Genomic DNA, 72,089 nt, shown 5'->3' with positions numbered 1-72,089 from the left:
TTATTTATTTATGCTAACTATATACTGTAAGTATTTATTTAATAATGCTCTGTATGTCTGTGTGGAAACTGAAGACTTTTTTCTGATGGGCATTTTTAGCTGTAGAATCCCATCGTAATACCAAAGATTAACATTGCCTCCCTGAATGTACGGCCTGAATCCCTACACCCCTGCCCCCCCGCCCCACCCCCCCACCCGATCCACTCAGTGATGTTGCGTACAGTATCTCTCTTTAAGGCCTGGCTTTTGTTTTTTTTGTAGAATAACTGGGATTTCTTTACTCTTGCAAATGTCTCTTGCGATCAGCTCTTAAAAGCCAAGGCTAAAGCTTATTTGAATGTTGTGATAATATTAAAAATGAATAATAGTATTAATAATAACAGTAATAATGACAATGATGATGTGGCATCCCGTCGGTTCACAGGTTGCTTTGTAAAAGTTGTGTTCGGACCCAGCAGCGCCATCTGGCAGAGTGGGCTGGGGGTGTCTGGGGACCCACTTAAAGCACCATCTGAAGGCCCGATGAGTCCTTCAGGGTTACATACGAGCATGTACTGTGTGTATGTCCGCCTTGGGGGAAATGCATGGTTGTGACCCTTTTCCATTTCCCCTCCTGACCCCCCCACCCCCACCCCCCTTCCCCAGTGCAGTCCAGACACTCTCGTCTATGTCCAAGCTCAGTGTAATATCACTGTCCTCGTCCACATGCCAGTTGTCTCAGTTCCATCTCAGATTCACTCCTGATCTGCTGGGGGGTTTGAAGGTGCGTTTAACAGCTTTAACGGCTCTGGCCTTCGTGTTCCTCGGACTTGAAGGCTTTTGTTTGCCTTTGGGGGGTCCTCGGCTTTGCCTCTGGACAGGCCTTTACATGTTGGAGGCTCTGAAGGGTTTCTTCCTCCTCTTCTTCCTTCGGTCTTGTTCTGTGTCTTGTTTCCTGGAGCTCTACAGTTTTCCTTGGGCTCTTATGCCGCGTTTCCACTACATGGAACCGGTTCGACTCGACTCTGGTACCAGGTCCTATTCCTTGAGACCGTTTCCATTACAGGATACTACAGACTTTACAGTACCTGGTCGTCATAGTGATGCAGTGTGTTACTTCCATGTTGTCCGCTCACAGTTGCTGATTACCTCGCTTGTTGCGTGTTGTCTCGTCAAGCTCATGCTGAATCTTTACGTCTGAACCTCCTCGACTGACCATGGTGTAGTTTTACAGGCTGTCATCCTGTGGATTAACCTACCGACATATTTACTGTCGACTTCCATATCTGTTTTTTTGGTAAAACGGCGGGTCACAGAGACGACTCTGACCAATCAGTGGTCTGCAGTGTTTACACGTCACCTTTTAGTATCTGGTCTCCAGTCCTGGAACCGCAACGGAGGTGATACCAAAAAACTAGTACCAGGTACCAGATTCCAGGTCTGTTTTGGTAATGGAAACGCAAAAAAGCCGAGTCGAGTCGAGCCGGTACCACATAATGGAAACGCGGCTTTGTTCTGTCTCTTGTTTCCTTGGGCTCTCAGACCAGTCCACCCACAGGTTCCTTTCAAACTTGACCATGTTTTATTTACTTTATGGATGCTTAAATTTAGTTCTGCTTCTCTGCCCCCTTCCAAATGATGCCAAAGAGTGGGTTGCACGGCTGGTTTCTCTCTGCTTCTTTTTTCTCTTTCTCTGTCTTTAACGTTGGGGGGGTTGGGGTGGGGTATGGGGGGGGGCAATTGCCAGGGCCCCCTTCACAGTGTGCACTTGAAAGACGGGCGGTCATGAAAGAGGCCATCGACTTTTTCGTAGACTTCAAAGGGGCGGCTTTTTTCATCCCGTCTCCTCTCTGGGTATCTGGTCTAAGGTCCGCTCTTGGCCAGACCTGTGGGCTTTAGGGGCATTCAAGGGGGGCGGGGGAGATCAGAGAGGAGGCTGAATCATCCAGAATGAGTATAGTGGTAGTTGGTGTGTGTGTGATGGGGGGGGGGTGTTATTGGAGGAACAGGAGGTGTTGGAGTAGTGAGGCATGGAGCTGAATTAAACTTTAATGAGCAACAATTGTAAGCATGCTGAGAGTAGGGGGTGGGGGGTGGGTCAAAGTCTGTACGGGGGGAAAAATTAAAAATAAAAGAGCTTAGAGGCTCCTCTGCTGACCCGGACCCCATCGTATCAAAGCTGAGGTGACACCTTTCAGGTCTGTCTTTGTCTCTTTGACCGGGACACGAACACGGAGACGCTGTAATGAAGCACCTTCTGTTCCATGTCGACAGGGAAGCGCTTCCGTTGGTGTGCAGAGGCCAGGCCCAGCACCGGGGGGGGGGGGGGGGGGGGCTGCACTAGCATCTGAACCTACAGCACCCCTTAGTGGCCTTTATGGAAGCCTGCACAGGAAATAAGGCTGATGCTGATGCTGAGAAATTCTGAGGGGAAAACTCTCCCACCCATCTTTCCCAAATCTTCCCCACAGATAGGCCTAGGCCCTGGGACCAACCCATTACATTTTGGGCCAAGTAGGACAAAGTTCAAGGTCACAGCAAGGTCACAACATCTATAATTTTCCTATCTCTCGTCATTGAGCAAGTTTCGAAAATTCATAAACAATTCAAAACGACTCTGATTAGCCTCCAATTTGATCCACCCGTAGCTTAGAACAATATCTTGTATCTGGAACAAAATTGTCCACATCCACTGTGGAATGTGGACTCTGTGGACATTTACATTTAACACTGAAAATCCCATTTTCCACACATTCAAAATTAGAACTCAACTAATATTGATTGGAATTTAATCTAATTGGACAGACACATGACTGGTACCAAGCTACAACTTTTTCTGCTGTATGGAACAACCTGGAAACTGTTGAATTTAAACAGAAATAGTCGATCCACACATGCACACCGTTAGGGGTGCTTGGTGGAGGTTTGCGTTCTCTGAACACTATTTATTTATTTCGAACATGCAAAGAAACAAAATAAAACAAAACAAAGCAAATTAAGACAAGAAAACAAAATAACATGTAAATGAACAGAATCTTTCTTCAAGCACATACAAGTCTGAATTTTGCAAAAGGAGTAGGAAGAAGTTTAAACTGATTTTAATCCAACCCTCCAGTGTTTTTACACCTTTATCACAGACTTAATAGAAGAATCAAACAATACAATTTTCCTAATTTTAGCATCGAACCACAACAGATACTTAATGCAGTTATTGAATTATACATAACAAAGTGTTCATGGCAGTACCAAGGTTATTATCATTAACAAAAACTAACGAAATGACGAAAACTAGAATTGAAAAAGCATTTTTGTTAACTGAAATAAATAAAAACTATAATCAAAAGAAAAAATGATAACTAACTGAAACCGTATTGTGTGTTTATAAAACTAACTAAAACGGATAAAAATTATGGATAAAATTCCTGTTTTCGTCTTTGTCAGTGTTGGATTAATACAAAATTGATTTATTTTGCTGTAGCAATTTTAGCTAGCGGCACCATATGACACTTTTTGGTCCGTCACTTGTGTTCACTTGTGGTTTCCAGTCGTCTTCTGGTCCCCACTCTACCTGGAAACATGGAGACTAAAGTTGGGACAAAGCAGCAGAGTCCTGTCTGGGATTTATTTGAATAAAAGATATGAAAAAACTAAAAGTAAACTAAAACTAAGCATTTAGAAAATAATGAAAACTAATAAAAACTAGCAAACCTGCTCTAAAAACGAATTAAAACTAACTGAATTAGAGAAAAAAGTCAAAACTAAATAAAACTAAACTAGGATGAAAAATCCAAAACTATTAGAACCTTGGGCAGTACAGTCATACAAACAGACTCAACAATTCAACAATTTTCTTCAATAATCACAGCATATTTATCAATAAGACATTATCCATAAACAAACAGACCTCACTGTCATTATCAAATACTGTAACCTCTCAAGAATCAATTCTTTGTATCTTTTTTTTAATTATGTTAGATATTTGTTTCATCTCCACACATAATTTGTTCCACAGTTTTACTCCACAGATGGTCAGACAGACTCTAGTGGAACTGAAAGGTGTCAGGTTAAAGGGGTTTAGGAGGATCTACGTGACCCGGTCATTAATGTTCTCAGCTAACCCACCTGCAGAAATAAAGGTTAGATAAATACAAATAAAGATCAAGCGACACTGGATTTTTAACCGCTGACATAATAATGATGGAGCAGAACAAAATCAGCCAGTATTTCAACTGAAAGAGAAAGGACATTGAAAATGGAGTCTTTACTAAAATCACTGGATAACTTCTACTAATAATAAATAAATGGATCTATTACAAGAATCAGTAACTAAATAAATAACCCTGGATCATGGAACATCAAGTCCAATTGATTAAAATAAATCTGGAGCAGAATATTAAACTAACATTAAAACAGGTGATTCTAGAAGCATGTTTTCCTTCTAAGTCAAAGTGAAATCCACTTGAAAATCGTCGTAGTCTAAACTCTGCTGTTATCGACAGTTTGTCAAATGTCTTCACTGGATTTTCTCCAGTACAGTCGTTGTAATTACATCTTCATTAGTATATTATTATTATCCACCAATAAATAATGAGACCTTTAAATTCCATGTATGTATATGACAGCAGCAGCAGGACCTCCCAGTGGACGTCCACTGGTGAAGACGCACCGCTGTCGTCTTCTGCCTCTGAGGACGGACCAGAGTTCAAACTGATGAGAAAAAAAACAGAACAGACAAACCAAGGTTATTATCGTTAACGAAAACTAATGAAATGACGAAAACTAGAATTAAAAAATTATTTAGTTTTGACTTTTTTTTCTCTAATTCAGTTCATTTTAATTAGTTTTTAGAGCAGGTTTGCTAGTTTTTTTTATTTTCTTTTTTTTCCTAAATGCTTAGTTTTAGTTTAGTTTTAGTATTAATTTTAGTTTTATCGTATCTTTTCTCTTCGCCGTCGTATTCAAATAAATCCCAGACAGGACTCTGCTGCTTTCTCCCAACTTTAGTCTCAAGGTTATTATCATTAACGAAAACTAATGAAATGACGAAAGCTAGAATTGTAAAAACATTTTCGTTAACTGAAATAAATAATATACTATAATTAAAAGAAAAAAAACAATAACTAACTGAAACTGTATTGTGTGCTTACAAAACTAACTAAAACGGATAAAAATTATGGATAAAATTCCCCTGTTTTCGTCTTTGTCAATGTCAGATTGATACAAAATTGATTTATTTCGCTGTAGCAATTTTAGCTAGCAGCACCATACGACACTTTTTGGTCCGTCACTTGTGTTCACTTGTGGTTTCCAGTCGTCTTCTGGTCCCCACTCTACCTGGAAACATGGAGACTAAAGCAGCAGAGTCCTGTCTGGGATTTATTTGAATAAAAGATATGAAAAACTAAAAGTAAACTAAAACTAAGCATTTAGAAAATAATGAAAACTAATAAAAACTAGCAAACCTGCTCTAAAAACGAATTAAAACTAACTGAATTAGAGAAAAAAAGTCAAAACTAAATAAAACTAAACTCTAATGAAAAATCCAAAACTATTAGAACCTTGGGACAAACAAACATCGGCTCGAACAAGGACCTTTTTCGTGGCCACCATGGACGAGGGTGGGGCGTGCATTCATTTGGCTCAAATCCACTTTGTCACAGATAGATGTCACTGAGGCTCCGCCCACAGCAGGTCTGAATGCGCAATTCAGATTTTTTGGGGAAATCCGATTTTTTTGTGTGTTGGTTCATATCCTACATTAAATGCGACTTCTATCAGTTTTGAGTCTGAACTGAATGTGACCCTGAAGTGACCCACATGAACTAAACAGGTCCTGAAGTGACCCACATGCACTAAAGAGGTCCTGATGGAATACCAGACCATGCAGACACACACTGTGTTTACGGAAGACACATTCTGGGGACGCAGAACTGGGACGGTTGTCACATTTCAGTGACGTAAAGGTCGGATAAATGAGACATGGACGTTCAGACTGAAGTCACATTGGAAAATATCAGATCTGGATCAGATTTTGGACCACTTATGAAAGTGGTCCGGGCCAGATAGTGGTCTGGGTCAGATTTAGGACCGCATATGAAAGTGGTCGGGGTCAGATTTAGGACCGCATATGAAAGTAGTCCGGGTCAGATTTAGGACGGCATATGAAAGTGGTCGGGGTCAGATTCAGGACCACATGTGAAAGTGGTCCGGGTCAGATTGGTGCTGTTCAGACTGTCTTTAACAGATCAGATCCAGGTCACATTTGGGTGAAAACATCAGATTTGTCTGCAGTCTGAACGGAGCCTAAATATCACACACTGAACCTTTAAAGCTAATACTTCAGTTTATGCTAAAACAGACCATAAGCTTTTTTAAATGAACATTTAAAACACAAACAAAAATAAACAACAACAACCAAAGATAGGTGGGTAACTGCGGGTACTTTTCTGGGTTTCCTGTGGACTCCCATGTGTTTAGTGTTTATGTGGAGCTGGAACTGAGAACCTGACATGAGGCAGTGTCTTCACATGGAAGTCCTTTGACTCTATTCTCCCCCCTGTCCGCCCCCCCACCCCCCGTCCTCCCCCCTGTGTGTACATGAAGACTTTACCCATCTACCTCAACTGTATGAGATGTTGTGTGGCAAAGATATTCCTTAACCAAAGAATCCATCCTGTCAGGGCGTCTGTCTGTCTATCTATCTATCTATCTATCTATCTATCTATCTATCTATCTATCTATCTATCTATCTATCTATCTATCTATCTATCTATCTATCTATCTATCTATCTATCTATCTATCTATCTATCTATCTATCTATCTATCTATCTAATGCTGCGTTCCAGTCCACCTGTAACTGGTGTTTTTCCATCCTTCTACTGGTGTAAATGCACTGGAATGTTCAGTCAAACCTGGGACTTCCCACCCGTGAACTCGTACTAGATCCATGTTCTCCAAATTCTGAGTTCTGACGTCACGTAGCAATGGCGCCCCCCCATGGATGTGGTGTTTATGCAGATTGTTTATTAAAACCAGGTATGGCTCTGATATTATTTATCTGCAAACGTTCTGCAGAATCAGCAGCTGCTCTAGCGTTAGCTAGTTTTCAGTCCATGGAGTGTAAGAATAAATTCATACCAAATACGAATCCAAATATACAAAGAACTTAAGAGGTAGAACAGCTTCTCTTGCCTTATGCACCGTTTTTCCTCCTCTGTTTCCCTCAAATAAGCAACGAGCAAACACCTTTGGCGATAGAAATGACTATAAATGAGCATAATGTACAGTCCACCATGCTGGCTTGTTTACATTGAACTCCCACAATTCCTTGCGCTCAGGCAGTTTGGCGTGACTTGCCTGGAACGTTACAAAGTTGTGAGTCGTGGTTTGAAGTCGTGATTTACAGGCTCAAAAACCGACCTGGAACGCAGCATATCCATCTATCTAATGCTGCGTTCCAGTCCACCTGTAACTGGTGTTTTTCCATCCTTCTACTGGTGTAAATGCACTGGAATGTTCAGTCAAACCTGGGACTTCACACCCGTGAACTCGTACTAGATCCACGTTCTCCAAATTCTGAGTTCTGACGTCACGTAGCAATGGCGCCCCCCCATGGATGTGGTGTTTATGCAGATTGTTTATTAAAACAAGGTATTGCTCTGATATTATTTATCTGCAAATGTTCTGCAGAATCAGCCGCTGCTCTAGCGTTAGCTAGTTTTCAGTCCATGGAGTGTAAGAATAAATTAATTCCAAATACAATATACAAATAACACCAAAGGTAGAACAGCTTCTCTTGCCTCATGCACCGTTTTTCCTCCTGTTTCCCTCAAATAGGCAAAGACCAAACACCTTTGGCGATAGAAATCCTACTGTATAATGCACGTTCTGTGTCTGTCCGCCCGGCGTCCCATCGATGTCCGTCCGATCGATGTTGCAGCACAGGAGGGCGTTCGTACGGGTTTTCCTCAGCCTTCACAGACCCGACCACCGCCAAACTCGCCAAATGAATACAAACATGACCTGACTATCTACTAGGCACAATTTTATGTCCGTATTCAAATGTGAAGTATGTGAGGAGATTTTAGCCTCTTATGCTATCGTACAATGGCACCACGGGTACAATGCCGCCAGTGACTATAAATGAGCATAACGTACGGTCCACCATGCTGGTTTGTTTACATCTAACTCCCACAATTCCTTGCGCTCAGGCAGTTTGGCGTGACTTGCCTGGAATGTTACAAAGTCGTGAGTCATGGTTTGAAGTCGTGATTTACGGGCTCAAAAACCGGCCTAGAACGCAGCATATCCATCTACCTGTCTGTCTATCCGTCTATCTATCTATCTATATGTCTGTCTGTCTTGTCTGTCGATCCGTCTCTTCTTCATGCCTTTTACTCCAAACCAATGTGCTGGAATCAATCGGTTACAGGAGCCAGAACCGGGCCCTGTCCAGCCAAAGCTTAGTCCAGTTATGCTAGAGTGTCCCATATGATCCATGTTCTGTATATAATAAATGAAATCATTCTCAAGACCAAAAAAAGAAGGAGGTGACAATCCAAGCAAGGAGGTTCTTGCTGTAATCAAACGTTGCCTATTCCTTGTTTTTCTGAGAATCATGTGACTTGCTGTAAAAGAAAAGCCCAAAAAAATCAAAGCTCTCATCCCAAAAACAAAGAGGTCGAGGAGACAGAAGCTATTTTTCCACATTTGTAAGCCACCCCCTTCCCACCGATGTTTTTTCCAAAAATGTTTAGTGTAGTTGAAACTCCTGTCGATCCCACTGTTGTAAGTAGGAAGTAATGAAATCCATACAAAAGCTTTAAAAGGGGAAGAGCTGAGGGAAATATGATATTGGACTGAGTCTGCCTTTCCTCGGCTTGGACTCCGCCCACCATGCTTTAACTGTGCCATTCTCGTCCATGTGTTAGACTTACTAATGAATGTGGCTAACCAACCAAAGGCTTTAAAAAAAAAAGAAATAAGATACACAACACTTTAAACGTCAATCATGGTGGGACATTTTGTATCAACAACTAAAGAAAATCCCTTTGAATACCTCATGTGAAAATTGTTTGTTGTGATGTTGCACTAAAAAAAATAAAAATGTCTCATTTGTAACCCAACGCTGCATCCTGACGTTTCTCTGGGAGTTTGGGGAGTGGACGGTTACAGACGACTACGGATGGAACGATAAGAACATTTCATATCACGGTTATTGTGACCAAAATTGTCACAGTTATCATTGTTATCGCGGTATTGTTGAAACTGTGCTCAAAATGTTCAAAAAGGACTAATACACACACTGAAATAATTTAACTAAGTTGTATTTTGAAAAAAAACAACAACAAAAAAACCCATAAAATAATTGGTACAATGCACGTTCTGTTGCAGAAACATTCAAATATGAACCGGCCGTTCTTCAGTCCTTTTGTTTTTGCCTTTATATACTATATAAACAAATGTTTACTATACCCATGTTTGGGATCTGTTTTTTCAGCACAACTTCATCTATATCATCTGTCTATTATTTTTTCACTTTAACCTACTGTAAAAACATAAAAGGACAAAAAACACACAAAAAATATAAAATCCGATTTGAAAAATGTCTCTACCTTATTGCATAAATAACACACAGATGCTTAATGAACCTTTTCAAAGACTTTAAAAGTGAATATTGGTTTCAAATATAAAATTAAAATTGTAATAAATTAAAACTATACTCAAATATTTGACATAAAAGCAGATCTTTACATTGATGTTTTTTCCCCTAAAAGTGCGTTAATCAAACACAGTTATCATGAGAATTAGAATTTAAACGGTAATACTAACCGTCTGCAATTTTACTGCGGTTTATCATTATACTGGTAATCGTTACGTCCCTACAGCCGACACTGAGGCTTTTTAAAAAGTCAGTTTTGTCCTTTTATTTTTGACGCCTACCCTTTACTTATTTTTTTGTGTTTTGGTCACAAATGAGAGTTATTTACAACCATTTCATTTGGTGATTCCATTTAACACAGAGGTCTCACACATGCGTCCCGGGGCCAAATGCCAAAGTCAAAGGTTCCAGTCCGACCCCTGGGAGGAATTTACAAAGTGTAAAAATTCCACAGTCCAGGCTGTGGAACTCATTTTAGTTGCGGTTCCACATACAGAGCAGTCTGAGCTACTGTCAAATAAGAACAGCAGAAGAACGCACAACAAAGAATGACTCTATATTTTCTTCTTGCTTTGATGTGAGAAAAAAAATATTACATTATGCGTATAAATACAAAATACAAAGTTCAAATTTTTTTCTGTTTTAGTGCAAAAAATAACATTAAATTATGGAAATATTTACATTTACAAACTATCCTTTACCAATAAAATGTGAATAACCTGAACAAATATGAACAACCTGAAATGTCTGTATTAAATTCAGTCCAGTTTGAACTCTGTTCTTCCTGTTCCTCAGTGTTTAGTGTCTTTGTAGATCTGATCCAGAATGCACATGGACTAATGAGAAGTGGAGGAAGAAGAGTGATAAAACTGCACTGATTTTTCTTAGGAAATTTTTGTTTTTTCAGGTTATTCACATCTTTTTTTTTTTTTTTTTTTTTTGATAGTTTATAAAAGTAAGTATTTTTATAATTTAATGTTTTTTTTCCTTTAAACTAAAACAAAGACAAACATTGTCAGTTGTCATTATTTATAGGTTATTATGCTATCATATATGCTATATGTTATTATTTTACTCTTCCGACCCACTGCAGATCAAATCAGGCTGAATGTGGAACCTGAAAGAACAGGAGTTTGAGAACCCTGATCTGAACTGAAATACAGAAGAAAAGGAACATTTTTAATATTTCAAAAAATTCACCAAAAATCTTCATTTCTCAAAACTATGAAAAGTTTGGAGACATTGTCCCAAAGAAGATAGATCTGAAATATGAAATGAATCTGACCGGTGGTTTAATCAGAGAAGATATTTGAAGAAACTGCTAATGATGATGATGATGATGATGATGATGATGATGATGATGAAGACAATGGCGGACACCCCGCCTTCACCACAGCTCATGGCCAATCGACCGCTGAGAAAACAAACGCCCATCCTAACTTCTTACAGGACAAACGCCTCGTCAGTTATTGCCATTTATTAAAACACATGTACACTTTGAGCCATCCTTTTTCTAAACCGGGGGGGGGGGGGGGGTCAAACTCATTTAGGTTCCACTTTCAGCACAACTGGATCTCCAGTGGGCTGGACCAGTAAAAATAATGACCTAATAATATTGGCTACCCATAGCTGCCCGCATCAAATTCAAATCTTTAATCCTAGCCTACAAAATTCTCCGTGGGTCTGCTCCTGTCTACTTAGGTGCACTAATAAAAGCTTATGTCGCCCCACGACCACTCCGCTCATCTGGGGAACGTAGTCTGGTGGTCCCCAGACCTTGTACAAGACAATCCAGGCTCTTTTCATGGGTCGTTCCACGTTGGTGGAACGCTCTACCAAGTGCTACAAGAACAGAGGCATCCCTGCCTATCTTCAAGAAGCTCCTGAAGACCCAGCTCTTCCGAGAGCACCTCCTGTCCTAGCACTTTCAAACATTCCATTTTAAATATTCTAATAAGGTTTTTCCCACGATTATCACAGATTCTTCCAGGATTATCTCTGGACCTGCTGCGGTGGTCCTGCCTCTCTCCTGCCCTCATCATCACCACTCACTTATCCTCAACCGCCTCCATGTGTCTCCCCCTACTCCCCCCTTCTCCCCCTCTCCCCCAGTCTCTTTCTCCATCGCTCTCTCTTTTTCCCCTTCTCTACTCTCTCTCTTTAACCCCAGCTGGTCCTGTCAGTCGTCCATCCTCCAGGAGTCTGGGTCTGCTCCAGGTTTCTGCTGTTAAAGGTAGTTTTTCCTTCCACTGTCACCAGTCACAAGTGTTTGCTCCTGGAGGATTCTGTTGGGTTTCTGTAAATTGGTTTAGAGTCTGGTTTGGACCAACTCTATATATAAAGTGTCATGGGATAACTTTTTTGTGATCTGGCGCTATATAAATAAAATTTGATTGATTGAGTGATTTAATTGGTTTTCCCCTGTAAGTCGCTTTGGAAAAAAGCGTCTGCCAAATGCGTAAACATAAACATAAACATAAACATAATATTAATCATATTACTAACCCTAACCCAAAAAATTATCCACTATAAGAAAAAAAGACAAACAAACTATAAACTACACAATAGAAATATTTTTAAATAACTTTATTTTTAGCGCACTGACCTCCACTTTTGGTGGGTTACTTCGTTAGCATTAAGCACATTAGCTGAAGGCCTTAAAAATGTTCAGCCTATGCTTTTATTTTTTCTGGTGGCCTTAATTTTAAAGCAAGAGACCTTTTGGGTAAACAGTGGATAATTTTTTTGGGCTGTTGTCTTTATTTTCTTATAGTGGATAATTTTTTGGGCTGTTGTCTTTATTTTCTTATAGTGGATAATTTTTTGGGCTGTTGTCTTTATTTTCTTATAGTGGATAATTTTTTGGGCTGTTCTTTTTTTCTTATAGTGGATAATTTTTTGGGCTGTTGTCTTTATTTTCTTATAGTGGATAATTTTTTGGGCTGTTGTCTTTATTTTCTTATAGTGGATAATTTTTTGGGCTGTTGTCTTTATTTTCTTATAGTGGATAATTTTTTGGGCTGTTCTCTGTTTTTTTCTTATAGTGGATAATTTTTTGGGCTGTTGTCTTTATTTTCTTAGAGTGGATAATTTTTTGGGCTGTTCTCTGTTTTTTTCTTATAGTGGATAATTTTTTGGGCTGTTGTCTTTATTTTCTTATAGTGGATAATTTTTTGGCTGTTCTCTGTTTTTTTCTTATAGTGGATAATTTTTTGGGCTGTTCTTTTCTTATAGCTTTTTTCTTATAGTGGATAATTTTTTGGGCTGTTGTCTTTATTTTCTTATAGTGGATAATTTTTTGGGCTGTTCTTTTTTTCTTATAGTGGATAATTTTTTGGGCTGTTCTTTTTTTCTTATAGTGGATAATTTTTTGGGCTGTTCTTTTTTTCTTATAGTGGATAATTTTTTGGGCTGTTGTCTTTATTTTCTTAGAGTGGATAATTTTTTGGGCCGTTACACCTCTGGGCCACTGTAAAAAGGGTCTGAAAAAAGGCCCCACTCCGACCCTGGATGAAAGTGTTGGCAGAACAGAAAAAAAAACGACTCAAAAGTGCTGTCTTTGTCCTGTGGAAGATGGTGTTAGTTGCCTAAAGGCACTTAGTGTGTGTGATGCTGTCGGGTCAGCATGTGCACCGGACACACACACACACACACACACACACACACACACACACACACACACACACACACACACACACACACACACACACACCACACACATATTGATTTTACCATTCCCTGTGTTTGAACATGTAAAAGCTAAACTGACCGGTGCTCTGGTTTCCTCAGCGTCAGTGCGTTCCTGTTCAGTGGTTCACTGTGGTCCACTGAACAGACCTGGAGGGGGCCCAGGACACAGCCATGCCCCCCCCCCCCCACTGCAGGGCTCTCAAACTCATGTTCTTTCAGGTTCCACATTCAGCCTGATTTGATCTGCAGTGGGGAGAACAAGTAAAATAAAAACAGAATAACCTAGAAATAATGACAATTCCAGATTTTTGTCTTTGTTTTAGTGCAAAAAAAACCCATTTAATTATGAAAATATTTTTATAAACTATTGAAACAAAAAAGATGTGAATAACCTGAAAAAACTGAAACTTCTTAAGAAAAATCAGAGTAATTTTCTCAGTCTCCTTCCTCCACTTCTCATTAGTCCATGTGCATTCTGGATCAGATCTACAAAGACACTAAACACTGAGGAACAGGAAGAAAAGAGTTCAAACTGGGCTGAATTTAATACAGACATTTCAGGTTGTTCATATTTGTTCAGGTTAGTCACATTTTATTGTTACAGGAGAGTTTGTAAATGTCAATATTTTCATCATTTAATGTTATTTTTTGCACTAAAACAAAATTTAACAAAAAATTTAAGCAGTCAATTCTAGATTTTTTTTTTTTTTTGCTTAATTCAAGTTTTTTTTTTTAGTTAATTGAAGATTTTGGGTTTTTTTTTTGCTTAATTCAAGATTTTTTTAAACTTAATTGAAGATTTTTTGGCTTAATTGAAGATTTTTTTTTCTAAATTGAGGATTTTTTTTGGCTTACTTCAAGATTTTTTGCTAAATTTGAGATTTTTTTTGGCTTAATTGAAGATTTCTTTACTTAATTGAAGATTTTTTTTTTTTTTTTTTGGCTTATTTCAAGATTTTTTCCGTAATTCAAGATTTTTTTTGTTTTGTTTTGTTTTGCTTAATTCAAGAATTTTTCCTTAACTCAAGCAAAAAAAAATTTTTTTGCTTAATTCAATTCAAGACTGTGGAATTTTTGCACTTGGCAAAAACATCCCAGGGGCCGAACTGGACCCTTTGCATGTTTGACATCCCTGTTTTAGTGCAAAAAAGCCCCATAAATTTAGAAAATACTTACTTTCATAAACTATTCAAACAAAAAAGATGTGAATAACCTGAAAAAACTGAAACTTCTTAAGAAAAATCAGAGTAATTTTCTCAGTCTTCTTCCTCCACTTCTCATTAGTCCATGTGCATTCTGGATCAGATCTACAAAGACACTAAACACTGAGGAACAGGAAGAAAAGAGTTCAGACTGGACTGAATTTAATACAGACATTTCAGGTTGTTCATATTTGTTCAGGTTAGTCACATTTTATTGTTACAGGAGAGTTTGGAAATGTGAATATTTTCATAATTTAATGTTATTTTTTGCACTAAAACAAAGACAAAAATTTGAAGTTGTCATTATTTACAGACATAATGTAATATTTTTTCACATCAAACCCAGAAGTAAATCTGCAGTCCTTCTTTTCTGTGGGTTCTTCTGCTGTTCTTATTGGACTGTAGATCATTCTGGTCTGGATGTGGAACCTGAACTAACATGAGTTCCACAGCCTGGACTGTGGAATTTATACACTTTGTAAATTCATCCCAGGGTCGGACTGGAACCTTTGACGGGACGCATTTGGGCCCCAGGACGCATGTGTGAGACCCCCCCCCCCCAGTGTGTCCACAGTTAAAGGATGAGGCAGGTTCACAGAGGTCATGTGACTTTTTATTCAAAGTACAAACACAGTCACAGTCTGGAAACAATGAAGACAACAGTGTGAGAAGAGTTCTTCCATGTTTACACCCATGTGTGCTGGTTCATATTCACACTCCTACACTGAGCGATTCCCAAAGATGGACTCAGTTTAGTTTCAGACACTTTCCTCTTTTTAGTCTTATTTCTACACATCAGGAATCTACGACGGTGCATTAAAGCCACATAAGAAAATAAACACAAACAGATAAAACTCATAATTTTATGAGAATAATGTCAAATACAAAAAGAGTCATAATTTTACAAGAATAAAGTCGTAATGTTATGACAATAACGTCATATTTCGAGAATAAAGACATAATATTACAAGAATAACGTCATAATTTAAAAACAGGCGGGAAAAATATCATAATTTTACCAGAATACAGTCGTACACTGAAGATGTGAACAATCAAGGATGTTAAAATAATTTTAGGTCAGTCCAATGTAAAGTGGGTCAGAGCAGTAAAATACTGTCATTATAACCTAGAAATAATGAACACTGCACATTTTCCACTTTGGTTTAGTGTATAAAAAAAAAAGGAAAATTACACAGAAATGTTTACATTTACAGACTAGCCTTTTACAAAAAATGTGAATAACCTGAACAAATATGAACAGCCTGAAATTTCTTTAGAGAAGTCTGTGGAATTGGACCAGTATTCTGCCTCGGATTAAATGTTTTGTGTATTTGTAGATCCACTGTGTCTGTACGTTGTGATGCACATGTATAAATGATAAACTAAGGTGTAATATTGTTAAAATTGCACTGATTTTTCTTAAGACTTTTCATTTTGTTCATATTTGTTCATGTTATGTTCAAGTACAGTTCATAGATGTAAACATTTTCATTATGGAATTTGACTTTTTTTTCACTCAAAAACAGAGAAAACTTTGGCGATGACATCATTTCTCAGTTCTTATCCTGTTATTTATATGATTTACTGGTCCGGCCCACTTTAGATCCTGTTGGGCTGAATGTGGAACTGAACTAAAATGAGTTTGACAGCCCAGCTCTAGTTTTCCATGTGCTGTATTTGATTGTTTTTACACTGTGTGCTTTTAAATTTATTGTTTTTATATTTATATTTTTTATTTTGTCATTTTATTTGTTGCACTTCGGTAAGGGCATCCTGAACCAATTTCATTGTAACTTGGAGCACACTGACAATCAAGCCTATTCTATTCTATTCTATTCTATTCTATTCTATTAGTACAACATTATGTTCATTAAATTATAAGTTGTTTTAAAACTGCGACTTTATTCTCGAAACATTACAACTTTATTCTTGTAGTGACAAGTGTTTTTATTTTTCCGACGTGGCCTAATACGCCGCGGTAATAATCACCTTAAACCAGGTAAAATAAATCATAATGTCACAATCATTTTATGAGAAGATAGAAAAATGTTTAATTTCAACTTTATGAGCAACATTGTAGAAAACTTGTAATGTAATAAAATCACCACCAGAGGCGCTGTTGAGTCTTTGTATTATAAAAGGAGCTGGTGTTTGGCCTTTTTGTGCTTAAAACCAGTAATAAAAACACTCCTAAAGAGAAACATCATACCACCAAAATCAGATAAAAGTGTAAAAATCAACTTAAAGGAAGATTTCAGAGGAGTTGTGTTGTCTGCGGTCGCCTGTGCTCCGTCCGTCCGTCCGTCACAGTACGGGGTAAACGGCGTACAGAGCGATGCCACACTGGTCGTTTTTGTTGCGTGCCATCCGGATGTAACCCCCTTCTCCAAATGTCTGTCCCCAGCTGAAAACAGTGAAGGAAAAAGAAACAAAAAACAGAATAATAGTCAAATATGTATCTAGGGATGTAACGATTACCGGTACAACGATAAACAACGGTAAAAGTGCAGACGGTTAGTATTACTGATTAAATTCTAATTCTCATGATAACTGTTTGATTACCGCACTTTTCCGGAGAAAACGCCTATGTAAAAATCTGCTTTTATGTCAAATATTTGAGTATAGTTTGAATTTATTACAGTTTTAATTGTATATTCCTAATATTTGGAACCACACTGTAAAAAAAAATCTGTAATTTAACAGAATTTTTACCGTTTATTTGACAGATTTTTCCTGTATTTTTAAGACACAGGAAAATATCAATGAAATGACAAAAACAGACTGATTTTACATATGAAATGTAAAATAACATGAAAAAACTGTAACTGTGAAAAAACATTAAATTTCCATTTTTTAAAAGGAAATTTTTTCTTGTCACAGAAAAATACAGTTAAAATACATTTGCAAATGTATCATCATTTCACAAATATTTCTTTTCTATTTATGAGTTTAAACTGTTCATTTAAAGTTTAATACTGTAAAAAATTATAATAAAATGGGATAAAATTACTGACACTTAACCATAAAAGAAGTATTTGTTCTGTCAGTTGAACCAGACTTGTTTGTTAATTGACAAATATCTTGTGTAATTACAGGAGGTTTCACAACAAAAATGTTGAATAAGTGTATTTTTGTGAATGTAGAACATGTATAAACACTGATAAACTGTCCAAATACAGTTTTTATCAGTGGACTGGACAACTGAGTCTCATTGAAAATTATTACCTCCGCCAAGGAGGTTATGTTTTTGCCAGGGTTTGTTTGTCTGTCCGTTAGTGTGCAACATAACTCAAAATGTTATGGACAGATTTTGATGAAATTTTCAGGGTTTGTTGGAAATGGGATAAGGAAGAAATTATTAAATTTTGGTGGTGATCGGGGGTGGGGGGGCCCACGGGGGGGGCACTGATCAGCCTTGACGGAGGTCTGCGCTCTCCGAGTGCTTCTAGTTTATATATATATTTATAGGTAATTTGATTGTTTTAATACATGAAAATATTCTTTATTAAATATTAAAAAGTCAAAAAATATGCAAAATCTCATGTAAAGTTAGGGCAAAAAACTGTATTTTAATTATGGAAAATTACCGTATTTTTATGAGATGGTTATTTTCTGTTATTTTACTGTTTTTTTTTCAGCACCCCCCCACCCCTGATCACCATCAAAATTTTATCATTTGTTCTTTGTGCCAGTATCAACATTTCCTGAAATTTCATCCAATCACACAACAGCCTGGGGTGACTGTTTCTGTGTCTACCAAGACCACCCCCCCCCATGTCATTAATTCTGTTTATTGTTTGGTTTTATTTCTTTGTGTTGGGCTGATGAAAACAGTCCACTTCCTCTGGGGATCAGTGAAGTGAAGTGAAGCCACTACACACGACAGCAGGAGGACAGTGACAGCGCAGACATCAGACCTGTTCTTCACCAGCCAGTAGTCCTGTCCGTTCAGGGTGCCGTAGCCCACCGCCAGGACGCCGTGGTTCACCCTCTGACTGCAGCCTGGATCATCATACACTCCTGACAAATAACACAAACACACGTTCAGGTCCACTGGGAAAACACTCCCACTGGACTTTGAACAGGTTATAGACACGACGGTGCAGTTCAGAAAAATCACACATATGAAAGTTAGTCAGTGTTGTTGAACTTCCCTTTAAGTCACATGATCATAGTCTGAGAAACGGATCGTACATGTGTCAGTAGGACTGTTCATTTTATGACACTAGTATGAGTGTGTGTGTGGACGAGTGTTTGTCATCGTGTTGTCGTTCCTTTGTTGGAGTCGACCAGTCGTGTGCAAGGTTAGAATAGTTTTGGATTTTTCATTCTAGTTTAGTTTTATTTAGTTTTGACTTCTTTTTTTCTCTAATTCAGTTAGTTTTAATTTTTTTTAGAGCAGCTTTGATAGTTTTTATTAGTTTTCATTTTTTTTCTAAATGCTTAGTTTTAGTTTAGTTTCAGTATTAGTTTTAGTTTAGTCGTCTCTTTTCTCTTCTTCTCTGTCGTCGTATTCAAATCCATCCCAGACAGGACTCTGCTGCTTTAGTCTCCATGTTTCCAGGTAGAGTGGGGACCAGAAGACGACTGGAAACCACAAGTGACGGACCCTTAAATATCCCTTAAACCCTTAAATATCATCATGCTAGCTAAAATTGCTCGAGTGAAATAAATCGATTACGTATCAATCCGACATTGACAAAGACAAAAACAAAGGGAATTTTATCCATATTTTTATATATTTTAGTTAGTTTTGTAAACACACAATACAGTTTCAGTTACTTATGTTTTTTTCTTTTAATTATAGTTTTTATTTATTTCAGTTAATGAAAATGTTTTTACAGTTCTAGTTTTGGTCATTTTGTTAGTTTTAGTTAACGATAATAACCTTGGTAGGAAGTAGAGTGGATCTAAAGTCTACACATTTCCATTCAGTCTCAGCTGTTTGTTTTTACTTCCCCTCCTTAAAAGATTTCAGTTTGGTTTTCATTTGACTGGTACAGGTTATAGGTCTGACAAACGGTGGAAAAGATTTGAAATGATTTATCTTGTTGTCATTATTTTACATCAGACAAACCAGACATTTGAACAGGGGGGTGTAGACTTTAGATCAGGGTTCTCAAACTCCTGTTCTTTCAGGTTCCACATTCAGCCCGATTTGATCTGCAGTGGACTGAACCAGTAAAATAAGAACAGAAGAACCTATAAATAATGACAACTGCAAATTTTTGTCTTTGTTTTAGTGTAAAGAAAAAAAAACCATTAAATTATGAAAATGCTTTTATAAACTATCCAAACAAAAAAGATGTGAGTAACCTGAAAAAACTGAAATTTCTTAAGAAAAATAAGTACAGTTTTAACAACAATCTTCCTCCACTTCTCATTAGTCCATGTGCATTCTGGATCAGATCTCCAAAGACACTAAACACTGAGGAACAGGAAGAAAAGAGTTCAAACTGGACTGAATTTAATACAGACATTTCAGGTTGTTCCTGTTTGTTCAGGTTAGTCACATTTTATTGGTACTGGAGAGTTTGGAAATGTAAATATTTTCATAATTTAATGTTATTTTTTGCACTAAAACAAAGAAAAAAATTTGAAGTTGTTAATTCAAGATTTTTTGCTCGATTCAAGATTTTTTCACTAAATTGAAGATTTTTTTTGCTTAATTCAAGATTTTTTTGGGGCTTAATTCAAGAATTTTTTTTACTTAACTGAAGATTTTTTTCTTGGCTTATTTCAACATTTTTCCCTTAATCCAAGCTAAATTTTTTATTTTGCTTAATTTAATTCAAGATGGTGGAATTTTTACTGTTAGAGCCATTTTTTGTGCTTCAGTTAAAAACTCATATTTAGATTTGATTTATTATTAATCATTTATTTATACTATATGAATGTTGAGTAATAATTGCATAAGTCTTGACATTATTGTGATGCCATCCTATTGGCTGCTAAGATTATAAAAATGTAAAGAAAAAGGAGCGGAACCGGAAGCCTGAAGCCAGGAGCATCACAGTCTTTTGACCGTCATGTCATTTAATTTAGAACTTCCTCTTTTGTTTGTATCAGTCTAAGTTTTCAGTAAAGACCACACAAACAGAAAAGCTGGATTCCAGACCCTTTGTTCACTGATATGTGTCGTGTACAGAAGAACTCCGAGGTTCATGGCTAGTGGGTTATACGCCACGTTCACATTTACACTTTGTAAATTCATCCCAGGGGCCAGAATGGAACCTTTGGTGGGCCACATTTGGCCCCCGGGCCACATGTTAGAGACCCCAGGTTTAGATCCACTGTGTGACTGTGTGGACTATGTCATGACTGTGTGAGAACCAGTGGGTGGAGATGAACATGTAGGTATGTGCTTGTGTGTGGGGGGTGCTGTCTGGAACAGTCGTACTCACCACTGCTGTAAAAAATGAACTGGGTCCGTGTTGCATCAATTGCGACCGAAACTGGTCCCACGGAGGCCAGGGCCTGCTTCAGAGCGTCTTCGTTCCCTTGAGGAACCCAGCGGTACCCAGAGCAGTTAGCTGCACGGTAGGCGGGGTTGTAGCGACACTGCTGCTCCTAGAACCACAAACACAAACGGACCTCACATCTGGACCTTCTGCTGATAAACAGACCTCACATCTGGACCTTCTGCTGACAAAAGGACCTCACATCTGGACCTTCTGCTGACAAAAGGACCTCACATCTGGACCTTCTGCTGACAAACAGACCTCACATCTGGACCTTCTGCTGACAAACGGACCTCACATCTGGACCTTCTGCTGATAAACAGACCTCACACCTGGACCTTCTGCTGACAAAAGGACCTCACATCTGGACCTTCTGCTGACAAAAGGACCTCACATCTGGACCTTCTGCTGACAAACGGACCTCACATCTGGACCTTCTGCTGACAAACGGACCTCACATCTGGACCTTCTGCTGACAAAAGGACCTCATATCTGGACCTTCTGCTGACAAACGGACCTCACATCTGGACCTTCTGCTGACAAACAGACCTCACACCTGGACCTTCTGCTGACAAAAGGACCTCACATCTGGACCTTCTGCTGACAAACGGACCTCACATCTGGACCTTCTGCTGACAAAAGGACCTCACATCTGGACCTTCTGCTGACAAAAGGACCTCACATCTGGACCTTCTGCTGACAAAAGGACCTCACATCTGGACCTTCTGCTGACAAAAGGACCTCACATCTGGACCTTCTGCTGACAAGAGGACCTCACATCTGGACCTTCTGCTGACAAACAGACCTCACATCTGGACCTTCTGCTGATAAACAGACCTCACATCTGGACCTTCTGCTGACAAACAGACCTCACATCTGGACCTTCTGCTGACAAAAGGACCTCACATCTGGACCTTCTGCTGATAAATGGACCTCACATCTGGACGTGTTCCTGACAGGGCTTTGGTTGTGAATGTCTGAGCACATGATGTAGAACTAACAGGAAATTAACACTTCATTTAAAACTCACTGATGTGTCTGTCAGGTTAATGAAGGTATATTCATACATGATTTAAATGAGTTCACATTAGTCCAGTGATCAGCATTAACCATTCATCTACCAAGCATTTGTATCGCAGTTTGTACACGCAAGTGTTTTTATACATAGGTCTTTTTTATTATATACGAGGGCTGTTCAATAAGTTCATGGCCTCACCCAGAAATACTGGTTGTTATAATACAGGATGTTACATTCTTTCGTGATGGGATAGTGATGCTTGAACATCGATGGACCAAGTGCATTGCTGTAAATGGAGATTATGTTGAAAAATAAAATATAAATTATCAGTCTGTGTTGTTCTGTTCTGGGTGAGGCCATGAACTTATTGAACAGCCCTCGTATTTATTATATATATATTTCTCTTCTTCTCTGTCGTCGTATTCAAATCAATCCCAGACAGGACTCTGCTGCTTTAGTCTCCATGTTTCCAGGTAGAGTGGGGACCAGAAGACGACTGGAAACCACGAGTGAACACAAGAGACGGACCAAAAAGTGTCGTATGGTGCCGCTAGCTAAAATTGCTAGAGCGAAATAAATCTATTTCATATCAATCCGACACTGACAAAGACGAAAACGAAGGGAATTTTATCCATAACTTTTATCTGTTTTAGTTAGTTTTGTAAACACACAATACAGTTTCAGTTATCGTTTTTTTCTTTTAATTATAGTTTTTATTTATTTCAGTTAACGAAAATGTTTTTATAATTCTAGTTTTCATCATTTCGTTAGTTTTCGTTAACGATAATAACCTTGGTTGAATGGTGTTAAATATGTTTGAAAACTGAAGAAAAGGATCCTCACAGCACAGCCTCCATCCTCAAGGTAGGAGTCTGATGGAGCAGGTACAGGACAGCCTCCTGCCCCCCGTACCCCCCCCATATGTGAACTGAAGTGGGTCTAGTTCAGGGTTCTCAAACTCATTTTCTTTCAGGTTCCACATTCAGCCTGATTTAAACACCAGTGGGCCGGACCAGTAAAATAATAACAGAATAACCTATAAATAATGACAAGTCTAATTTTTTTAGTGCAAAAAAATAACATTGAATGATTAAACTATTTCTATCCCAAAAAAAAAAAGATGTGAATAACTGGAAAAAACTGAAAGTTCTGATGAAAAACAAGTACAATTTTATCATTATGCCTCAAACTTATGATTTCTACATGTGCATTTACAGATCAGACCTACCAAGGCATAAAACAGGCAGAATATTGTTACAATTGCATGTTAGTTTTCGTTAGTTCTCGTTAGTTTTCGTTAGTTTTTGTTAGTTTTTGTTAACTGTAATAACCTTGAGACTAAAGTTGGGAGAAAGCAGCAGAGTCCTGTCTGGGATTTATTTGAATAGACGACAGAGAAGAAGAGAAAAGATATAGAAAAACTAAAATTAATACCAAAACTAAACTAAACATTTAGGAAAAAAAAGAAAACTAATACAAACTATCAAATCTGCTCTAAAAACAAATTAAAACGGAATTAGAGAAAAAAAAAGTCCAAACTAAATAAAACTAAACTAGAATGAAAAATCCAAAACTCTTCTAACTTTGGTGTGTGTCTAATATATTTTGGGGTGAACAGGGTGAATGTGAGTCCTCCGGGGGGGGGGGGGGGGGGGGGGGGGGGGGGGGGGGGGGGGGTGGGGGGGGGCTGCAGCGTGGCCCTCCTACACACACACACACACACACACACACACACACACACACACACACACACACACTCCGCCTGCAGGACAAACACTGGGTCCTCTCCTGTTCATTTACTGCAGCTCTAAACACATTCACAGCAGATCCTCCGACAGTCAGCGGTGTGTGTGTGTGTGTGTGTGTGTGTGTGTGTGTATGTGTGTCTGCCGCTGCCTCCGGCTCTTCATACACCCACACCGCTGTCTGGGACTCTGGACGGTAACGGTGGAAAACGTGACTTTGCACCCGTTTCCGACATTTCCAGGTCGACTGTTTGGATTTGTTGCAGAACCAGAATCACTCACAAAGCAAAAGCCAATCAGGTCTATTTTTAGCCGACAGATTTGAACCGACACATGAGCAGGGCCGTGGACTGGTGAGAATCTGGTGATACAGTACATATCACAATACTAGGATCACGATATATCGCAATACAGTGGTCCCTCGTTTATTGCGGGGGTTACGTTCTAAAAATAACCCACAATAGGTGAAATCTGCAAAGTAGTCCGCTTTATTTTGTACAGCTGTTACCTCCACCAGCACGTACGGGGATCGCTTTGCTTTGTGTGTTTGTTTGTTTGTTTGTTTGTTTGTTAGCAAGATAACTCAAAAAGTTATGGATGGATTTTCATGAAATTTTCAGGAAATGTTGATACTGGCACAAGGAAGAAATGATTACATTTTGGTGGTGATCGGGGGGGGGGGTGGGGGGTGGGGGGGCAGATCTGTCTTGGCGGAGGTCTGCGCTCTCTGAGTGCTTTTCTTGTTTGTTTGTTTGTTTGTTAGCTACTTTACAGGAAAACTCTTCCACCCATCTTTCCCAAATCTTCCCCACAGATAGGCCTAGGCCCTGGGACCAGCCCAGTCCATTTTGGTCCCAGTAGGACAAAGTTCAAGGTCACAGCAAGGTCACAACATCTACAGTTTTCCATCTGTCATCATTGAGACATTTTCCAAAATTCATAAAACATTCAAAATGACTCCGATTAGCCTCCAATTGGATCCACCTGTAGCTTAGAACAATCTCTTGTATCTGGCACAAAATCGTCCACATCCACTGTGGAATGTGGACTCTGTGGACATTTACACTGAACATTGAAAATCCCATTTACCACACAGTTAAAATTAGAACTCAACTAATATTGATGTGAATTGAATCTAATTGGACAGACACATGACTGGGACCAAGCTGCAACTTTGTATGAAATATCGTTCCGCTCCATTTCTCTTCTGTTCCGCTCTGTTGACTTGTGTTATTTTTTATACACCATTTTCAAAAAATCATAAAAAATGCAATTCGTGAAATATCATTCTGAAATGTGTTTTGCACATCCATAGTTAAACAGAAACAGTCGACCCACACATGCTCACTGTTCGGAGTGCCTGGTGGAGGTTTGCGTTCTCTGAACACTTGTTCTATATGTTCTCAGGCTGTAAAAGCCCTCACCACACACTTTATACACTTTTCTCAGACAGGCATTTACATTTTCTCACATTTCTCTCTTGTTTAAACACTCTCAAAGTTCGAACCTTGGTAGATTTTACAAAATAAGTACAGTATTACAGAATGAAACCACAGATCAAAACCTGTTTTCAGGCCCAAACGTCTGTTTGAGAAATAAAAATATAAACGTTTTCCTGCCGTCCTTATGTTATTTTCCTCCTTCTTTATGTAACGAACCAAAGATTCCTTTACTCTGTCATGGCGCCCTCCATGTTGTACATGTTCTTCATCAGAATCAGAACACTTTATTCACACCAGGGTTTTTATCTGAGTCCAGCAGAAGCCCTTCTGTCACACTTACCACACCTCTTATCTATTATTTTAATTTAAAAAGTCTTCTCTGCTGCATCTCTGCTCCTATACGTTAATTTAAAATGCCTAATGATTTTTACCGTATTGTATTTGAATGTATTTTAATATCCCATGATTTTTGTACTTTTTTTTTAGCTTGCCGGCCGACAGGCTGTAAGCTACTGTCGTCATGTGGCGGCGTCTGTCAGCTGTTACAAACTTTCAATTGTCTTTTTCTCTGAAACTCCAATTCCGATTGACTTCAAACTTGGTATACAGCTTCTGTATGAAGATGTCAACACAAGGGATTGAAATTATTTGGACCTGGATCTGATTCTGGATTTGGTGCCACTTTGAAAAATTTTTCCCATTATAACAGATAGGAAGTGAATTGATCCAGTAAGTCAGTATCAATGATATCAAGTGTGAATTTGAATTTTTTACAGATCTGATTGGAATATGACCAAAACATGGACTATTTCTGTAATAGAATAAATACACAGAACTGGAGGAGAATAAATGGATCTGGATACATTTCCCAAAGCTTTGAATTTGGCCGGTAAGCTCCAGGGCCATTGGTCCTATTTTTATAGTTACGTTCCTTTGTATTATTGTATTATTATCCTCAGTAAGAGTTTGTAATTTTCACAAGTTCAATAAAAAACACACTTACCACGCCTCTGTAGGGGTACGAAGCGTCCGAGTCGATGCCGGGGTTGTCGATGACGTACTGGAAGGCCTTGTGCATGAAGCCGCCGTTGCAGCCGTGGTTTCCGTACTTGGTGGAACAGTCCACCAGGTTCTGGGGGCTCAGGTCCACCAGCTTCCCTGTAGTCCGGGCTAACAGACCCTCCAGGGCTCCTGCGGCACTGAAGGCCCAGCAGGACCCACAGCTGCCCTGGGGTCAAAGGGCAACGGGTTAGAGGAACAGCAGGAACAAACACACTGTAAAAAACACACACACTCACAGGCAGTAAACGCTCCGCTGGTGGACTGAACACTGAGGGTTTCCCACAAGATACACAGAACATATTCATTTATACACAAAGAAACACCGTTTAAACCAGGAGTCTCAAACATGCGTCCTGGGGGCCAAAAGGTTCCAGTCTGAGTCCGGCCCCTGGGATGAATTTACAAAGTGCAAAAATTCCACAGTCAAGGCTGTGGAACTCATTTTAATTTAGGTTCCACATACAGACCACACTGTAAAAAAAATCTGCAATTGAACCGAATTTTCACTGTTTATTTTACAGATTTTTCCTGTATTTTTAAGATACAGGAAAATATTGATGAAATGACGAAAACAGACTGTGATTTTACATGTCAAATGGAAAATAACACAAAAAAAACTGTAACTGTGAATAACCATAATATTAGTTCCACATACACACACACACACACACACACACACACACACACACACACACACACACTGAACAGTTTTGTGCTGAACACTGACCCCTGGGGGACATCACACAGAATGTCCACAACTGCACTCACCCAACTTTACAAACTGCTGTCTTTACGAAAGAACTATTCAAACATTTATTTTGAGTTTATTTCACATATATTCTCTGATGATTATCTAACCTTTTTCAGGTTATAGGTTATAGATTATACGTTGTAAATTATTGATTATAGGTTATAGATTATAGGTTATATGTTATAGATTATGGGTTATAGGTTATATTTTATAGATTATAGGTTGTAGGTTAAAGATTATAGTTCATAGATTACAGGTTGTAGGTTATAGATTACAGGTTATATGTTTTAGATTATAGGTTTTGAATCTTTTTGGGGGGCAGGTTTTGGACCTTTTTGGGGAGGGGGCGGTTTTGGACCGTTTTGGACCCTTTGGGGGGCCGGACTGGACCCTTTGGAGGTCGGTTTTGGACCCTTTTGAGGCCTGGTTTTGGACCCTTTGGGGGAGCCGGACTGGACCATTTAGGGGGCCGGTTTTGGACCCTCTGGGGGCCGGCTTTGGCCTGTGGGCCGTATGTTTGACACCTGCGACATCAAAGGCTGTGGTCAAGAGGACATGACCCAGTGAAAACGTACATCTGAGGAATGAGATGAGGCGTCTGCGCTTTCATTTGATCCCTGATGACATCACTATGAGTCAATGATGACGTCACTGAGTAACTGATGACATCACAATAAGTCACTGATGACATCACTATGAATCACTGATGACGTCACTACGAGTCACTGATGATATCACTGATGACATCACTATGAGTCACTGATGACATCACTACGAGTCACTGATGATGTCATGAGTCACTGATGATGTCACGAGTCACTGATGATGTCACTACGAGTCACTGATGACATCCCTGATGACATCACTCTGAGTCACTGATGACATCACTGAGTCACAGATGACGTCACTATGAGTCACTCATGACATCACTATGAGTCCCTGATGACATCTCGAGTCACTGATGACATCACTATGAGTCCCTGATGATATCGCTGAGTCACTGATGACATCACTATGAGTCACTATGAGTCACTGATGACGTCACTACGAGTCACTGATGATGTCACGAGTCACTGATGATGTCACTACGAGTCGCTGATGACATCACTATGAGTCCCTGCTGATGTCACGAGTCACTGATAACATCACTACGAATCACTGATGATGTCACTACGAGTCACTGATGACATCACTCCGAGCCACTGATGATGTCACTCTAAGTCACTGATGACATCACTCTGAGTCCCTGATGACGTCACTCTGAGTCCCTGATGACGTCACTCTGAGTCCCTGATGACGTCACTCCAAGTCACTGATGACATCACTATGAGCAATTCATGACATCACTAGGAGTCCCTGATGACATCACGAGTCACTGATGACATCACTACAAGTCACTGATGACGTCACTATGAGTCCCTGATGACGTGACTCTGAGTCCCTGATGACATCACTGACTCCCTGGTGGGCCTCACCTGCATCTTGACGCTGGTCACACAGCCCTTCTGTCTCCAGTCCACAGTGTCTGGAATGTCAGCTCCAGACGTTCCTGTAAGAGCAGACGGCGCCCTCTGCAGGTCGGTGGGAGGCCGGAGCGTCGCAAAGGACTGAAGGATTTCCTCTGTCGTCTAAAAAACCACAGAAAATGATGAAAGCAGGAGGTTTAGATCCAACTGGAACAGCTGTAGTCCTTTTCAGTCCTTGTACACTGAAAAAAAAAAGATTCATAAGAAAGTGAAAGTAAAGCCTTATTTCTACAACATTTGTCTTATTTTTCATCCAAACAGAAAAAAAGCTTGCCAAGAATTTATTTATGTATTTATTTTTATTTAGTGCTAGACGAATATTGTGACAGAAAACAAAAAAAAACCACAAACAGACCAAAAAGAGTTCATAAGACACAGACATTAAGCAAAAGGAGGACGGGTGCAAACACAGGGTTATTTACAGAGCGTTTGTGTGGACGTGTGGAATTATTTATGGTTATTTTGTGTGAGTTGGGCATATTCAGGTGGAGACAGAAGAGGGAGTGAAAACAAAACTGACAGTTTAGTAAGTACAAGGGTCAAAGGATACGAGTACACAAAAACAAGACATCAGTAGCTTTTCTATACTAGGATTCAGCTCAGTTCAGTTTTTTTGTAGAGCTCTGTATCACTACAAGGTTGCCTCACAGGGAAAATAAATCTCTCTCCCTTTTTCTTGCTCCTGTTTTCCATTCCCTCGTACCAAGGTTTGTTCATATTTCCAAATGATCCCATCGGAGGATCCAGACAGTTTTCCTTCTTTTCCCCTCAAACCACTGGAACAACTGTGTCCATTTCAGAACCTGAACTAATGACCCAAACTGACCGTATTTGGACCCATTTGTTGTTGTCTCCAGGTTTAAACCACGACAGAAATGACCCACAGTTGAACATGAGCTGGACTCATTTGGTCCAGATGAACGTGGCAGAAACATGAAACCACAGACACACTGGGTCTGTCATTCAGTCCACGTTCAATGTGTGTCTCTAACATGTTGGACTTCACACTTTTTGGACACATATTCTACATCTATATGTTCACAGACTCAACACAAGCCCCCAAACCCCCCCCACCCCAAAAAGACTGATTCAACCTGCACTGTCCATGTGTTCAGGGTCACTTTTGTACTTTCAACCTGTGGGCCAGATTGGACCCTCTGGAGGGACAGATTTGGCCCACGGGCTGCATGTTTGACACCCCTGATCTATAGCCTACATACGTGTGTATATATGTATATGTATATGTTTATATATGTATGTATATGTATATCTGTAGATATGGTCAATATACAGTATATTATGTTCAAGTTGAATAAACTGACTTTACTATTAGAGGTGTAAGAAAATATTGGTTCTGCAACATAATGAGATATTTCATTTCACAATACTGTATCGATATTAAAAAGTACAGTATGAATATTTTAAGGTATTTATTCAAATGCAGATATTGTGGAGGTTCATTTTTGTTCTCTTGTTTTTTTAATATATTTTATTTATCATTCTTTAACACTCTTTTATTAAATAATGTTAATTCCTTTGTTGGTATCGCACAAAAATACTGTTCTGATGTTAGTTGTGAACTAATAGAATCTGAACATTTGAACAGGATCTGAAACTGTAATGTCTGTAAAACTGAATTTCAGTTTGAACACAGGAACATTTGTGATAGAACATTAGATCCTGTTGGGATCAAATAAAAATGTGTTTAGTATTTGTGCAGATCACTGGTGTAATTCAATTCTTCAAGGAAATAATCATTTAAAAAAAAGAAACAAATAAAAAATTGCCTTTTAACAGTATCATGATATATCGTGATATATCGTATCATGATCCTAGTATTGATTTGTATCATATTGTCAGATTCTTGCCGATACACAGCCCTATTTACTAGCATTCCTTGACAAATTTAATCCATTGTTCTGATGACAGTGTGAATGACTGTGAACTGGGTCCACGTGAGTCCACATGGGTGTACATGGGTCCACATGGGTCTACATGGGTCCACATGGGTCTACATGGGTCTACATGGGTCACAGTCACAGAATCCTGTTGAATTGTTGTTGACATTTCTGCTCAGACAGTCACTGTTTGGTGAAGTTAGACGTAAATGTACAAATATGAGCAGGAGTTCAAAGTGAGAGGACAGAAGGTAGAGGACAGAAGGTAGACGTAGAGGACAGGAAGTAGACGTAGAGGACAGGAAGTAGACGCAGAGGACAGGAAGTAGACGCAGAGGACAGGAAGTAGACGTAGAGGACAGGAAGTAGACGTAGAGGACAGGAAGTAGAGGACAGGAAGTAGACGTAGAGGACAGGAGGTAGAGGACAGGAAGTAGACGTAGAGGACAGGAGGTAGAGGACAGGAAGTAGACGTAGAGGACAGGAGGTAGAGGACAGGAAGTAGACGTAGAGGACAGGAAGTAGACGTAGAGGACAGGAAGTAGAGGACAGGAAGTAGACGTAGAGGACAGGAGGTAGAGGACAGGAAGTAGACGTAGAGGACAGGAGGTAGACGTAGAGGACAGGAAGTAGACGTAGAGGACAGGAAGTAGACGTAGAGGACAGGAGGTAGAGGACAGGAGGTAGACGTAGAGGACAGGAGGTAGAGGACAGGAAGTAGATGCAGAGGACAGGAAGTAGACGTAGAGGACAGGAGGTAGATGCAGAGGACAGGAAGTAGACGTAGAGGACAGGAAGTAGACGTAGAGGACAGGAAGTAGAGGACAGGAGGTAGAGGACAGGAGGTAGACGTAGAGGACAGGAGGTAGAGGACAGGAGGTAGACGTAGAGGACAGGAGGTAGACGTAGAGGACAGGAAGTAGACGTAGAGGACAGGAGGTAGATGCAGAGGACAGGAAGTAGACGTAGAGGACAGGAAGTAGACGTAGAGGACAGGAGGTAGAGGACGGACCACAGCTGAGTGGGTCTGGACCACAGGATGATCAAAGGTACAGCTTAGTTTATACAAACGTCAGGCTTTTATTCCACATCAGTCAACAGTTGTGATGTTAACACTGATATAATCATCCACCATCTGAGCAGACTAAACCCATATATGATCATCTGTGTTCACCACTAAACCATGTTGTTCTTCCAAACGCTCCGAACTAAAGCTGCCTTCACATGCTATGGGAATGATGGGAAATACCATTTTTACAAACCCCCCCTTTGTGTTCTCGTTGGGTTCATGAAGTGCTTTATAATTTCAAGTTTGAGAAACTCAGGTTTACATGAAAATCTGTGAAATCATTTCCTGTTACTTGGATCCTTTTTCAAACAATATAGAGAGGATTTATGTGTGTAATTATTTATTTACTTTTTGCTATATATTTTACTTAACAGTAATTATTGTAACCTCCGCCAGGAGGTATTGTGATCACTTTGCTTTGTGTGTTTGTTTGTTTGTTTGCAACCTTACGGGAAAACTCTTCCACCCATCTTTCCCAAATCTTCCCCACAGATAGGCCTAGGCCCTGGGACCAACCCATTCCATTTTGGTCCCAGTAGGCCAAAGTTCAAGGTCACAGCAAGGTCACAACATCTACAGTTTTCCATCTGTCATCACTGAGCAATTTTCCAAAATTCATAAAAAATTCAAAACGACTCTGATTAGCCTCCGATTGGATCCACCTGTAGCTTAGAACAATATCTTGTATCTGGCACAAAATTGTCCACATCCACTGTGGAATGTGGACTCTGTGGACATTTACATTTAACACTGAAAATCCCATTTACCACACATTTAAAATTAGAACTCAACAAATACTGATTGGAATTGAATCTAACTGGACAGACACATGACTGGGACCAAGCTTCATCTTTTTCTGCTGTATGGAACAACCTGGAAACTGTGGAATTTAAACAGAAATAGTCGATCCACACATGCACACTGTTCAGGGTGCAGGGCGGAGGTTTGTGTTCTCTGAACACTGGTTTATTTACTTCTAGTTGAATTGTTCTCTTTATTTCTTTCTGTCTTATTTGGGTCTTCAGTGATTGGCCTGTAGTGGGAGGGATGGGAGTTGACGTTCAGACGTGACAATCAATATTTATTCTATATTTTTTATATTTTATGTTGTACATCACACTGTCTGTCTAAACTGTTCTATCAATAAAGTCAAAAAAATTAAATAAAATACTAGTTACAAGCTCCAAACTATCACATGAACGCCCCCTCATGTTGTATTTTCCACTGGAGAAATGGGAAAAATTTACATCCATGAGATGAAAATGACCTTTGACCTTTTCAACATGGAGGAGAACAATGAGGCATTCATGGCCAATGATAAATGATGTTTTTATTAACGTTCTGCTGCTGTTAGCTGATGATTTTACACATTTATAGTTCACACAATTTGTAAAAAAATACAAAAAGTTACAAAAAAATAATACTAAATGCTGTATCATTAAAATGAGCACGTCCAAAACTGTTTCACTCATGTATCAGGACACTATAAATTATGTTTCTGGCATTTTTTCATTTCATTAAGACAACAGAAGCACTTGAACACAGCACAGTGGTCATTTCAAATTCACTAGTGTTCCCGACAGCACCTGAAGGCAGCATAAATCTGACTTGTGTAGTTGGAGTCACACATTGACCAAGTCTGCGTGAACGTTCAGTGAGTAGCTGTGGTGCTGGGGTCAAAGGTCGAGCTTAACTGATGCGTTAACACAGGGGTGTCCAACTCATATTCTTCTGGGGACCACATTCAGCTAAAGTTCATCTGCAGTGGGCCGGACCAGTAAAATAATAGCATGATAACCAATAAATAATGACAACTCCAAACTGTTTAAGTGCAAAAAATAACATTCAGTTACAGCAATATTTACATTTACAAACTATCCAAACAAAAAGGATGTGAATAACCTGAAAAAAATTAAATTTGTTGAGAAATATAAGTACAATTTTATCAATTCTACTTATTATTTATACATGTGTATTACAGATCAGATCTACTGAGGCACAAAACATTTAGGAACAGGTAGGATATTGTTAAAATTGCACTTGATTTTCTTAATAACCTATAAATAAATGATAACTCCAAATTTTTGTCTTTGTTTTAGTGCAAAAAAACCCCCAAACAATTACATTATGAAAATACTTACTTTTATTAATTATCCCAAAAAAAGTGTGAATAACCTGAAAAAACTGAAATTTAAATTTAAAAAATGAAGAAAATTTAGTGCAATTTTCACAATATTCTGCCTCAACTTATCATTTCTACATGTGTATTACAGATCAGATCTACAACGGCACAAAACATTTAGTAACAGGCAAAATATTGTTCAAACTGTGCTTAATTTTCTTTAGACATTTCAAGGTTGTTCATATTTGTTCAGGTTATTCACATTTTATTGTTACAGGATTGTTTCTTAATGTAAATATTTTCATAATTTAATGTTTTTTGCACTAAATCAAAGAGAAAAAAATGGTGTCATTTTTTTTTTGACACTTATTTTTTATTAGTCATTTTATCCCTTTTTTAACCCTTCCATGCATGAATTATGAAAAACAATCGAGATTCTTTTTTTTTTTTTTGACTCATTTTGTTAGTCAAAATTAGGCTAAATTTGAAATGCATTTTGAATTTTTAATTAAGAAGAAATTTAACCTATAAGACCCAGGAAAGTACAAGTTTGGCTTTAATTTAATTAAACAATATTGGAAACACCATGATGCAACAGTTTTTTCAGATGCATTTTTTTAATGGAATGTCCTTTGCCGTGGACAGTTGTTTTGTTTTTGGGTTTTGTTGTATAAAATTGTGAAACTCTTGTCCACAAACATGGACAGAAAACTCATAGATGGGTCTTTGGAGGTTAACTTTAGGAGATCACAGAGCAGTCCAAATTCTAAAACTAAGATGGTCCTTTTTTTCATTGTATTGCTTAGGGTTTATGGAGACTACTCCCATGTGGTTTGGACAATACTGCCTTTATAACCCTTTGGAGAGTAAGCTTCAACTATATGTCCACAAAGTTCAAAACTGATAAAACCTGTGACCAATCATGCAGTAATGTTGCAGCCGCTACAGCAGATGTTATTGTAAAATATACACAATTAAAACAAAGAAAGTCAAATAAAAAGAGGCTGCCATGTATCAACAGCTCTCTTTGGGACCTCATGAAACAAAGAGACATGGCCCTCAAAAGATTCCTTAAGTTAGGGCTAACTACTGAGCATCACATCTATAGAAGCTTGAGAAATAAAGTTACTATGCAACTTCGAAAAGCAAAGGCACATTTCTTTCTCAAAATAATAAAAGATGCAAAAGGCAACAGTAAACTCATATGGAGAAGCATGGACAAGCTATTGGGAAAGGAAAAACCAAAATGCGATGACTTAAGCTCAAAATAAATGATGTTATCCAAAACAACAACACTGATCTAGCAATACATGTTAATGATTATTTTTTAAACTCTGTGTTACAAACGGCAAAGGGTTTTTCTAAACCGAACTGTGTTTATGAATTTCACTGTGATGCTTCTGCTCTTGAATTGTGTAATATAGATGAAGGAAATATTTCTAAAATCATATCCAATCTTAATAATAGTAAAGCTAAAGATATATTTGGCATTGATACTGCTTTTTGAAAGAACACAAAGAAACTTTACAGGGACTACAGGTGGAAATTAGCACTAGTGCTAGACCCTGGCACACTACATCTCTCCTTTTTAAGGTTAATGTATATTCTGCATTGTCCCTGTCTAAACAAATAAATAAATAAAAAATAAATTTAAAAAAATGTGGACGTCATGCATGAAAGGGTTAAAAAAAAAAAAAAAAAGGTGTTGTCATTATTTATAGGTTATTATGATATTATTTTTGAGTTCCATGTCCTAACTTGTATTTTGCAAATTCATCCCACGGGCTGGACGGGACACTTCGGCGGGCCGGTTTTGGCCCCCGGGCCACGTGTTGGACACCTGTGTGTTAACGTCAGTGAACACGTCCTCCTGAACATGTGAATGTTTGTGCGGTGACAGCGTCTCACCAGGTCTCCCATGTGGTTCATGCTCAGGGTGTAGCTGTGGAGGCCCAGCGACGCCTCCAGGTTGTGGGTGGTTATGAGCAGCACGTTTTTCTCCCACAATTCCCTGCGGCTCACCTCCTCAGCCTTAACGCACGCGCGCACACACACACACACACACACACACACATACATATATATAAAACCATGAGTCACATGAACAGTCATTTTAGATATGCACATGTTTATGAAATACACGTTTCACAGAGTAATGGGATTACAATAACACATATTATATTGCACAAAGATAAAAAGAAAATTCTGTTTTATTTTTCAACTCTGTGGATGTTTAGTCACTAGTAGCAAGGGGTGTAAGAAAATATCGGTTCTGCAATATATCGCGATATTTCATTTCACAATACTGTATCGATATTAAAAAGTACTGTATCAATATTTTTAGGTATTTATTCAAATGTAGATATTGTGGAGGTTCATTTTTGTTTTTCTGTTTTTGTTTTTTTCTTACATTTTATTTATTATTATTTAACACTCTTATTAAATAATGTTAGTTTTTTGTTGGGATTGAACTAAAATAATGTTCTGATGTTAGTTCTGAACTAATAGAATCTGAACATTTGAACAGGATCTGAAACTGGAATGTCTGTAAAAGAGTATTTCAGTTTGAACACAGGAACACTGTGTGATAGAACATTAGAACCTGTTGTGATCAAATAAAAATGTGTTTAGTATTTGTGCAGATTTCTGTTGTAATTCAATTCTTCAAGGAAATAATCATTTAAAAAAAAAAGAAACAAACAAAAAATTGCCTTTTTATTCGTTTAATTTTTTTCCCTTTTTTTTCTTGCCTTTTTAACAGTATCATGATATATCATGATATATCGTATTGTGATCCTAGCATCGTGATTTGTACTGTATCACCAGATTCTTGCCGATACACAGCCCTACTAGTAGCTGCATAACATCAAAAATAAACATCGACCATAATCTGTGTATCGTTGGTTCTTTCATATTCAATTCAGAATCCACATTCAGAAAACGAAAAAAATGACTTTTTTCATTATTTATGTACAAATTAAAAATCAAAATAACAGTTGCTTTTCATTCTTTCGACTGTATGCACAAATTAAAAATTGGAAATAATCAAATGGACCAAATGTGGGGTTTAATGTTGACATTTTTATATCTGATTTGAAGTTCCTGACTTGTTGGTGTGTTGCTGTGGACAGTGGTGGGTTTGCTAGTATTCTGTCTAATGCATTCTGCGATACTGGAGAATTTGATGTTATTCACAGCAAGGTTATTATCGTTAACCAAAACTAACGAAATGATGAAAACTAGAATTGAAAAAACATTTTCGTTAACTGAAATAAATAAAAACTATCATTAAAAGAAAAAAACGCTAACTGAAACTGTATTGTGTGTTTACAAAACTAACTAAAACGGATAAAAATTATGGATGAAATTCCCTTCATTTTCGTCTTTGTCAATGTCAGACTGATGTGAAAGCGATTTATTTGGCTCTAGCAATTTTAGCTGCTGGCACCATATGATATTTAAGGGTCCGTCACTTGTGTTCACTTGTGGTTTCCAGTCGTCTTCTGGTCCCCACTCTACCTGGAACATGGAGACTAAAGTTGGGAGAAAGCAGCAGAGTCCTGTCTGGGATTTATTTGAATATGACGACAGAGAAGAAGAGAAAAGAGACGACTAAACTACAACTAAACTAAAACTAAGCATTTAGAAAAAAATTAAACTAATAAAAACTAGCAAACCTGCTCTAAAAATGAATTGAAACTGAATTAGAGAAAAAAAAGTCAAAACTAAATAAAACTAAACTATTAGAACCTTGGTTCAGAGCCAGCAAACACGTTACTGTGAAGGAGGACGACATGACAACTGGAAAACTGGACCGGGTCTTCCAGGTATCGTTGTTTTGTCTAATACAGTGGGTCCATGGGAGACGATCTAAGGAGAAGACACTAAAACTAACACACCAACAAGTCAGGAACTTCTAATCTGATATAAAAATGTCAACATGAAACCGACATTTGGTCCATTTGATTATTTCCAATTTTTAATTTGTGCATACAATCGAAAGAATGAAAAACAACTGGTTTTTTGATTTGTACATGAATAATGAAATAACGAGTCATTTTTTCCTTTCCTGATTGTGGATTCTGAGTTGAATATGAAAAGAACCAATGAGACATGGGTTTATGGTCAGTGTATCTGTTGGTAATTAGATTTTCTATTTGGAAAAAAAACAAACAAAAAAACCCCCCACAAACTTTGTTTGTTTTGGCAACTTTTTGCTCACAACAACGTTAACTTTAGAGACTAAGATAAATTTTACCAGTAACATTTTTAAAACATAGAACATTTCAGGTGTTTTTTTTGTTTTTGTTATATATATATATATATATATATATATATATATATATATATATATATATATATATATATACTGAACAAAAATATAAACGCACCACTTTTGTTTTTGCTCCCATTTTTCATGAGCTGAACTCAAAGATCTAAAACTTTTTCTGTGTACACACAAGGTTTATTTCTCGCAAATATTGTTCACAAATCTGTTTAAATTTGTGTTAGTGAACACTTCTTCTTTGCTGAGATAATCCATCCACCTCACAGGTGTGGCATATCAAGATGCTGATTAGACAGCAGGATTTTTGCACAGGTGTGCCTTAGGCTGGCCACAATAAAAGGCCACTCCAAAATGTGCAGTTTTATCACACAGCACAATACCACAGATGTCACAAGTTTTGAGGGAATATGCACTGGTCATGCTGACTTCAGGAATCTCCACCAGAGCTTCTGCCTGTGAACTGAATGTTCATTTCTCTACCATAAGCCATCTCCAAAGGTGTTTCAGAGAATTCATGAAGAAGACTGTGTGAGGAAAATGGTGGTCACACCAAATACTGACTGGTTTTCTGACCCCCCTGGACCACCCAATACAGTAAAAGTGCACATTTTAGAGTGGCCTTTTATTGTGGCCAGCCTAAGTCACACCTGTGCAATAATCCTGCTGTCTAATCAGCATCTGGATCTGCCACACCTGTGAGGTGGATGGATTATCTCAGCAAAGGACAAAGGAGAAGTGCTCACTAACACAGATTTAGACAAATTTATGAACAATATTTGAGAGAAATAGGCCTTTTGTGTACATAGAAAAAGTTTTAGATCTTTGAGTTCAGCTCATGAAAAATGGGAGCAAAAACAAAAGTGGTGCGTTTATATTTTTGTTCAGTGTAGATACATATATATATATATATATATAAACTTTTACATAACTTTTTCCCTTGAGTATATTTTCAATATTTTTCCTTTTTCAGCCTAATAACATTATACATTTTCTTCTCATCATAAGTTTTTGAAACTTATCAAAGACTTTCCAACAGAATGCATGTTGGATGATTTAATGAAAGCGTCCATATTGAAAAAGTTAAAACAAAGCCCTTCCACTGGCAGCAGTGGGATGACACTCCACCAGGGGGCAGAATCAGGTCACATCCAACAGGTTTTGAAGGAAAGTATTGACGTTGTTGATTAGACAAAGGTCTGAGAACCTGTGGTGGCACATATGACACAGATGTGTTTAAAGGCTTCCAGTCCGTTTCAGTGCTCAGACCTCAGTGTGGTACTTCTTCTCATGAGTCTTCTTCCACAGCTCCCAGTGCCAATCCAGCCGCCCGTCGAACTCTGCCGCGACCCCGACGCACCAGCACACCAGCAGCCACCCCCCCAACACCACCAGGCCTGGAAACAAACACACACGGACCACAGGATGACCTCTGACCTGTGAGGGGAGGAGGAGGCGGCTGGGAACCACAGCCTCAAGTCAGAAACAAATGTTCAGAATGAGATGAAAGTAGAGATGAAGTCAAAGAAAGGCCCGGAACTGTGGTCCTACAGCATCCTTCTGCTGCTGAAATGTGGTCTGGGTTTTTAATAAAGATACTTAAGACACTTCCAGAAATATGTTCTATTAACCCTCCGGTATCCTGTCCACTAAGGCCCTCACTAAGCACCAACTGTGCCTTTTTGGCACACTGTGGAATCATGTCAAAAAAATTTTCATACAGTTTGTTTTTAATTCTTTTACACTTTTTTTTATTTCATCAACTTGAGCCGTAAATAAAAATACCAAATACTCAATAATTGTCACATTTTTTAACCCTTTAAATGCCATGTTTGTAATGTAAACAAACCATTTTTTTGATGCGAAAAACACACAAATATATATTTTTTTCAATATACTACATAAAAAGTGGATCACATATTATTTGTTTTTTTCATCCTGGCATATGTCAGTGATTAACTCCAACATTGGTTAATCTACATTATTATTATTTTTGGCACTAGGTCAAATGTTCAAAAATACTAGCATCTGTCAGCAAGTGTGCGTAAAATGCACACCCATAAATCAAACTATTAAATATTATATCTTGATTTATTTTTCTGCTCTAATTTGATTTTATTTTTGTAAATCCAGCTCAGTCCTAATCCTACAGATCAAATGTTAGAAATAGTGCGTTTTAGGCACACTTGGTGACAGATGCTAGTCTGGTCATTTTCTTTTGTTTACAATGTGCACAGTTTAGTTGGTGGACAGAATTTTAAAGATCATGCAAAAATGAACAACTTTTGAATTCTAACCTTATTTAAATTGTGAAAAATAATATGAAGTTTTTTAAAACAAAGTGCAAAGTGTGCATAAAAGGCACACCCAGATACTGGAGGGTTAAACAACTTCAAAACAATGTATTAACAAAAGCCAGACCATTCAGAGAAAACACACTTTAATCACAATAAGATTTCACCTGCTGAAATGAATGAGAAATTAACTGTTTAATATGTTCATGGAAGTGTGCCTAATGCAGTGGTTCTCTTTAAGTGTCCCCCCTTTGGAGGACCATAGACCTCCAGTCCCCCTTTGGAGGACCATAAACCTCCAGTCCCCCTTTGGAGGACCATAAACCTCCAGTCCCCCTTTGGAGGACCATAAACCTCCAGTCCCCCTTTGGAGGACCATAGACCTCCAGTCCCCCTTTGGAGGACCATAAACCTCCAGTCCCCCTTTGGAGGACCATAGACCTCCAGTCCCCCTTTGGAGGACCATAGACCTCCAGTCCCCCTTTGGAGGACCATAAACCTCCAGTCCCCCTTTGGAGGACCATAAACCTCCAGTCCCCCTTTGGAGGACCATAAACCTCCAGTCCCCCTTTGGAGGACCATAGACCTCCAGTCCCCCTTTGGAGGACCATAGACCTCCAGTCCCCCCTCAACAATATTATAACAGTGGTTCAATTAGAACTTTTGACAGAAACATTAATATTGTATCAATACTTTTTGTTTTTCCTTGAATATTTTTTTATTCAAATTAAAATAATTTAGATTTTTGTTTGAATAATACAAATAAACTCACCCAGACTGCTCTGAGACAATATTTATACAAATAAAAATAGGAAATGTTCAATTATCTCTAACTGCCAGTCCAGTTCCTTTTTTTCATCCAACAAACACATGTTGGTTCCACAGATGAACATGTGACCAGTATCAGTGGGTCCATGAGTCCATTTCCATTGGACATCTGAGAACAGAAAAGTCCAAACTGGTCCAGAACACAAACCTGTGTGTCCATGTGTCTTTTCCAGTCCAGTCCTTGTCTGTTGTCCAAACCTAAACTCTTTGTCTAGTCTAGTGACAGATCACCATGGTAACAGATTGGTTTGGTGTCCGTCCATAAAATGAGTCCAGGTTGATTTCAACCATCAAACATTAGTTCCACCTGATACATGTTCCAACCTGAAGAAAAAAAAAAAAAAAAACACCCAGGACTGATCCATGACCCCCCTGGGAAGACTTCACGGCCCCCCCCTCCCAGGGGCCCCACCCCACAGTCTGACCAACACTGGACTAAATCCATGTATCTGCTCCGCATCCGTCACATATTCATTGTATGTTTATATGTTTCTGTTTCATATTCGTTCATATTTCATATGTTCTGTTGAATCTCTTGTTGTTGAACAATGTAAAAAAAAAAAAAAAAAAAGTAAAAAAAAAACCCAGTATTATTCTGGCAGCAGGGGTGCCGGAAAAATACTGTTAAATAACGGAAAATAACCATCTCATAAAAATACGGTAATTTTCCATCATTAAAATACAGTTTTTTGCCCTAACTTTACATCAGATTTTGCATATTTTTTTGACTTTTTAATGTTTAATAAAGAATATTTATATGTATTAAAACAACCAAATTACCTATAAATATACATATAAATAATTTTCAGTGAGACTCAGTTGTCCAATCCACTGATAAAAACTGTATTTGGACAGTTTATCAGTGCTTATACATGTTATACATTCAGAAAAATACATTTATTCAACATTTTTGTTGTGAAACCTCCTGTAATTACACAAGATATTTTTTCAATTAACAAACAAGCCTGGTTAAACTGACAGAACAAATACTTCTTTAACGGTTAATTGTCAGTAATTTTATCTTGTTTTATTTATTTATTTACTTTTATTTTTTTACAGTATTCAACTTTAAATTAACAATTTAATCACATAAATAGAAAAGAAATATTTGTGAAATTATGATACATTTGTATCATATGTATTTTGTATTATGTACTGTATTTTAACTGTATCTTTCTGTGAAAAAAGAAACAATTTCTTTTAAAAAAAATTAAATTTTTTGGTTATTCACAGTTACAGTTTTTTCGTGTTATTTTACATTTGACATGTAAAATCACAGTCTATTTTTGTCATTTCATTGATATTTTCATGCATTTTAAAAATACAGGAAAAATCTGTAAAATAAACAGTGAAAATTCTGTTAAATTACAGATTTTTTAAACAGTGAAGTTTTCAGAGATGCTACACTTTGCACAACAAATGTTCACAATGATGAATCAGATGTTGATTTAAAAATAATTTTGCACACACACACAAATACCCCCCCCCAGTGATCATACGGCTCCTTAATAGAACTAAAACAAATTCTAAGTATTTCATGCATCAGCCTATGATGGCAGAACAGCTTCAACTGGTGGAATACAGCAAAAATGTCAAATATCACTAGTGTCCTTCTAAATAAAATGTTGACATTAGAGAATGTATGATTATAAAGTGTAATGGTAGTGAAATTAAAAAAAAAATACTGTTTTAAAGGAAGTTAATGGGACATTTATGAGGGAAACCAGAGGAAGAGTCTGACCCTACAGAACAAACACTGACGACAGCGGGTCGGTTTAGCTCTGGGCTGTCAAACTCATCTTAGTTCAGGGGCCACATTAAGCCAAATATGATCTGCAGTGGGCCGAACCAGTGAAATAATAACATAATAATATATAAATAATGTCAACTTCAAACTTTCCTCTATGTCAGGGGAGTCAAACTCATTTTAGTTCAGGGGCCACGTTCGGCCCAGTTAGATCTCAGTTGGGCCAGACCAGTAAAATATTAGCATGACAGCCTTAAATAATGACAACTCCAAACTTTTCTTTTTGTTGTAGTGCAAAAAAACACATTAAATAAGGAAAATATTTACATTTACAAACTATCCGAACAAAAAAGACATGAATGACCTGAAAAAAATGGAATTTCTGAAGAAAAATAAGTGCAAATTTAACAATATTCTGCCTCAACTTCTCATTTATATGTGTGTTCCAGATCAGATCTACAAATAAAGGCGTGTATCGGCAAGAATCTGGCGATACGATACAAATCACAATACTAGGATCACAATGCGATATATCACGATATATCATGACACTGTTAAAAAGGCAATTTTTTGTTTGTTTCTTTTTTTTAAATGATTATTTCCTCGAAGAGTTGAACTACACCAGAAATCTGCACAAATACTAAACACATTTAAATTTGATCAGAACAGGATCTAATGCTATATCACAAAATGTTCCTGTGTTAAAACCTAAATTCTGTTTTATAGACATTACAGTTTCAGATCCCGTTCAAATGTTCATATTTTATTAGTTCAGAACTAACATCAGAACATTATTTTTGTGCAATCCCAACAAACGAACTAACATTATTTAATAAAAGAGTGTTAAATAATAATAAATAAAATATAAACAAAATTGAACCTCCAAAATACCTGCATTTGAATAAATACCTAAAAATATCGATACAATACTTTTTAATATTGATACAGTATTGTGAAATGAAATATCAAGATATATTGCAGATCTGATATTTTCTTACACCCCTAACTACAAAGGCACAAAACATTTAGAAACAGGCAGAATATTGTTAAAATTGCACTTAATTTTCTTTAGACAATTCAGGTTGTTCGTATTTGTTCAGGTTATTCACATTTCACCATCAGATAAGTTTGTAAATGTAAACTTTTTCTTAATTTGATATTATTTATTGTACTACAACAAATAAAAAAAATTAAAGTTGTTATTATTTATAGGTATTATATAATATTTTTTTCACATTAAACCAAAACGAATATTTGGAGTCATTATTTTTAGGTTATCATGTTGTCATTTTACTTGCAGAGTCATCCCGTGGGCCGGATTGGAACCTTTTGCGTTCCGGTTTTGGCCCCCGGGCCACATGTTTGACATCTGTGGTTTAGCTGATCATCTATGACACAGGTGTCAAACATGTGGGAAGGGGCCAAAACCGGCCCGCCAAAGGGTCCAATCCAGCCCATAGGATGAATTACACTGAAGATATTAACAATCAATGGTGTAAAATCATTTTAATTCAGGTTCCACATACAGATCTCATTTGGGTCAGATCAGTAAAATAGTATCATAACAATTTATAAATAATGATAACTGCAGATTTTATCTTTGTTTTAGTGGAAAAAAGGAAAATTACATGAAAACGTTTACATTAACAAACTATCCTTTTACAAAAAAATGTGAATAACCTGAACAAATATGAACAACCTGAAAAGTCTTAAGAAAAGTAAATGCAATTTTACCAATATTTGTGTATTTGTAATTGTAATGTAAGTAGTAATGCACGTGTAAATGATAAAGTGATAAACTGAGGCCGAATACTGTTAAAATTGTGTTTGTTTTTCTTAAGATATTTTCAGTTGTTCATGTTATTCAGATTTTTAAGGAAACGTTGTAGACGTAAACATTATCATAATGTAATTTTACTTTTTTCACTGTTATTATTTTGCTGGTCTGGCCCACTGGAGATCATACTGGGGTGAAAGTGGAACTGAACTGAAATGAGTTTGACACCCCTGATCTATGACATCTGTCCCACCCCTACTATTTATTATATGGAAATTATTATTATTATTATTACTATTATTGTTATTATTATTATTATTATTGCAATATATCACTCAGAATTCAAATACTTAAACTGACATTTAAAGGGTAAAAATCCTGAATAATCGTTGGATGTTGGGTAGTTTTGAGCAGAGCTGAAGCGGTTTAAGAGATTTAGAAAAAAAAAAAAAAGGTAACCGGGGTGGGGGGGGTGGGGGGGTGTTGAGGAGGACGTAAGTGTTAAGAAATTTTCAGGATGACATTGTATTCAGGAACAGGAAATAAGATCGAAAAACAAAGATTCAAGAGCGTCTGGTGTTCATACATGAGCAGGGAGGGGACATTTTACACACACACACAAACACACACACACACACACACACTCTGTTCAGATAGTACAGCTGAGAATAGAAACTAAACCCAAAAGACAGAACACAAATAGAATCATCACATTAAAATATCGAAGACAATAATGAGCGTTTCACCAAAGTGTCACTTCCTGTCCAAAGGTTCGACTGTGTGTGTGTGTGTGTGTGTGTGTGTGTGTGTGTGTGTGTGTGTACAGGAAATCCCCTGGTGAGTCAACAGTCCACAACATCAGAAATGAAACTAATGAACAGACAAAAAAAAAAAAGAGCAAACGCATCAAACTGAATTAAATTCACATCAGAACAAGTAAAAACAACCGTGAAATAAGACGAGTTTAATGAAGAAGGAAGTGTTTATGTCAGCTTCAGATTCAGAACGGGGAAGAATGTAAACATGCAGGTTTCACCAACGGTACACACACAAAAAAAAAAAAAAAAAAAACATTGTGAGGGATCAGGATCTATGAATAACAAACTAACAACACTGGTCCACAGGTCACATGGTTCCACTGGTCTACAGGTCACATGGTCTACAGGTCACATGGTTCCACTGGTCTACAGGTCACAGGTCACATGGTTCCACTGGTCTACAGGTCACATGGTCTACAGGTCACATGGTTCCACTGGTCTACAGGTCACATGGTCTACAGGTCACATGGTTCCACTGGTCTACAGGTCACATGGTCTACAGGTCACATGGTTCCACTGGTCTACAGGTCACAGGTCACATGGTTCCACTGGTCTACAGGTCACATGGTCTACAGGTCACATGGTTCCACTGGTCTACAGGTCACATGGTTCCACTGGTCTACAGGTCACATGGTCTACAGGTCACATGGTTCCACTGGTCTACAGGTCACATGGTTCCACTGGTCTACAGGTCACATGGTTCCACTGGTCTACAGGTCACATGGTCTACAGGTCACATGGTTCCACTGGTCTACAGGTCACATGGTCTACAGGTCACATGGTTCCACTGGTCCACAGGTCACATGGTTCCACTGGTCTACAGGTCACATGGTTCCACTGGTCTACAGGTCACATGGTTCCACTGGTCTACAGGTCACATGGTCTACAGGTCACATGGTTCCACTGGTCTACAGGTCACATGGTCTACAGGTCACATGGTTCCACTGGTCTACAGGTCACATGGTTCCACTGGTCTACAGGTCACAGGTCACATGGTTCCACTGGTCTACAGGTCACATGGTTCCACTGGTCTACAGGTCACATGGTTCCACTGGTCTACAGGTCACAGGTCACATGGTTCCACTGGTCTACAGGTCACATGGTTCCACTGGTCTACAGGTCACATGGTTCCACTGGTCTACAGGTCACAGGTCACATGGTTCCACTGGTCTACAGGTCACATGGTTCCACTGGTCACATGGTTCCACTGGTCTACAGGTCACATGGTTCCACTGGTCTACAGGTCACATGGTTCCACTGGTCTACAGGTCACATGGTGATGGAACTGTTCCTTCAGGGTTTTCCAGGCTGGTAGATCCCATCAGAACAGCCCACTGGAACGCTTTGGGAAGACTAGACTGCAGTGCAGATTCTTCCACCAGCGCAGAATGTGAGCGTCATCGCCACAGGACAAAACACTGAGCATGTGCAGAATGGAAGGAATAAAGTCCAAACGGAATAAAGGCAGGAAGAATAATCCAGGAAGAATTTAGACCGCAATTAAAAGAGGATTAAACCACTGACTTTCATCAGGTTTAAATTTAATCCAAATTTTTCTTTTTCAGCTGGAATAAGGTGTTTACATGAGCATCTGAAATAGGATCGAACCTTTAATCAGTTTAAACCAGGAAGAAAAGTTGTCATGGAAACGCACGGATTCTCCATCTCGGATGATCCTTTAGTTCATCGTTTGTCTGAGGGTCTGTACAGACTGAACCCATGTGGTCTGGACTAGATTACCTTTAGAACCCTTTGGAACATCAGTTCAACTATGGGTCCACATGTGGACGTCAGACATGAAAGGGTTAAAGTATGTAGTAAGCACCTGTAATGTCTGAAGCAGATGTTTTCTCATAAATTGCAGAGCAGTGTCGTAACACCAGAGACAAAACCACATCAGATCTGATGACGTCACATCCCAGCGTTTGTACCAGAGCCGGATTTAGTCCCAGACTTCCCTTTTCTGCTAATTCTGAGTTAAAGTTCTAAACCAGGGGTCTCAAACATGCGTCCCACCAAAGGGTCCAGTCCGGCCCCTGGGATGAATTTACAAAGTGCAAAACTTCCACAGTCCAGGCTGTGGAACTCATTTTAGTTCAGGTTCCACATACAGACCAATAGGATCTACAGTCAAATAAGAACGTAATAACCTACAGAATATAATCACTCCAGATTTTCTTCTTGGTTTGATGTGGGAAAAAAAAAATAGATTATGCCTATAAATAATGACCACTTCACATTTTTGTCTTTGTTTTAGTGCAAATAATAACATTAAATTATGGAAATATTTACATTTACAAACTATCCTGGAACAATAAAATGTGAATAACCTGAACAAATATGAACAACCTGAAATGTCTGTATTAAATTCAGTCCAGTTTGAACTCTTTTCTTCCTGTTCCTCAGTGTTTAGAGTCTTTGTAGATCTGATCCAGAATGCACATGGACTAATGAGAAGCTGAGGCAGAATATTGTTAAAATTACACTTATTTTTCTTAAGAAATTTCTGTTTTTTCATTTTGTCCACTTTCTTTTTTGTTTGGATAGTTTATAAAAGTAAGTATTTTCATAATTTAATGGGATTTTTTTGTGCTGAAACAAAGACACAAATTTGCAGTTGTCATTATTTCTAGGTTATTCTGTTTTTATTTCACTGGTTCAGCCCACTGGAGATTAAATCAGGCTGAATGTGGAACCTGAAAGAACAGGAGTTTGAGAGTCCTGGGTTAAACAGACTGGAGTTGAGTGGATGAACTCTGAACTATGTGGAAACACGGTCTGACCTGGACCCTAACCCTGGACCCTAACCCTGGACCCTGACCCTGACCCTGACCCCCCTGAGTCCAACAGCCTGAAGCACCGACTGAAGACCACAGTCAGACCATGGCCAGCACACACTGTCAGGCCCTATGACGTCACACTTTATTATGTTGAAAAGTGCTCGGTGAGACACCTGCGGTCCACACACACACACACGCGCGCGCACACACACACACACACACACACACACACGCAGGTAACAACTCAGAAAAAAGAAAGAAATTCTAAAGCGAAAGTAAAAAAAGAAACAAAGCGGAAGTTCCTCAAAGCTCCTTAAATGCGTCTCTTCACCAGTAACCCCAGTTTAACCCCAGTTTAACCCAGTTTAACCCAGTTTAACCCCAGTTTAACCCAGTTTAATCCCAGTCCAGAGCCTGTCCAGCCTCAGAGGGACACTTACCCTGTTGTGTCGGACTCATCTCTGCTGTTTCTCTGTTGACACCCGCTCCGCGTCTTCCGCCTTATTTATGGGGATGACGTCACGTGGTGTGCTGCGGCCGGTGTCGGTTTGGAAGAATCACCTGATGTCAAAGAACAAACAGACGAGTGAGACAGGAAGAGGAACCCGACCTACAACACATACTGTATGTCACTTCTGTCATTCCTGTCCTCAAACTACTCTACACTTATGTTTCTGTGAGCACTCTGCTAACTTCTGCTCTAAAATAGAAAAATATATCATATCTAAAAGTAATGAAAAAATAACTATAACATCTCAAAATGTATTTACATATTTTGTTCATTACATTCGTAATTTAGAATTTGTTGTAAATTTGATCATTTTATTTGGTAAATTTCATACACACGAAAATAAATATACCAAAACACGCCAAAATTGCAAAAATCTTCCTGATGGAATTTGAAAAATATATTAAATCTTTAGAATTTATCTTTAACCAAAAAAAAAAAAAAGCTCTAGCACCCTAGCAATTTATAAACAATTCTTTAAAATAGACTGAACTCTCTGATGCATTTATTTATTTATTTATTTTAGATATGTTATTTTTATTTATTTATTTTATTTTGTTTATTTTTACTATTATTTGTCCATTCTGCTTTGTGTCTTTAGATCTATGCATTACTTTCTTAAATCTATTTGTTCAAATGTTTTTTTCTTTTTGATATCCTGATGTTTGTTCAAAATTTATATGTCTTGTATACCCAAATATTTTCAATAAAGTTGAAAAAAAAAAACTGCATTAAAGTACTAAACTGTAGAAAAACCACACAAAGAAAAAGGGAAGAGGAACCATGCCCCTGATGAACATAGGTTTCACTCCTCCCACATGATCTAAAAATGCGCGTGCACCTGTTCACCCACACTAATGCAACAGGGAAGTTCCACATGCACGAGAACCACACACTAGGGTACATGCACACGCACCACTATTGAAAATATGAATTCAAATATAAATACACAGTATGTGTTTTCAGTCAAGTATTTATATGTACATTATATCTAGATCACAGGTGTCAAACATGCGGCCCGGGGGCCAAATCTGGCCCGCCAAAGGATCCAATCTGGCCTGCGGGATGAATTCACAAAGTGCAAAATGCAAAAATTACCCTGAAGATATTAACAGTCAAGGGCATCAAACTCAAAAATAACAGCATAAAAACCTAGAAGTAATGAGTCCCAAACGTTCTTCTTGGTTTAATGTGAGAAAAATCATGATATTTTGCCTCTAAATAATGGCAACACCAATTTTTTCTCTTTGATTTATTGCCAAGAACATTAAATTCTGATATTTTTTAATAATAAAATGTCAATAACCTGAACGAATATGAACAACCTGAAATGTCTAAAGAAAAATAAGTGTAATTTTAACAATATTCTGCCTGTTTAGTGTCTGTGGAGATCTGATCCGTAATGCACATGTATAAATCATAAGTTGAGGCATAATATTGATCAAATTGTACTTACTTTTCTTCAGAAATTTCAGGGTTTTTTCAGTTATTCACATCATTTTTGTTTTGGATAGAAATAGTTTCATCATTTAATGTTATTTTTTGCACTAAAAAATTTGGAGTTGTCATTATTTATAGGCTTTTATGCTATTATTTTATTGGTCCGGCCCGCTGGAGATCAAATTTGGCTGAATGTGGCCCCTGAACTAAAATGAGTTTGACACCCCTGATCTAGATACTAAAATGTGCTTAGAGTTCTTATTTGTGTCTTTGTGCATCATAAATCAGTCTCAGTGAATCCAAAGGAACTTTGTGTTGGTAAATGACAGTTGTTCAAATGGACAGGATTTCAGTTCTGTTCAACATGTTGATGCTCATATGAACTATGTTTTCAGCTCAAAAATGAACCATTTCAGCACAATTAATGCTATATTTTCATGTCACAAATGGACAAGTTCTATTTGAACTGAACTGAGCTGAAAAACAAATCTTCTCTTCTTTTAGATTCCCCAGTTTTTCTTCCCAGATTCTCTCCTACATATCACATGTTTTATTTGTACAGGTTCAATCTGGAGTATGGTGCTGATCCATCCTGCTTCTGTTCCACCAATACATACATGAAGAATGGCACACAGCACTGTTTACATCAACACTTTTACAATAAGAAGCATTTTTATTCAGAGAGAACAGTTCTATATTGTTCTTTCCTCTTTAGTCTGATGATAAACTATCCAATAAATAATAGTGCTCCTAGTTTTTGCACAGGGATCATTAGTGTAAACGCTGACATGGCTGCAGAGCATCAGTATGATGGGATCCACAACAACCATGTCACATCCGTCCACTGACACATTTAGTGTTTTTGTGTCAGCTGGGATTGTTTTAGATCCACAATACCAACATTTATGAAGAAGAGCACAATTAGCAATAGGAAGTCTATAAGTTTATTCCTAATAAAGTACTGGGACTGACCAGAGCATCATGGGTAATGTCACGTCCGTCCACCAGCAAAAGTTTTCACATACACGTGCTATTCCAAATCCAATATTTATGAAAATAGAGCTTCCACTGTCAGAGAATATCAGTAGTCTGTGCACAAATGGATTAGCATTATTTACACACACTTCTATGACTTTATGACAACTTTTTTTTTGACAAAAATGGACACTCATTTGACCTCCTGAGTAAATTTTAGCCATTATATGTATATTATATGTATACTCTATCCTTCAAACATGTACATTTATCTATGACTATAGTTAAGTCAGACAGACAGGTAGAAGACATAGAATTAAATAGAATAGAACAGATAGAACACATAGAATCAAACAGAATAGAACAGGGGTGGAGGTGGGACAGGTAAATCCCCCTCTTTGTAAAATTATTTCATATGATTCCTATCGTCTTCTTGGTCATGTGACACAGGTGGGCGGTGCCATAGCGTCCTCTATTGATGAACCACCACTAACTACTGGGTCATTAGTAAACATCAGTATAAAAATAATAATAAATTAATAAAGTAAATAAAAAAAATACTGGATGAAACCAGTTCATTATCACCACTGTCCAATACTACATAAATAAATCATATAAATTATCATTTTAAGTTGTAATTTTAATTTGATGGGGGGGGCACTAGGGGCAGTGACACCCCCCCCCCCCCCCCCCAGTGAGAGGATGGAACCAGCTGGTCCCAGGATCAGAGATCTGAGTCCAAAAGGTTCCAGTTTTTATTTCATATGTATTTAGAGCTTTATATATGTATATTTTTTATATTTTTTTCTTTTTTTCTGTTGTATTGATCATCTCTTTCCCGCTACTTTTATTCCACTTAATTGGAGCGACTGGAACACCCAATACTTTACCCCTGATTCTGATGAACAAATACTGTCTCTGTGTCTTTAACCCTTTCACGTATGAATTATGAGAACCTTAATGGGTCAAAACACAGTCATGTCCCGTCAGAGAGTGAAATTTATTTGATTGCCATTCCAATGTTTATTTCACTGTAAAGTAGCTCCTGGTTTTGGATAATCCTTTAGGGTCCAACTAAAGCAAAACTGGATTTAAAAGTAAAAATGTGGGTCAAATTGTCTCTAAAATGTCCCGTCAGAGAGATTTTGAATACCGTGTTTTGACCCTAATCAAGTTATTTTTCCTGAGTGTTTTTATTCCTCTTTAGGCATGAAAAAAAAAAAAAACAATGCGATTGAAAAATTTTTTATGAACCTATTTTTTCATGGAGTTGCAAAAATATCCACTCAGCTGGACACCATGCGTTTAATTTTTGAAGCAAAGAAACATGTATTTACTGATACACTGTGTGAAAAGTATGAAATACATTTTTTCAGTGCTGCTTATCTGATGTTTTGTCACATTTTCACTGACTCTAATATTAGTTATTACTCACTTTATGGAGATAATATGAAAAAAAAACAAACAAAAAAAACAACTACAGTCTAATAACACTAACAAGCAATTGATTTCCACTCAAACATGTTAGTGCAGATCAGATTTATCAAGAACAGCAAAGTTACAGTTCTGGTCTGAATGTCGGTGTATGTGATGGTGCACAGGCGTCCACTGTGTTGGCTGATATGGAACTAAAACAATAAAACCCATGAATATATAAGAGAACAGTTCTGAACAGCGGTCCACTGGAGCGACCAGTATGCATGAAAGGGTTAAAGTTGTTGTAGTCTATTTAATACTTTTCCTGGTTAAAGGGTTTTAGATGAGGATACCAGGGACTTTGAGGGCGGTCAGCGGACCAATGAGGTGCGTCGTAGACACAGTAGCCTTTGTGGCCTGAGGGCGGAGCTAAAGGAGAACACAGAGGAAGACCAGCACGAAAAAGACACATCCAGTGGGAAGAATAACGTGTGTTTTAATCCATTTTTCATGGTGATCTGCACATTATTTGATATTGGTGGTACAGTGTGGTACGGGGCTGGAGATGCAGGAGAAGTCAGGAGGTCATTGAACACAACACAGGAAACACAAACCATTAACAGTTAATGCAGACTGTGAAGGGAATGCAAATGGAACTGAATAACTAGTGTAAGACGAAGGTGTTCAGGGTCAAGTGGAAGTTCTGACCTGAGAGGAAACTGGACAAAAGGTCAGGAGGTCAACGCTCCTGGAGGCAACGGTTCAGATGTTGTTTGGGAAAGAAGCATTTAATGGATGCACGACTAGATATGAGACCAAAATCATTAAACAGCATGAATGCGTATAATTATTCTCTTCATACATAGTGAGAGCATGTTTTTTCTGTTCAGAACAGTTAGACACTGAACATTTACAAGTACATGAACGACAGCAGAGCCCTGATGTGCAGATCAGCTGTTCAGAATATTTGAATACTAAGTGGTTCTGCAGAGTCCACACATCTAGGATCAGTACGAGTAGAACAGTACCACACCATCAACTTTTAAAATATAACTACAGATACAGGGAATAAAATCAAACTGAAGAAAGAGTTTTAGACCACAAAAGAAAAGAAGAGGAGGGGACACTTTAATGCCACAGGGTTATGCTGTCATAGATCACCTCATCAGCCCATGGTGTCCATCCACATATGAGGGGACACTTTAGAGCAGGGTCTCAAACATGCGTCCTGGGGGCCAAAGGTTCCAGTCCGGCCCCTGGGATGAATTTACAAAGTGCAAAAATTCCACAGTCCAGGCTGTGGAACTCATTTTAGTTCAGGTTCCACATACACACCAATCTGATCTACAGTCAAACAGGGCTCATTTTCAGTCCTGGAGTTTCATACCTCAGACCGGCCCACTTTGGACCACAACCAATTCTTATTAAAATCATGTCATTCTAACCTTACATGTTCTCTTCATCTGTGTCCTTTGTGCCTAGTGGTTCAGGGTTGTGCTGCTGAGCTGCTCCTCTGTCATCAGCAGACTCTGCTCTCCCTTTCACTCTTCCTCCAGTTTCTCTAGACTCACCTTCACCTGGATCACAATTAAAAATAATATCTACAGACATTTGGACTTACTGAACCAATTAACATATTTACATTGGCAAAGTATGCAGGCTTATTTAATATTACTTTATGCTATTGCCTTTCAGTTGTGGGCTTTGTGTATTTACTGTCTCACTTTTAATAATAAAAATTAAAATCGGTCAGGACTATGGTTTGGGTCTAGAAAGTGGTTTTACTGGAACTACTGCTTGTTGACACAGTCTGTTCCAACAGCTCACCTTTTCCTTCCATCCTGACAGGAACAATCCCCTCATCACTACTGGCTCCTGGCTCTGCTTCTGACACTAAAGCACAGTTTCAAAATGCTCAGAATTCTCAGCACAAACCTTCTGTTTCCAAAGCCTTGGTGTCAGTTTCATTCATGTAGTGCTGAATCATCTCAGAGCACCTTTCATACTGAACAGGCCTACACCATACTCTTCATTGGAGCCTATTTCTTCTAATCCTCTTCCCTCTCTGAGCAGTCCTACCTGCCCACTCTGGACTTGTGGGCTCATGGCTGCTGTCTGCTGCTGGATCTGCTTTCTGACTCTGAGGAGCTACAAGACAAAGTTTCCCAGTTATGTGGCGTTACATCAGACTATTATTTAAATGACATAACGTTCTGTTCCACGCCACAATGCCACACAATTCATTGACTTGATAATTAACTAACTTGAAAGGTGGTTTACCCGGTTCATCGTCCTCATCAGTTGTTTCCAACTGGGAGGTCGTTTTTGTGAAAAAGTTTCAGATTTTGTCACATTTGGCTGCATTTGCTTCCAGAGCTTTCCTCTTTTTAATTCTTGCCTTCTCCACACCACCCTTTGCTCTTTCTATTATCCATGTTTCAAACAGCAAACACAGCTGAGCATCCACAGCCTACAGAGCACAGATGGTATCTGCTCCACAGATACAGGACAGAGCTACTAACTGTATGCAAGGACAGATGACGTCACGGTGCGTCTGCGTCTGCTTGCTAGTAGAGGGGGTGGGGCCCAGGAACAGCGGGTGCAGTTTACGTGATCAACCCAGTGCTATGACTGAACTCCCCTCCCAACAAAAAAATTAATAAAAAAAATAAATTAACTAATTTAAAAATAAATAAATAAATATAAAAATATATATAAATATATATATATATATTATATATATATATATAAATATATATGTATATATATATATATATATATATATATATATATATATATATATATATATATATATATATATATATATATATATATATATATATATATGTATATGTCACAGTTGAGATTGAAATCCAGTAGGATTCCTAATCCTACTAGGACAGATTGAAATTTTAGTTTGTCCTAGGACAAACTGAAATCCTACAAGCAAGCCCGGATTAACCATATGGGCAACTGGGCAATTGCCCAGGGGCCCGCGACCTCTGAAGGGCCCTGCGTAGCTCGGGCATAACGAAAATATCTGGTTATCTTTTGCTTATAAATGAAACTGTCCGCTGCCTGGGGCCATTACACTGCACAGAAACCCTGCTCCTGCTGTCTGTGACCGTGAGCTGAGACCCTCTCCTCATTGGTCAGTCCAAAAAGCGAATCAGCGGTGACGCAAATCAACGTGCGTGCACTGAGCGGGATGTAAGACGTCAAGAACTACGCGACATACGCGAATCAAAACATTGCAAACATGGAGAAGCAGCTAAGTGGGAAGTTTAGTATTGGTCAGATAAGTATTTCTTTGAGAGAAATTGACGGTTTTCCAGATGTTTATAGCAGTGGCGATTTCTCATAGACTGCAGTGGAGGCCCGGCTTCCCCTAAAATTATGAAAATTAAATGGTTAAATATGTTCGGTTGTGTTGACATTTTATTGACTACAAATGTGTTCGAACACGTTCATCTCAAAGATGAGTTCGTTCAAATCAGCTTTATCACAAATCAACGGACTCGATGTTGTTCACTTCTCCTCCATTCCCGTGTCTGTTTTCTCCTCCATCTCTGCTCAGTGCATTTGTCCACAGACTGTGTCCGTCTGTGGGCTTCAATGGGACTGAATGGAACAGTTTTTTTCATTGCGTCAAAACTGGACAGTAATTGGATAAATGCCACGATGTTGTCCCGCCCCCGGACACCGGGTGTCTCTGCGGGTGAATGGAGCTGTGGGCGGAGCTCGAACGGGCTTTGCCAGAATCCCACGTGCTGATTGGAGGATCGGTCGAAAGGCTGAATCCCGTTTGATTGACAGCTGTTTTCAGATCTACTCCTTCACTGACAGTTCAGTTTAATACCGTCACACATTCTGCTGTGAAATCAAGAGAGAAAGTACTACGAAATTACTCGTTCATTTTTTTGCACTGTAAATAAAACACACTCATTGTACTTCCTTGTTTCAATTTAACATAATTTTCACGTTTTCTTGTTTCAGTTCCATAATTTAATCATTTTTTGTTCGAGTTTAATATCGTTTTGTAGATAGTTAAATCAATCAAACTGTCGGCTAGGTCGGAGTGAAAGGAGCATCTGTAGTTTAAAAAGGCTGAAGTCTTACACCCACAACACAATGAGCCAAGGCAATCTAAGCAGCCTAGGTCTACTGGATATTGAGAGGACACTGGTCCAGTCCCTGAAAAAGACGCCTACTTGGTACGATAAGGTTACTGAGCATTTTCTTAATTCTTTTTTTTTTAATTTTTTTTTATTTTTATTTTTTTTATGTAAGCCGACAGTGAGCTTCCCCTGTCTGAAAGACGAGCAGCCGGCACTGGTTTATAGTATTTAGTATATGTAGTATTTAGTATTAAAATGTTTAACCCTTGCCTTGACATGCCTTGAACTGTGATGTGTTTTCTGTTTAAAACTTAAACTGGGACCAAAATGTTTATTTTAGCAGATTATACTGCATTATATTTATTTTTTCCTTGTGGTGGCTCCATGAAAATGTTGAGATATGTTTATTGTTGAGAAAAAGCAGATTTCAAGATGTTTACATTGCACTTACTTTAACTCTCTTGTTGAATTCTGAGGTGACAAGGGGATTTCTGTTTAAAATTCATATCTGATTCTATCAGATTATGTTTGTGTTTTGTCTGTGGGCTTTTTCTGACGATTCAATACATTTGTGTTGGCAAAAAGTGTTCTTAAATAAATACTGGATACTTTGGAAATGGTTTATTTATTTTTTGTGAAAATGGAGGACACTTCCCTCTCTTTCTAATGTAATGGATCAATTTTAGATTATACTGATGATGATGATGTGTTTTGTTTTCATATCATCATATGCAAGTGAGTGGCCTTGACAAGAGGCTATAGTGGTGCACTTATAGTTCTACGAGCATTTACACATTTGTACATCAAAATGCAATTGATAATAGTTAGATATTGAAGTATGGGGTATGTTTACATATATTCCGAATACAGAATTTATTCTGTATTTTGCCAGATTATAGGGATCCTGGGGTTGTGATGATGGGGCCCTTGAATATTGTTGCCCAGGGTACAATGAAGTGTTAATCTGGCCCTGCCTACAAGACATTAGGATCTGAAGATTGGAATTCCAATCTGTCCTAGGAGAATTTACAATCCTACTAGGACAGATTGTAATTCTATTTGGAAGTGGGATCTGAAGATTGGAAAAATACGGCAAAAAATATAAGAATTCTGTCAGAACAATCTCGAATTCTATTAGGAGAATGTCAGATTATATCAAAATGTATGGAAAATAGACAGAATCATTTCACAGCCAAAATTCCAGTCAATTTCAGCATAGGTAAGCATACAATTTCGCCATCACTATTCCAGCTGAATTATTTTCATATCTTTCATATCTGTATCAGTGAAAGGAAAAACCTTTGTAGTATTACTTGTTTGAAATTTTGAAGTTAGCTGTAGACTAATGTTATTGTCACTGAGTAGTATGTAGCACATTTAAGTATTAGAAAAATAACTGACAAAACCTCTGTAGTATTGCTTGTTTGAAATTTTGAAGGTAGTACAATAGACTAAGGTTATTGTCACTTAACTAGTGAGTAGTATGCAGCACATTTAAGTCTTAGAAAAAGTCTTTGAAGCTTAGCTATAGAATATTAGATTCAAAGTCTGTGTAAATTCTGAATAAAATCATGGTTTGTAAGAATATTGTTGTTTCTTTGACTTTTAACCCTACCATCTAGACCAGGGGGCAGCAAAATGCCAATGCCAACTTTAACATCGTACATTTTCTGAATGGCTTGGCAACAATTAGATAATAATAAAATTGTATGTTGCCATGGCAACGGGTTGTTTACAGGTACGTTTTTCAAATTCTACTGATTTCTGAACACAAATGTGTCTCATTTACATACCAATGACAGTTACAAACGGCCATTGAATAAGGTTGGACCAGATAGGACAGCTGGCATCCTGGTTACAATGTGTATTGACCTAAGGGCCATATACTGGATCTAAGATATGAAAGTAATTCAGCTGGAATGGTGATGGCGAAATCGTAGGACAGACTGAAATTCCAAAATTCCAATCTTCAGATCCCACTTCCAAATAGAATTACAATCTGTCCTAGTAGGAATGTAAATTCTCCTTGGACAGATAGGAATTCCAATCTTCAGATCCTAATGTCTTGTAGGATTTCAGTTTGTCCTAGGACAAACTAAAATTCCTATCTGTCCTAGTAGGATTAGGAATCCTACTGGATTTCAATCTCAACTGTGACATACACACACACACACACACACACACACACACATATATATATATATATATATATATATATATATATATATATATATATATATATATATATATATATATATAAATATATATATATACATATATATATATATATATATACACACACAACACACACACACACACATATATATATATATATATATATATATATATATATATATATACATATATATATATGTGTGTGTGTGTGTGTGTGTGTGTGTGTGGGGTCAATATGATCACAAACTGAGGCTCAAATCATGGTCATGTGACTTAAAGCAGGAATAAAATCTGGGAAATGAAAACTAATGCAAAGCTGAAACGCTAAAGCAAAGCTAATTTAGCACATGCATCCCTTCCAACAAAAAGATTTTCCAACTTCCGTCAACACCAACAGTCCAAGATTGTATGGTGCAGTAAGTCACAGATCTAAAGAATAATTAGGGAGAATCGGAGTTCACAAATCACTGTCAAAAAACAAACAAATCACCTTTAAAAACTGGCTACGTGTGACCATGGAAACGCAGTGACTATGCTAAGCTAGCTAACAGAAGGGCTGCCAGAACAAGGCACTGCAGCACAAACCCTTCTGCTCACTTATCTACCTCATTAATACCTCATGTAAACCTTTATTCAGGTTTAACATTTCCATGGAAACAGAAGAGAAAATACTTTAGTTCTGCATTAATTTCTTCTGGAAAAATAAATCGGATTTAAAAAACATCATGTAACTGTACCCTGTGTGATGGAAGAGCCTGTGGAGCTGGAGCCATGTAATTATTAACGAAATCCAAAAAATCCAAATCGTACCATCAAGTTCAAAACAAACCTTTATTTTACTGCATAGAAAACACATTCACCATTTTACACATTTAGTCAAAGTGCTGAACAGGACAACCCAGAGTTGACCCGATAACGACAGGTAAAGATGTGAAGACGTCAGGACGACAGGTCACACTGCCCAGCAATGTGTCTCCTGCTCAGTGGAGTCCCTTTTCTGTCCTCCAGCAGATGTCCTCAGATGTCCTCAGGTGAACTCAGATGTCCTCAGATGTCCTCAGGTGAACTCAGGTGAACTCAGATGTCCTCAGATGTCCTCAGGTGAACTCAGGTGAACTCAGATGTCCTCAGATGTCCTCAGGTGAACTCAGATGAACTCAGATGTCCTCAGGTGAACTCAGATGAACTCAGATGAACTCAGGAACACCAGCAGCCTGTGCTTGGTTTGAGCTCATAAGTCAGGGCTGTCAAACTCATTTCAGTTCAGTTCCACATTCAGCTAAATTAGATCAGCAGTGGGCCGAACCAGTAAAATAATAACAGAATAAAGTATAAATAATGTCAACTCCAAACTTTTCTCAATGTTTTAGAGTGAAAAAAGTAAATTTACATTATGAAAAGGTGTACATACAAACTACCCTTTCAAACAATGTGAATAATATGAACAAACTGAAAAAATAAGTGCAATTTTAACCTTAACCTTTAATTTTAATTTTAATTTTAATTTTCTGCCTCAGTTTATCATTTCCACATGTACATTATAACTTACAGATCACAGTGGATCTACAAATACACAAAACATTTAATAGCAGACAGAATGTTATTAAAATTTGCTCTGACTTCTCTTAAGATATTTCAGGTTGTTCATATTTGTTCAGGTTTTTCACATTTTTTGCGAAATCATAATTTGTTTTAGTGTAAATACATGAAAATATTTACATTTACAAAGAGAAAAATTTGGAGTTGTCACTATTTCTACGTTATTCTGATAGTATTTGACTGGTCCGATCCACTATAGATTAAATTGGTCTGAATGTGGAACCTGAACTAAAAGGATTGTTAATATCTTAGTGTAATTTTTGCATTTCACAAATTCATCCCAAGGGCCAGACTGGACCTTTTGGCGGGCCGGATTTGGCCCCCGGGCCACATGTTTGACACCTGTGACATAAGTGTTCATATTTGAACGTACAGGAAGTCACAGTCAGCTGAAGTAGTTCCTCATACAAGCATTTTTTTGACAATTTAAATCCAAGATTTCACAACATTAGACGGTTACGCCACTAAAACAGCTGACTGTGTCTGTATGAGTGTGGAAAACATTTACATATAACAGGGGTGTCAAACTCATTTTCTTCCGGGGTCACATTCAGCCCAATTTAATCTGAAGTGGGCTGAACCCATAAAATAATAGCATGATAGCCAGTAAATAATGACAACTCCAAATTGTTTTAGCATAAAAAATGATATTCAGGCATGCCAATATTTATGTTTACAAACTATCCAAACAAAAAGGTGTGTGTGAATAACCTGAAAAATGAAATTTGTTAAGCAAAAAAAAGTACAATTTTATCAATATTATGCTTCAACTTATCATTTATATGCATTTCAGATCAGATCTAGAAAGGCACAAAACTTTAAGTAACAGGAAGAATATTGTTAAAATTGTGCTTAATTTTCTTTAGACAGTTCAGGTTATTCACATTTTATTGTTACAGGATAGATTGTAAATGTAAATATTTTCATAATTTAATGTTTTCTGCACTAAATCAAAGAGAAAAAAATTGGTGTTGTCATTATTTATAGGTTATTATGATATTAGTTTTGAGTTTGATGCCCTAACTTGCACTTTACCAATTCATCCCCCGGGCCAGATTGGACCCTTTGGTGGGCCGGTTTTGGCCCCCGGGCCGCATGTTTGACATCTGTGACGTATAAGGTGGCGTGTGTTCTATTTGTAGTAAATACTGACAGTTCCAACAGTTCTTATCGTGTGTGTGGTCGAAGAAAAGCAGTTGTTTCCTTTATGTCCTTGAGGCTCCATGCTTGTCATGTCACATGATGGGGTAGCTGGCCAGGTTAGCTATGCCGCACAGGTTGCCACGGTTACGTGCCATCAAGATGTAGCCCTGGTTTCCCCAGCTCTCACTCCAGCTGTCAAGAAAAAAAACAGAGATGACAGAGACAGAGCGACATTATTGGTTTTGAGCTTTGCCACGGGCCAAAAAACATCTGAGCTCATCAGTTTGTCATCAACACGTATGACAGAACACATCAAACGGACGCCGAGCACAAACAAACAGCCCGCCGTGTCATTTTGGTGCTCGGATGAGCCACCTGGTGACGCTCAGATGGGTGAGGAGCGAGGTTATTATCATTAATGAAAACTTTCTAAATGCTTAGTTTTAGTTTAGTTTTAGTATCAATTTTAGTTTTTTCATATCTTTTCTCTTCTTTGCCGTCGTATTCAAATAAATCGCAGACATGACTGCTGATTTCTCCCAACTTTAGTCTCAAGGTTATTACTGTTAATGAAAACTAACGAAATGACGAAAACTAGAATTGAAAAAAACATTTTCGTTAACTGAAAAAAATAAAAACTATAATTAAAAGAAAAAAAAACATAACTAACTGAAACTGTATTGTGTGTTTACAAAACTAACTAAAAAATATAAAAATTATGGATAAAATTCCCTTCGTTTTCATCTTTGTCAATGTCGGATTGATACGCAATTGATTTATTTCACTCTTGCAATTTTAGCTAGCGTCACCATACAACACTTTTTGGTCCGTCACTTGTGTTCACTCGTGGTTTCCAGTCGTCCCCACTCTACCTGGAAACATGGAGACTAAAGTTGGGAGAAAGCAGCAGAGTCCTGTCTGGGATTTATTTGAACTAGTGACATTGTACCCGTGGTGCCATTGTGCGTGAAAAGTACCTATACAATATTGTAAATGCAGCCTTCATATTGTAGCATCGTCTGCTAGCAGTAGAAATTTCATGAACGGCAGCATAACCACTTCCGAAAATGGAGTACGGCAGCAGGGATGAAGAATTCAAAGTAGAGAGAGGCTAAAATCCCCCAGCACACCTCACAACATTTGAATACGGACATAAAATTGTGCCTAGTAGATAGTTAGGTAGTGTTTCTATTCATTTGGCGAGTTTGGCAGCGATGGGGCCTGTGAAGGCTGAGGACAATCCGTACAAACGCCCTCCTGTGCTGCAACATCGATTGGACGGACACAAAACGTGCATTTTATAGTAGGATATGACGACGAAGAAGATAAAAGATATGACAAAACTAAAATTAATACTAAAACTAAGCATTTACAAAAAAAAGAAAACTAATAAAAACTAGCAAACCTGCTCTAAAAATGAATTAAACTAACTGAATTAGAGAAAAAAAAGTCAAAACTAAATGAAACTAAACTAGAATGAAAAATCCAAAACTATTAGAACCTTGGTAAGGAGTCCCACCTGTTCTTAACGATCCAGTACTTCTTCCCTTTGACAGTCACTCCGTAGCCCACCGCCAGCACGGCGTGATTGATGTCGTCAGGGTTACAGCTGGGATCGTAGTAAACACCTGAGGACAGGACAGAGGCAAGAGGGAGGAGTCAGTGTGGGCGGAGCCTGAGCCCAGAGCCTCCAACGCACAGAGGGTACACACCCATCTGGAGCGGTAAACCAGCGGACCAGAGGTTCACATTCATGTGCATGAAACCCAGCACCTTCTGGAACACTGTCAAAGTCAACAGTGAAAGTGTTTGGAAGTTTCAGCTCTAGTCCTGCTCTCACCACTCAAACAAAGCCATCGTCAACACAGTTTCAAATGTTTCCCATCGTTTGGCTGAAAAATCCTGTATTTTTTCTTTTCTTTTTTTTTTTTTTTTACGGCTATAAGGTGCATGTAGCATATTTTTGATGCTTTTTAAAACTTTTCGTTGTATTTTCCTCCTCTGAACCACTGGAAGCTCGCATCCTGGTGGCAGCCATCTTGGATGTTTTGCACTTTCTTATTGGACCAGCAGGTTACATGTGACTACATGTGACTACATGTGACTACATGTGACTACATGTGACTCAAACCGCAGCACGCATGACAACAATAGCATTACGCCAGTACAGTAAGTAGTACCGACTTCAAACACTGATTTTATCAAATCTGCAGGATTGCAAACAGAGAACTTTTGACATTTAGCTCAGGAACAATAAATCTTTGTAACTGAGTAAAAAGATTGTAGTGCCCATATGTCGGAACGGGATGAACGATATGGTGTTCACCTTACGGCCAATCACACAAGAAGAAGAAGGAGGTAAACATCTGGACATGGTTTAACATCCTCTATTCTGCACCTTCATTTCCTTCTCTGGTCCTTATTATTTTTCTATTCTGCTGTGAACACTATGGGCCTGGTTTACTAAAGGTTTGCACTAGGGATGCACCGATACCGATACCAGTATCAGGCATCGGCTCCGATACTCAGTGTGTGTACTCGTATTCGTACTTGTAAAAGTAATCTGATACAACTGCACCGATACCACTTACGGCCGTGTGACATTCCCAGTTCAGTGCAGCAGGTACGAGGAGGAGGAATAATGTGTGTGGAGTAGAGATGTAAAGATGTGAAAATTTCATATCATGGTTCTCATTATTATCACGTTATTATTGAAACTGTGCTCAAAATGTTCAACAAGTACTAATACACACACTGAAATTATTTAGCTAAGTTGTATTTAAAAAAAAACAATTAAAAAAAATAAATAAAATAATTGGCACAATGTCCCTTCTGTGTCAGAAACATTCAAATATTAACCCTTAGTGGTCTGAGTCTATTTTGTCTGTTTTTCAGTCCTTTTGATCTTACATTTATATACTATAGAAACAAATGTTTACTATACCCATGTTTGGGATCTGTTTTTTCAGCACAACTTCATCTATATCATCTGCCTATTAGTTTTTTTCACTTTAACCTACTATAAAAACATAAAAGGACAGAAAACACACACAAAAAAAATATAAAATTAAATTTGAAAAATGTATATAATTTATTGCATAAATAACACACAGATACTTAATGAACCTTTTCAAAGACTTTAAAAGTGAATATTGGTTCCAAATATTAGGTATATAAAATTAAAATTATAATAAATTAAAACTATACTCAAATATTTGACATAAAAGCAGATCTTTACATAGGCGTTTTCTCCAGAAAAGTGCAGTAATCAAAAACAGTTATCATGAGAATTAGAATTTAAATGGTAATACTAACCGTTGGCAATTTTACCGCGGTTTATTGTTATACCGGTAATCGTTACATCCCTAGTGGGGAGTGTGAAGAGTGTGGAGATTCAACCAAATAAATGACGGTGATAAAAGTAACGCTGACTGCAGGTAAAGTTCCAGACACAGACGGATACAGACGCAGCGTTCTGTCCGTCCTCTGCGTACATTCCATCCATTTTCCAGGCGCTGGCGGATGAGTACCCAGACGGAGAATACCAGCGGGAGTACGGAGCGGTGCACAAGTGAAAACCAAACTTCTGGCTCATTTCTCTTTTCTCTTCCTGCTGAAGCTAAACTTTTAAACCTTACCAGAGAAAACACTGCGTTATTAGTATCACATTAGTGTTCCCTCTGTCGTCTCCATGTTTGTTATTACTGACTTTCTTCTTCTCAAAAAACTTTCCTCTTCTTCGTGGTATTTGTCCAGTATGGTTAATTCAGGGTGACGTTCCCTGGTGCATTAATTGTCAAACGCTCATTCCAACACATTAAATGTCAGTAGCAGCACTTTGTTCCAGTCAGACTAATGACAACGACAATAAAGCACATTTACTAATTATTAAGGACTCGTATCGGTACTCGGTATCGGCAAGTACTCAAATGTAAGTACTTGTACTCATATTCGGTCTGGTAAAAAGTGGTATTGGTGCATCCCTAGTTTGCGCGTGTAAAAACATGTAAAAACTTCTATTTCACTGATAAGCACATACAACAGAAGTGACAGACAGTATCTGAGCAGTGGAGCAGCTCATGGAAACATTCCATCTGTTGGAAACGGAGCTGAAGTCCAGCAGACACTGAGGAAAACAACCTGGGGTCCTACAGGTAATACTGGAGTGAATGAAGACTGTAGAAGGAGTCAGAACTGGACCACAGAGTCAGAACTGGACCACAGAGTCCGAACTGGACCACAGAGTCCGAACCGGACCACAGAGTCAGAACTGGACCACAGAGTCCGAACTGGACCACAGAGTCCGAACCGGACCACAGAGTCAGAACTGGACCACAGAGTCAGAACTGGACCACAGAGTCCGAACCGGACCACAGAGTCCGAACTGGACCACAGAGTCCGAACCGGACCACAGAGTCAGAACTGGACCACAGAGTCAGAACTGGACCACAGAGTCCGAACTGGACCACAGAGTCCGAACCGGACCACAGAGTCAGAACTGGACCACAGAGTCAGAACTGGACCACAGAGTCCAAACCGGACCACAGAGTCCGAACTGGGCATGTCTGAGCAAATACCTTTTTGGTAGAACTGGAAGGACGGCAGTGTGGCATCGATGCCAACAGACACTGGACCCACTTTGTAGAGCGCCACCGCCAGGGCACGCTCGTTCCCCACAGGGACCTCCTTATAGCCTTTACACTGGGCCGCCATCCCAGAGGAGTTATACCGACAGGGCTGGTCCTGAGGAGAACAGCAGTCCAGTTAGACAACACAAAAAACACACAAAAGGAATAAATATTACAGAAAATGTAGAAAATGATGCTTTAAAAAAACATTTTGTCATATTCTATGCTGTGAAAATAAGTCCATTAATTACGACTAACAATAATAATAATAATAATAATAATAATAACGATGATGATGATGATAATGATATTAATAATAGTAATGATAATCATCATCATCATCATCATCATAATGTTGTGAAATCCAGTCAGAGCCTGTTTAATCAGTACAGAAGTTTCAGTCTTTCATAACTCAGCACTAGTTCTTCCTCTTCACAGAGGTAAATGACTCACTAGGAAATTATGTTGTTTTCAGTCAAATAATTAGAAATAATTCCATGTGACTGTTTCTGCTGACTCATCCTTTAGATGATTCCTGGTACAGTTTCAGTTACACAGACATATGCTTCGTTCAGATGGGGCTTTGTTGTTTTTTTCTGTAAATGGTGGGGTTGGTTTGTTTGTTCAGGAGGAACTGAGCTCTGCTGTGGTTTCATTCTGTGTCCTAGTCTTTATGGTAAACACACACACACACACACACACACACACACACACACACACACACACACACACACACACACACACACACTTTGTGGAAGTAGATGTCATTCACTCCAGAATGACAGGAACAAAAAAGTGCTGACCATCCCTGAAGCACACGCACACACACACACACTGTTAGTATTCAGTATTATGGCTATTATTAATAAAAAAATATTAACACAGACCAAGGTTCTAATAGTTTTGGATTTTTCATTATAGTTTAGTTTTATTTAGTTTTGACTTTTTTTTTCTCTAATTCAGTTAGTTTTAATTCGTTTTGAGAGCAGGTTTGTTAGTTTTTATTAGTTTTAATTTTTTTTCTAAATGCTTAGTTTTAGTTTAGTTTTATTTATTTATTTATTTTTTATATATCTTTTCTCTTCTTCTCCGTCATATTCAAATAAATCCCAGACAGGACTCTGCTGCTTTATCCCACAAGTGAACACAAGTGACGAACCATCAAATGTCGTATGGTGCGGCTAGCTAAAATTGCTAGAAGGGAATAAATCAATTTCGTATCAATCCGACATTGACAAAGATGAAAACAAAGGGAATTTTATCTATCATTTTTTATCCGTTTTAGTTAGTTTTGTAAACACACAATACAGTTTCAGTTAGTTATGTTTTTTTTCTTTTAATTACAGTTACCTCCACCAAGGAGGTTCTGTTTTTGTCAGTGTTGGTTTGTCTGTCTGTCTGTGTGCAAGATAACTCAAAAAGTTATGGACGGATTTGGATGAAAATTTAAGGAAATGTTGATACTGGCACAAGGAAGAAATTATTAAATTTTGGTGGTGAATGGGTGGTGGTGGTGGTGGGGGGCACTGATCTGCCTTGGTGGAGGTCTGCGCTCTACGAGTGCTTTTCTAGTTTTTATTTATTTCTGTCAATGAAAATGTTTTTTCAATTCTAGTTTTCGTCATTTCGTTAGTTTTCGTTAACGATAATAACCTTGACACACACACACACACACACACACACACACACACACACACACACACACACACACTCTACTTTTCCTTTCCTGTCATTATGGAGTGAATGACATCCACTTCCCCACAGTGTGTGTGTGTGTGTGTGTGTGTGTGTGTTTACCACACAGACGTGAACACAGACTGAAACCACAGTGCAGCTCAGTTCCTCCTGCAGCACTCAGAGGGTCACACTCAACTAAACCAACAGGGGGTCCAACATACGGTCCACGGGCCAAAACCGGCCCACCACAGGATCCAGTAAAGGCCCTGGGATGAATGTGTGAAATGCAAAACTGACACTGGACATATTAACAGAGTGTTCACATCAGTTTAGTTCAGGGGTCACACACAGGATCTGAATGGGATTTACAATGGGTCGGACCAGAAAAATCATATTAATAATGACAACTGTGACTTTTTTTTGGTCTGTGTTTTCATGTAAAACTAGTAAAATTACATGAAAGTTTTTAGATTTACAGACTATCCTATCACAAAAAAAATGGAATAACCTGAACAAATATGAACAACCTGGAATGTCTTAATACACTGTCAAAAAAAAAAAAAAAGGTATTATTCCGGCAGCAGGGGTGCCGAAAAAATACTGTTAAATAACAGAAAATAACCGTCTCATAAAAATACGGTAATTTTCCATAATTTAAATACAGTTTCTTGCCTTAACTTTAAATGAGATTTTGCTTTTTTTTTTTTTTTTTTTTTTTTTAATGTTTAATAAAGAATATTTTCATGTATTAAAACAATCAAATTACCTATATATATATATATATATATATATATATATATATATATATATATATATATTCATATATATAAATAATTTTCAATGAGACCTCAGTTGTCCAATCCACTGATAAAAACTGTATTTGGACAGTTTATCAGTGCTTATACATGTTATACGTTCACAAAAATACATTTATTCAACATTTTTGTTGTGAAACCTCCTGTAATTACACAAGATATTTGTCAATTAACAAACAAGTCTTGTTAAACTGACAGAACAAATACTTCTGTTACTGTTAATTGTCAGTAATTTTATCTTATTTTATTACTTTTTTTACAGTATTAAACTTTAAATTAACAGTTTAATCTCATGAAAAAAAAAATTGCAAAATCACGATACATTTGCAAATGTATTTTAACTGTATTTTTCTGTGAAAAAAGAAAAAAAATTCTTTTAAAATATGGAAATTTTATGGATATTCACAGTTACAGTTTTTTCATGTTATTTTACATTTGACATGTCAAATCACAATCTGTTTTTGTCATTTCATTGATATTTTCCTGTATCTTAAAAATACAGGAAAAATCTGTAAAATAAACAGTGAAAATTCTGTTAAATTACAGATTTTTTTTGACAGTGTAGCGCGTCCACCTCCTGTTTCATATTCTTTGTTTGATTCGCTGTCCTGTTTGTTTGTCCTGTTTGTTTTCAGACTCTTTTCAGACTAAACTGTCTCATGTCTCCTGTTTATTTGACTGTTGTTTGTTTTCATATCCAGCTCATTCTGTAAAGCCCTGGGAGGCAACCTTGTTGTGATATAGGGCTGTACAAATAAAACTGAACTGAACTGAATTGAATTGAATGTGGTGTTTCTGTAGATCACAGGTGTCAAACGTGGCCCGGGCGCTAAATCCGGCCCTCCAAAGGGTCCAGTCTGGCCCCTGGGATGAATGTGTGAAATGCAGAAATTACACTGAAGATATTAATGATCAAGGACGTGAAAATTATTTTAGGTCAGCTCAATCTCAAGTGGGTCAGAACCAGTCAAATACTATCATAATAACCTATAAATAATGAAAACTACCAGTTTTTTCTCTTTGTTGTAGTGTAAAAAAAAAAAAAAAGGAAAATTACACAAAAATGTTTACATTTACAAACTGTCCTTGTGCAAAAAATGTAAATTACCTGAAATTTCTTAAGAGAAGTCTGTGGAATTGTACTAATATTCTGCCTGTTACTAAATGTTGTGTGTATATGTGGATCCACTGTGATCTGTAAGTTGTGACTCACATGTATAAATGATAAACCAGCGTAACATTGTAAAAATTGCACTGATTTTTCTGAAGACTTTTCAAGTTCATATTTGTTTGTGTTATGTTCAAGTACGGTTCGTATATGTAAACATTTGTAACATTATATGTAAACATTTTCATGACAGAATTTGACTTTTTTTTTTCAGTCAAAAACAGAGAAAACAACTTTTGACATTATGTATCAGTTCTTATCCTGTCATTTATATTATTTGACTGGCCCGGCCCACTTCAGATCAGATTAGGCTGAATGTGGAACTGAACTGACATGAGTTTGACAGCCCAGCTGTAGAAGGAGGACACGGCACTCCTGAATCAGTGGCCTTTATATGAGATGATAAAAGCCCAGTTTAAGGGACCACAGAGGTCCTAGTAGGACCGGGGGGGGGGGGGGTCCTCACCTGTCCCACATAGGGGTAGGCGTCCTCTGAGTCGATGCCTCCGTTGGTTTGTACGTATCTGAAGGCGTTGGTCATGTATCCGCCTCCGCAGCCATCGTTCTCTGTGACACAGTCCACCAGGTTCTGAGGACTCAGGTCCAACAGCTGACCGGTCTGTTTGGCCAACTGACCCTCCAGAGCCCCAGCAGAACTGAAGGCCCAACAGGAACCACAGGAGCCCTGCAAGGAACAGCAGCACATATATGTGGAAATGTATACGATCATACATGTGTCAAACTATATGATCCATACATGTGTCAGTATATATGATCCATACATGTGCAAATATATATGATCCATACATGTGCAAATATATATGATCCATACATGTGTCAATACATATGATCCATACATGTGTCAATACATATGATCCATACATGTGTCAGTATATATGATCCATACATGTGCAAATATATATGATCCATACATGTGTCAGTATATATGATCCATACATGTGCAAATATATATGATCATACATGTGTAAATGTATATGATCATACATGTGTAAATATATATGATCATACATGTGTAAATATATATGATCATACATGTGTAAATGTATATGATCCATACATGTGCAAATATATATGATCCATACATGTGCAAATATATATGATCCATACATGTGTCAATATATATGATCCATACATGTGTCAGTATATATGATCCATACATGTGTCAGTATATATGATCCATACATGTGCAAATATATATGATCCATACATGTGTAAATGTATATGATCCATACATGTGCAAATATATATGATCCATACATGTGCAAATATATATGATCCATACATGTGTCAGTATATATGATCCATACATGTGCAAATATATATGATCCATACATGTGTCAGTATATATAATCCATATATGTGCAAATACATATGATCCATACATGTGCAAATATATATGATCCATACATGTGTCAATATATATGATCCATACATGTGCAAATACATATGATCCATACATGTGTAAATGTATATGATCCATACATGTGCAAATATATATGATCCATACATGTGTCAATATATATGATCATACATGTGTAAATGTATATGATCATACATGTGTAAATGTATATGATCATACATGTGTAAATGTACACACATCAGACTGGGTGGACTGAAGGTTAGAGTTACAGAACCCAGTGTGTGGTCTGTCAGTGACATTTAAGGACTTTTCTAGAACATCTACAGCAGATGTTGAACACAACAGAACAGAGGACGAGTCCAAAAACACCATCGGTAACAAATCAGACATGAGACCTGAAGACAGTTCCTGTGAGTGTCCACTGGGGGGCAGACTTTGATAAGATTATTTTAAAGCATCTGTTGTAAAAACTGTCTTTTAAACCTAATGTATCCAGTAAAAGTATTGGATAAACATGAGGAACAACAGCACTACAGGTACTGTTACTGTTTATATAAATAATGCTCAGTTTATCCTGACATGAAGACCTTCCATGGACTGTGTGCTGAATCCTCCTGGACATATGAGACTGGAGTAAAAGGATAAGATAAGAGAAGGTAAGGTAAGGTAAGTATGAAGAAAGTATTTACATAGTGTTTGCACATATACCTGATGTGATGTGGGGGTGGGGGTGGGGGGGTCACTGTGTACTGTTATACAGTCTGATGTCTGTGGGAGGAATGAGCTGTTCTTCACTTCTTTTTTGTTTGGATAGTTTATAGATGTAAATATTTTCCTAATTTAATGCTTTTTTTGCATGAAAACAAACAGAACATTTTGGGTTTGATATT

At 37.9% G+C, this 72,089-nt stretch overlaps 2 protein-coding genes across 2 annotated transcripts in view; both read right to left on the bottom strand.

Annotated features, from left to right (window-relative positions):
• Window positions 1-16,228: 16,228 nt before the first annotated feature.
• Window positions 16,229-48,722, bottom strand: LOC115435570 (cathepsin S-like). Its single transcript, XM_030158076.1, has 8 exons — window positions 48,597-48,722; window positions 39,182-39,309; window positions 35,536-35,658; window positions 28,488-28,640; window positions 26,203-26,427; window positions 20,938-21,103; window positions 18,451-18,553; window positions 16,229-16,937 (listed from the first exon to the last, which is right to left on the bottom strand). Exons 1-8 carry the CDS (start codon window positions 48,613-48,615, stop codon window positions 16,838-16,840), a joined length of 1,017 nt encoding a protein of 338 aa, XP_030013936.1. The 5' UTR covers window positions 48,616-48,722; the 3' UTR covers window positions 16,229-16,837.
• Window positions 48,723-61,375: 12,653 nt separating this feature from the next.
• Window positions 61,376-72,089, bottom strand: part of LOC115435572 (cathepsin K-like) — a 26,853-nt gene continuing 16,139 nt past the window's right edge. The window contains exons 5-8 of the mRNA XM_030158079.1: window positions 70,285-70,503; window positions 66,108-66,273; window positions 63,050-63,158; window positions 61,376-61,722 (exon numbers count right to left, since the gene is read on the bottom strand). Coding sequence (XP_030013939.1) covers window positions 61,623-61,722; window positions 63,050-63,158; window positions 66,108-66,273; window positions 70,285-70,503 — 594 coding nt within the window. The 3' untranslated portion in view covers window positions 61,376-61,622. The remainder of the gene's footprint in view (window positions 61,723-63,049; window positions 63,159-66,107; window positions 66,274-70,284; window positions 70,504-72,089) is intronic.

The sequence above is a fragment of the Sphaeramia orbicularis genome, chromosome 16 (genome assembly GCF_902148855.1).
Source record: "Sphaeramia orbicularis chromosome 16, fSphaOr1.1, whole genome shotgun sequence".
Classification (NCBI taxonomy): Eukaryota; Metazoa; Chordata; class Actinopteri; order Kurtiformes; family Apogonidae; genus Sphaeramia; species Sphaeramia orbicularis.
This window is presented reverse-complemented; position numbering and strand designations above follow the sequence as displayed.

What these genes read in the sequence shown, in the direction of transcription:
- LOC115435570 (XM_030158076.1), bottom strand. An exon ending in TGACCAGCGTCAAGATGCAG is followed by an intron (nt 26,428 to 28,487) that starts GTGAGGCCCACC and finishes CTTTGACCCCAG; the next exon opens with GGCAGCTGTGGGTCCTGCTG. An exon ending in CGTACCCCTACAGAGGCGTG is followed by an intron (nt 21,104 to 26,202) that starts GTAAGTGTGTTT and finishes TTGTGGTTCTAG; the next exon opens with GAGCAGCAGTGTCGCTACAA.